The sequence below is a fragment of the Prosopis cineraria genome, unplaced genomic scaffold, assembly GCF_029017545.1.
Source record: "Prosopis cineraria cultivar Desert tree isolate PC_DT_omini unplaced genomic scaffold, ASM2901754v1 PC8, whole genome shotgun sequence".
Lineage (NCBI taxonomy): Eukaryota > Viridiplantae > Streptophyta > Magnoliopsida > Fabales > Fabaceae > Prosopis > Prosopis cineraria.
In genome coordinates, this window is record NW_026555339.1 from 25,165,289 (window position 1) to 25,237,377 (window position 72,089).

A 72,089-nucleotide genomic window follows, 5' to 3' on the forward strand; every position below is an offset into this window, starting at 1 on the left:
TTATAGATATACAAAAAAAGACAAAAGGAAAAAGAATCAACTTCTAACCCAACCTTATTTTGATTTGAGTGCTGAGAAGTCAAAAATATTGTATCAATCGAAAGTTTAAGATGTTTGTTTTTTTAGTAAAATTTCTGGGGTAAATTTGTCTAAACTCTCACAATTGTTCAATTGAGATCTACATTGATTGTTCCTATAGGATGACATTATACTATTTTTAAAAATTTGTCATTTAATCCTAATACCAAATGAACAAGAAATGAGCAGAGTTCTTCATATTCAACACAAATTTGGAAACAGAAGAAAGCTGTCTTCCATCAGCCCGGCCTTTTGGGAATGGATCTTCCTTTATACGTAAATTTCAAATCTTTCAAATCAAATTTAAATATGTGATTCGAATTTATGAAAAACTTCTAAGAAACAAATTAAAGTAGCAGCAGCAGCATACGCAAAGAAGGAAACTAAAACACGATAACACCTTCATTCTTAACACAAGATCAATGCAAAAGGATCAAAAGAAAGTCTACAACCATCTCAAAACAAAAATAATAGACCCAGTTACAGACACACATGCTTTCGCTTATTCAAATTAGATTTGGATGATTTAAATTTATTGGTGTTACTTACACTTTCATTAAAAAGAAAGGGTTAAAAAGGTAATTTCACCCTTAAATTATAGGTCCTGTAATGTTTTGGACCTTAAACTCATTTTTAGTTGAATGTTTCCCTTCAAACTTCCAAAAATGATGTGATATTATCCTTGCCGTTAAAAATTAACTTTGATCATTAATTAATTAAAAATTATAAAAAAAGACTTAAAAATTACAAAAAAAGGACCTAAAAATAACAAAAGAGGACCAATTTTTCTTGATCATTTTCTGTAATTTTTTAATCAATTAACGATCAAAATTAGCATTTGTTAACAATAGAGGCAATATTGGCATATTTTCTAAAGTTAAAGATATCATTGCATCAGAAACAAGTTTAGGCTCTAGATGTTTCAGGACTTATAACTTAAGGATAAATTTAAAATTTAACCCCAAAAATAAAAAATACAAAGAGATTCAAGTTCATCACTCGTGAGAAACAACCAACACTTGCTTTCCAACATTGCGACCACTAAAAAGGCCAATCAGAGCTTTAGGGCCATTCTCAAGACCTTCAACGATGTCTTCAACATATTTGATTTTCCCTTCTCTGATAAGAGGTAGAACAAAGTCCAAATATTTTGGATAGAGCTGATAATAATCAATTACACTAAATCCACGCATATGAACCCTCTTGTAGAAGATTTGTGCTAAATTTTTTACACCTTCAGGTTCATCAAGATTATATTGTGAAACCATTCCACACACAGATATGCGACCATGGTGTCTCATATTTAAAAGCACTGCATCTAGTGTCCTGCCCCCAACATTCTCATAGTAAAGGTCAATGCCTTCTGGAAAGTACCTGATTTGTCAACATATTTTATTGAAATTAAAGAAAACTTTAAAACTCATTAACTCTAACAAGTTTTCTAATTTTTTTGGCAAATATAAGTTTCTGAATTTATGCTTATCAAATATACGTAATTAATAACATATTTTCTCCTACTAACATTTGATGGGAGGTAAAATGAAAAACTTGTGATAAAAATTAAATGGCATAATTTATAAATAAGACCAAAAACCCTTCTTTCTTTGCCTCATAAATTGGACCAAAAAGTGTAGTGACATATATAAATTCTTCTTTCAGTCAACAAAAAAAAAAAATTAGATACTGACCTTTTTAATGCTGCATTTAGATCAGGTTCCTCCTTGTAGTTGAAAGCTTCATCAAATCCTAATTTATTCTTCAGTATATCAACCTATATATGATCATAAGACAGGATGATTAATTAATGTAAACAATATAGATACTTTTTTCGAGAAGGAATTATTTTTTTCATAATTATTTGTATGCTTTCTCTTCTCAATTTTATAAGCAAAAGATATGGTCAAATTTAAAGGCTTGGAATTACTTACCAGGCCAAGGGGCCTTTGACAAGAAACAATTAACAACACTTTATTAGTTCAAATTCCATTTTACCATTTAAATTAAGGAGCTTTTGGGACCCTAAGCTCATTCTTGATACTATATTATGCTTTAACTTTTAAGAATAGTACAATGTCACTCCTATCATTAATAAAAGTTAACTTTGATTATTAGTTGATCAAGAAATCATATAAAAAGACATAAAAAAAATTACAAAAAGGATTGATAAAATTACAAAAAAGGACTCAAAATATATCCAAAAATTATAGATAAGAACTGACAAATTTTTGAGGTCTTTTTCTACAATTTTTTTAGTCAACTAACTGTAAAAGTTTACATTTGTTAGCAGTAGTGGCTATATTTTACCATCTTGAAATGTTGAAAAAGAACATTAATTGTATAAAAAATGAGTTTAATGTTCTAGATACTCTGAACTTATAGTTTAAGGATAAATTTATCATGTAATCCTATATATATATATATATATGCTACTTCCTTGTAGATGGCTTCAAATATGCAAGCTAAATGTTTTTCATGGTTAATTTATAGGAATAATTATGTGCAAGTCCTATATAAGAAAACTAATTACTTATAAATCACATAAATATAAAAATTTGACATGTAAGTAAACTGAGAAAAATAATTAATTTTTTTATTTGGGACCTGATTATAATTTTGCCTGATTTATAATTATTATTAGAGGCAAATGTATACCTTGTCTTGACTTCCAGCACTTCCCACAACATAACAACCAGATAGTTTTGCAAATTGACCAACAAGTTGACCGATTGCTCCAGATGCAGCTGACACAAATACACGATCTCCATTCTTAGGAGATCCTATTTCATATAACCCAACGTAAGCAGTCAAACCATGCATGCCTACACATGATTGTGGCATTACATCAGCATAAAGTTGGGATCATCATCATCATGATATAAAAGTCAGATATTGTTTCCATGGCACTTGATATCTCTAATGTGCCTACCTTGAATGTTCTTTGGAAATGCCTTATCTTCTCAATTATTTTTCTTTACATTACTCACTTTTATATAAAATAAAAGATATTTTAATATATTAAAATTTTAAAATAGTTGAATTTTATATTTTTTACAATTTTTTAAAAACATAATAAAATTTGACATTTTTAAAAATTATAAAAAAATACAAAACTCTATCATTTCAAGGCTTCAAGATATTATAATGTTTATTATTTTATGTAGAAGTTAATAATGCAAAAAAAAAAAAAATCAAAACGACAAGACAAGACGTGTGCCACTAAGAACTTTTTTATTTTTAATCTACGTGATAGATAAGTGACATCTATAGTAAATGGTATGTTTTAATTTGAAAAAAATTTCCATTCCATATAATTTTTAGATAGTTCACTGTAGTATTAAGAAAATTAGTTAAAAACAATTGATCTTCTTAATTTTGGGCCCATTTGTTTAAGCTTTATTCATAAAAAACCACTTGCCTTTTTTTTTTTAAAAAAAGATCTATTTTATGAAATTTTAAGATGTTTTTTAAAATTTAAAAAATAATCAGAATTTTAAAAAAAATGAGCAGATTTTTTATTTTTTATTTTTTGTTACCTACAAGTGTCCTTTTATCAAAAGTAATCATATTAAAAGCATTGTTGGGCATTAAATATGAGCACTTTTTTTAGTTGAGATTTAAATTTTGGTTCATTATGTTGTGAGGGACTATCCCCTTCCACTACTTTGATTATTTTGAGAAGCTAATTTAAATATCTTATGAAAATAATCTCAAGCAGTATATGAGAGAGAATGCCAAAAAAATAATGTAAATAAATAAATTATTTTTTATAATTTAAAATAACTGAATAATAAATAAATTTTATGAATAGAGATCTACAAAAGATAATAAATTTTGGATGGAATGGCTTCCAAGAGGGAGTGAATTGGTTATTCTAAATTTTTCAAAACCTTTTCCTCAAAATATGAAAACTGAGTGAATGAATAAAACAATGAAGTTCAAGAGAGTAAAGAAATTAATTTTTATTGAGAACAAGGACACACAGATTTATATTGGTTTAGTCTAATCACTTGGCCTATGTTCAGTTTTTAAGATTATACTTGAAAGTTTTCACTAAAGTCCACAAGCTTTACAAGTGCTTGCAATCCCAGTACTGACACAAGAATAAAAATAGTCTTGAACACTCTCAAAATCCATAAAAATTAAAACTTTGTAAATTAAACCTACTTAAGGAAAAACTTTCATTAAGATCTCTACAAGATAAGTTTTGAGTGAAAAAAACTTTCATAGCCTCTCAAAAGAATAGATGAATATAATAGAAGCTTGTAAATCAAGTATTGAGAGCTTTTCAGAAAATTATGAATGCAGTAGGTTGAAAAATGTTTAATGCAACTTAAAATATTCAGAATTATATTCAATGTTACCAACCAACTTAAATGAAGTTCTATTTATAGTTTCAGAAAGTTATGATCATTAAAAACTTCAAACTAGTCGTTTAGAATCATTGCATTGAGTGTAGAAGTGGTATTTTATGAAAACCACTTTTGTTGAGAAGTTTATTAAATTAATTCTTGTCAAAACTCTACTTCATGCATGAAAGACCTCATTCTTGCATGAATGAGCTTAAGCAAAAAACCTTCTCACAAGGCACACTTTTATTCTTGCAAGAATGAGAAAAAGGGCCCTTGCATGAATGAGAGAGAGGTAGTATACCTCTTTAGAAGACTGGTTCACACAATGGCTAGACTGATTCGTGCAAGACTCAGATGGTTGAGATGAAGGACCTCTTTGTGCAATAACTTCACACATGGGTTGGTTGCAATTATTTCAAGAATTGGTTGGACATGTTGAAAAACATGAAACTTATTAGAAGTTTTCAAGGTTGGTTTCATGTGTTCTAGACTTTTCTAAGGATTACTTGAGTTTTGTAAAAGATAATCCAGTTCAAGTGTGAATTAACTATTCTTGCGAAAGTTGGTTTGGTACACTTAGAATTTTCAAACCTGGCTTAGAAAACTTTGAATTTGAGCAAGCCATCAATTCAAGTTTAAGAGAGTCTATCTAAGTATATTGAAGTGTTCCTATAATCTCTTTGAGAGATAAATTACTAGCAAACACTTGTTCATTTATCTTTGTGAGAATTAAAGGAAGAGTTTCCTTAGCTCAGCATAGAGAGACATTTCCGTGCATGGATTGAAAATTGCTCACTATTTTTAAGTAAGGGATTGTAATAACTCACAAGTGCCCAGTTAAACTTGTGCAGTATCTCTATCTCTACTCTTTTACATTCAACACTTGGTCTTCATTCTCTCCCTATTTTTGACTTTGAAAATTCTGTTTATCTTCATAACTTTGTTTTGATAAATTGGTTTTGTCTTCTTTTCTCAAATTGCTGATTCCTTTGTGTCAAAGATTTACATGTATGCTAGGAGTTTCTAACATCCTTTGTTCTTTGGAAACTTGATTTAAGCTTTCTATCAAGTGTTTTATAAACTCATGAAATTGAAGTATTTAATGTTCATTTAAACTTGTTTTGATAAACTTCTAATTGCATCTTCAATTAAGCTAAGTTTATTGAAAGATTTAGTTTAAGTGGAGAATTTTGTTAGACACCCAATTTCCATCCACGGCAACGCTGTGCCCTAGGATTGAAAATAGTAGAGAGATCTAGGTTCAACGACATTGTGCCCCTCAACTACACTATGCCCTTGATTATGCCGATTCAAGTTTGACTTCGATTTCGGCATTAATGGGTTTGAGCCATCATTTGCTAGATTTAGGTTCGTCTTCTTCCCACCATTGATTTCCACAGTAAGTTACAGGTTCAACTTCACCATTACTGGGTTTTAAGCTCAATAATGCGACAGACGAGCTTCAATGAGATCAAAGGATGAAGAGACGGGCTGGGCACGACAGACTTCATGGCGACTTCAAGCGATAGATGAGCTTGTAAGGAGAGAACTGACTTCAGGCAATAGACAAATGGTGGCTTTTAGGTGGCAGACTTTATGATCTGTTTATCCTCTTCTTCCAAATCATGTTTTTTTTTTTGTCAATGATAAGGGCATTATAGTATTTTGATGATTTCTGATGCAAGTATTCCATCCAAATATTACCCCATACTAAACATACTTTTAAAACTTCAATTCCAACTCTAATCCCAATCTTAATCCCAATACCAAATTCATTCCCAATCCATCAAAATTCATACTTGCATACCAAACAGGGCCTAGGAGTTGTAATGTTAAAATGTCTATTGCTTTTGCATGAGCTTAAGTGTTGACATCATTACAGAAATGAAATTTAGTAGCTTTCATTTTATAGTAATAAAAAATAAAACATCACTAATATTAAAGTCAAAGACCTTAGGTGACATTTCTTATATTAAATGCCACTGCTTATAAATTATTTTTTTTATTTATGATTTTAATAAATAACAAGAGGTGTCATTTTTTATATGAAATATCGCAACTTCTTGTTAATCAACAATTAAGCAGCATTTCAATAATAAAATGCCACCTCTCTACTTTGTCATTAATTAATTATTTTTATTTTATTAGATTATATACTTATTTTATCATAATTATTCAATTAGTATTAATAATGAATATCTATATTCTTAATTAATAATTAAAAGCAGAGAGATGGTATTTTCAGTGTTTAAAAACACCACCTCTATACTATTATTGATTTAGTATTTTGTTTCATCACATTAAATAAATATTTTATTATAATTTATTAAATTAGTATTAATGATTAATATATATTACTATTTTAGTAATTAAAAAGTAGAGAGGTGGGATTTCCTCATCTTGAAAATTTCAACTCTCTATCTGTTATTGATTAAATAATTATTGTATTATAATTTTTTTAATTAATATTAGTAATTAATATAAAAAAATATTTAATAAATAAAATTAGAAAAGTGGCATTTCCTGAGTGGGGAAACACCACTTCTTTACTTTTTTTATTAATTAAATGCTTCATTTTATAAGATTAAATAATTATTTTATTTTAATTTATTTAATTAGTATTCATAATTAATATATAATATTATTTAATAATTAAATGGAGAGGGGTGGCATTTTCTAATCATTCAAATGTTTTTATTTTATCAAATTAAATAATTATTTTATTAAAATTTATCTCATTAGTATGAATAAATAATATATATATATATATATATATTATTACATATTGAAATTTTAAAAGAACACAGGTGGCATTTCCAGTTACTAAATTTATTATTACTGAAAATGCCACCTCTATATTTTATATTTAGTAATTAATATTTGTAGCTAGTTTATTTAGTTATAATAAATAATTAGCAATAATAAAACATTAAGATATTTTTACTAATATAAAGAATTAATAATAAAGTAATTTAATAATAGACTAATAATTACTGCATTCGATATGCAACTATTTATATAGAAGATGTCTTTAAAGAGGTAATCCAAGCCATGTTTAACAAATGGATAGTGGTAATGGTTAGGCTCAATAATTAGTTTAGGTATATATATAGCTTACACAATCCAATTTTTTGGGAAATTTTTATGTCTTAAGTCATTAATTAGTTTTGGAATTTTAGTTTGCAAATTAGCTAAGATTATAGATTTTTTATGGTTTTGAATTTAGGGTATAGGAATGATATAAGAATTTTAATGTATTTGGATGCCAATTTTAATAAAAATAGTGATTGATTTATTTTTAATTGCTGGTTGGTTGGTACATAATTGATTTCTTTGTAAATTGGCTTCAAGCAACTCTCATATTAAAAAAAAGTACTATAAATGCTTGATGGTTATTTAGAAATAACCGTCGGGTATTTATAATAAATTTGCATAGACTTGGCTAGGTTTTTAACCATAAAAACTTGATGGTTATTTTTTAAATAAATGTCAAGTATATGCTTCTAGAACTAGCCAAAAGCCAAACGTGAAAGCCACTACTTGATGATTATTACCAAATAATTATAAAATAAAACCCCCAATATTAATTGTCAAGTATCACAGCCCCAATATATAGTACCCTCTTACTTAACAGTTTAAAACTGTCAAGTATTGATAAAAATAACCATTAAGTAATGAGGTCTTCTATGGTAATGTGTTCCTTTCATTCTTCTATTTATACGAGCCTAATGTAAGCTTTTCGATAAAAGTTGAAAAGAGTATTTCTTTGAGAATTATTTCTCTTGTGTTAGTTTTACTTGCAAATGTGTATCCTTATGTGAATATTAATGTGTTCAAGAGACTGATCATCTCTCTTGGTGTCTCCAAGAATTGGGTTGTTAGGGACAAATTCTCCTAAAAGTCCTAAATTTGATCATCTATCTCAACTTTCTTGTTCGTGGTATCCAAAGATAGGCCTTCTCATGGTCTTAGCTCGATTATCATACTTGTTTTCTAGCATGTTTCTCCTGTGCATTGTATCATCTTTAAATTAATGACTATGCATAATTTAAAGGACTCATTTAGTGGAAAATTACAGTAGTTTTGATACATTTCATACCAAATTAAGTCTCATACAAAAGTATCTTATATATGAGATTGAAGGGAATACATGCATGTATAATGTATAATGTATATATATATGTATATATGTATGGATATATGTGTCATGATTGAATACATACCAAGAATTCCGCAGTAGTAGGAAAGACGGACATCAGTGTGATGGATTTTGAAGAATGTTTCACTTGAAGAAGCCAATGTGTATTCTTCCCATCTTGTATATCCCCAAACTAAATCGCCTTTCTTATAGTCAGCATGTCCAGATTCGACCACTTTAGCCACTCCATACGAAGTTAATGGCTACACTTATTCAACACAACTTTCAGGAATTGTTTAGTTGTTGAAAGGATGCGATTGAGTTGGATTAAAGAAACAAATAAAAATAAAACTGTAAGTAAATTATCTTCCTTTTTTTAATGGTAGGCATGAAAAAAACTAGTACCACACATCATAAATGTAAGAGTCATCACAATACCCTCTACAAATCTTATAAATCACATGGTTGATCTATATTTCTTTCACATTTTGATAATTTTATTTTGTCTTTATTTCTTAAAGGGTTAAAAAGTAATTTTACCTTTAAATTATAAATTCAAAAGCATCCGGTATACTATTTTTTTTGTACAATCTTCTCTTTGAATAATAAAAAATGATGCTTACTGTTAACAAATATTAATTTTGATCGTTAATTAACTAGAAAATTGCATAATGGTATTTTAGTTTTTTTACATGTCGCATAAATAATATTTATCTCATAATATTTATTTGTAATTTTGAAAATTTAATTGGCATTAATTTTCTTATATCGGATACTTTGTTGTTTATAATTTTATTATGAAGTTTTTTTAATAATTTATTAGGGATAACATTACATCATTTCACTTGTTTAAGGGAAACATCACACACACACACACACAAATTAGAGTGTAGGATGTTCCACGGTACTTCTAGTATATATAAAGACATAATTGTCCTTTAACCCAAAAATTAATGTTATATATATATATATATATTTTATATTCACTGACATGGTGGTGTTGACCTAAAACCCAAAAAAAAAAAAAGAAAAAGAAAAAGAAAGAAAGAAAGACATGGTGGTGCTTCATATTTAGATTAATAAATTAACTAACACCATATTCATCATCTTCTATGAGGTATATTATCAATGCTACGATGAATATTTTTCCAATCAATTAAAAAAAGCACAACCTTTAAAATCCGGTATAAAATTAAAAAGATTAAGGAATTTTTTTTTTCCAACTTTTCATAAGCTTTTAGTATCCTCAAGTTAAGGATAATGTATGGATAACTCATTAACTTTCATAAAAGAGGCAAACAACTCCCGATCCATTGAAGCAGTCTAACATTGGCTATTAAGTTATAAGGATAAAATTTAATGAATTATATTGGAGCATGTTAGCTTTCTTTTTAATAAGATTAATGTATATTCACGTACCGTTATTTACCTTATAATACCTAAAGTTCTTAAAAAAAATTGGTTATTTTTATTTCTTAATCCAAACTAAAAATATAAACTTTCTATGTCATGAGATGCAGCTAATAGCCAACTCAAATCAATGAATTAAAGAGCTTTTAGTATATATTCTTAAGTTAATAATAATATATAAATATGCATTAACTTTATAAAAAAAAAAAAAAGCAAACATCTCCCAATCCATTAAAACAGCCTAATGTTGACATTAAATTATAAGGATAGAGGTTAACGAATTATATTGAAAAAAAGTTAGCTTTTTTTTATAAAGTTGATGAATACTCATATATTATTATGAAAAAAATATAACTTTTGGTCCCTGCATCATTTTTAGGTGTTTTGAATTCCTATATTTTTATTTTTTGATGTTTTAGATTTTTAAATGACCAAAATGATCAAAGTGTATAGATCTTAAATGAACGTAAAACACTGAAAATAAAAGTGTAGAAACTCAAAACAAAAAAAAAAGTGCAAGAACCTATAACAAAACACAAGTAAAGTGCAGAAACCAAAACTTATGTTTTTCCTATTATTATTCACTTTATCATACCAAAAGTTGTTTGAAACTTTTTTGTTTTTTGTTTTTTGGTATTTTTACCTTTTAAATTTTAATCGAAACTAAATATAAACTTTCTATATCACCAGATGTGGCCATTAGCCAACTCAAGCCAATGAATTGAGAGTCATGGATATATACTTACGGCATGAAGAGAATATGGACCGAAACCAGGGACGCCGGTCTGGCTCATCATGGTTCGCATGTCAGGATCACAAGACACGTAGAGAGTCTTGAGAAGGATCTGATCGGAACCTGCTGGAACTTTCAATTCTATGGAACTTTCAATTACTTGCAAGTCAGATTCCTTCGGATATCCACTCACAACGTAGTTCCTAAGAATCACTTGCTTGTTCCTCGCTACTTCCACCATCTTCAATGTTTTTTCTTTCGCCTGATCTTTGCTTTCTGAAGCCTCAAGATCTGAAGCCACCTTGGAGTAGTTGAAGTCTTGGGGAGGGAGTAGTTATAATATATATATATATATTATGATAGACAACTGATTTTCAGGCGCGCGTTTGTGTGGTTGACTTTTTCTTGTACTTATCTTCCCATTTTTGGTAATTGGCGTGAATCCGGGGGCCCGTGCCCATTTGGGATTTTTTTACTGTACTCCTCAGTACTTACACATGGTTGTCCAGAGTTGAATTGGACGTTTTAAAATTTAAAATTTTTTATTTATATTAACATTTATAAAAAAATTTAATAAATTTATTCATTATCAATTTTAACTGTTTAAATTTAATTTAAATAATTTTAAAATTCTTGTAAATTGACAATTTTAATTTACAATAAATATTTCAGATTTAATGTTTTTTATCTTATAATTCTTTTAATTTTTTTAAAAGTGTCAATTAAAAAATATTTTTATTTTTAATATTTTATTTATTAAAATAAAAATTTATAAGAATTATAAATTTTTTAATATTATATTTGAATTGTTCAGATTATATCTAACAATTAAGTTATAAAAATTATAAAATATTATATTAAACATGAGCTATTAAAAATTTTATTTTAATAAATAAAAAATTTAAAATTAAAAACTTTAATTTACACCATTCAGATCATGTCGGAAAGATGAGCATTATATACGAAGACGGACCCACATACCGATCTGTTTCCAAAAAAAGAAAGATGATCATTATATACGAAGACTGACCCACATACCGATCTGTTTCCACAAAAAGAAAGATGAGCATTATATACGAAGACGGACCCACATACCGATCTGTTTTCCAAAAAAGAAAGATGAGCATTATATACGAAGACGGACCCACATACTGATCTGTCTTAAAATTGAAATTTTAAGGGATCCTTACTGATAGAAACTTGCGTCGGTAGAACTTCTGGCTTCCCGATGAAGCCACACATGGCCAATCTTGAAGTCACGGACTCAATCATTGCAGCTGGGAAGCAAAATTACAAAAAAGACCCATAAATTGCACGTAAGTACCTTACACAAATTAATGTTAATTAAGTTGAGAAAATGATAATAAAAAATTTTAAATTATATAAATTATTATAAATATTATATTATAGGTATTCATAACTATAATATAATATTATATTATAAATATAATATTCATAACATAGTCTTTAGGATTCTTTTACTTTTAATGTTCTCATGAATGATATGGAAGAAGTTTCTTATTCTTAATATCTTATTATAACCTTCAAAGGTTACATAATACACCATTATATACCTCATTATATTTTTATAATATTAGGATAATATTTGAATGGTTGGAGGCCTATAAGTAGATGTCATGTCCAAAGCATAGGTGTACTAATAAATGAGAATTCTTCTTTATTGTTTTCTCTCCATTTCTTGTATTATCTTGTCTTTTTCTACTCTCCATATTAATTAGATTTTACGACATGTTATCAACACGAATTAGCTCTGAAAATAAGGTATGAGCTTTTAGTTAGATTAATGTGTTCTTATATTATATATGTAATTATATTTTATATTGTTATTTTATTGACATTCATGATGATGTTATTCTTATATTTTATTGTTTTATTATCCCATCATTTTATTTTCTTAATTATAAAGTAAGTTTAATTTTTTTCATTTTATTTATATAAAAATAATCATTTGATTAGTGATTTAATTTAATCAAGTCTTATTTACCATCCATTGCTTTATTTTTATTATTTGTTATTATATATTTTATGAAGATTGATATACTTATTTTTTATTTTTTTATTTATGTATTTGATGTCGTCGTCATCATTCTTCTTCTTCATCTTTGATGCTTTATTATTTATTTCTTTATTATTTTTATTATTGTTTTAGTCTTCCATTAAATTAATACTAGATATAAATATTATACATGTTGTGTTTGTGCATGTGTTGATCAATTTATATTGTTAATATAATTTATTTTATTTGTTAATATCATATAAATTATTTGCTTTATCCATCAATTTATTTGCTTTATTACATTTATTTATCTTTATTATGCTTTATTTGTTTAGTAAGTTTGGTTATTTATATTTGTGTTTCTTTATATTGTGCCTCTTTCTATTGTGTTTCATTATAAATTATATTTTAGCATGTGTGTGTGAAATATTTTTTTTTACTATAATAATTATTTATTATGCTTTATTTATTAATTTTATCATAATTCTAGTTGTTATTATTACTTTAGTTTGAATCACGACAAATCTTACCAAACTTGAATTTACGGCTCTTGATATTATGATAAAGAATTATCTATCATAGGTGTTAGATGCTAAAATTCACCTAGACATCAAAGGACTAGGAAATGCAATTTTACCTAAAAATCTAGCAAGTAATCAAGATAAAGCCAAGGTAATGATATTCCTTCATCATTATCTTTATGAAAGGCTAAAAGCTTAATACCTTACAATAAAAGATCCACTAGAATTGTGGATTAACCTAAAAGAAAGGTATAACCACTAGAAAACGGTAATTTTACCTAAATCTTGATATGAATTGATGCATTTGAAGTTACATGATTTTAAAATTATAAGTGAATATAATTCAGCAGTTTTTAAAATAAGTTCTCAATTAAAATTATATGGTGAGAAAATCAATAATGAGGACCATTAGAGAAGACATTTTCAACTTTTCATGCTTCAAATGTACTCTTACAGCAGCAATATCATGAAAAGGGTTTTAAAAAATATTCTAAATTAATTTCTTGTTTTCTTGTGGCTAAACAAAATAATGAGTTGCTAATGAAAAATCATAAAATCCATTCCACTGGATCAGCTCCATTCCCTGAAGCAAATGTGATTATGCGTAGTAATTAGTGGTCATGGTCATGGCCGTGGCCATGGATGTGGTCGTAGCAGGGGACATGCTAACTACCATTATAATGGCGGCGGCGGTAGTATTAGTTATAATCCTAATACCTACCAAAAGAAGAAAAATAATGAAGGGCAAAAAAAAGATTAGAGCGATCCTCCAAAAGCTACTGAAAATCAGTGTTATTGGTGTGGTATGAAGGGGAATTGGTCACATATCTATTGTACGCTTGAGCATTTAGTAAAGTTTTATCAAGCCTCCATCAAAAGAAATTCAAATACTGTGAAATCAAATTTCACTTTTCAAAATGATGATGTTGAGGCAAATTTTGTATACAAAAATGATGATATCAATGAGTTGGATGATATTAATGGCTTTGATGCTATGACACACTTAGAGATGGTTGATTTCTTTAAAAATCAGGATTAGACAAGTTTGGTTGAAAAATAATTAGAATAATTTTGGATTATGTTTTTGGATTGTGTTTCATTTATGTTTCTTGTTTTCTTGTAATTTAGATTATGTTTCATTTAGCTATCTTGTTTTCTTGTAATAAAAGCATTATTGCTTTAAAGAGACACGATATGTCTGTCAGAGTTCTACAGTTTATACATATGACATCAAAATAACACATTACATAATTGTCTTACACCTTGGGGTTATGGTGCATGAAGGATTAGAATTATGTTACATCCAAAATCACAATCCCAAACTTATTCGCATAAAAACCCCACATGATGATGGCAGAGTAGACAATCAACCTTGAAAACGATCCAGAGTATCAGCACCTGAATAGATCACGAAAATGAAAACAAAGTGGAAACTACGAAATTCTAGTCAATAGGATCTAACATTTTAGAACAAATAATGATTTGGCTGCCCCATGCAAAAATCACAATTTTTTTCTTAAGATTAAGATACAAAAATACCCATAAACTTTTTCACTAAATGCTTCTAGTATCCTCAAGTTAACAATGATACATAAGTACCCATTAACTTTATAAAAGATGCCAACATTCCCTAATCCATTAAGTTCTGTCCTTAAAACTTAATCAACATCATATTATTTTAATAGATTGGAGAAGGTTGGTCTCTTTAATGAAATTAATGGATACTCATCCACCATTATTGACTTAAGAATACCAAAAACTGCCAGAAAAAATGTTATTGGATATTTTGGCACCTTAATCACTCTTGTTATTAGCATGTGTAATGAGTTTTATCATGACTAACAATTATGTAACCATGCAACTGGTAAAAAATTAACCATATTCTAGTCCTTTCCCATAATTCTGTATCTATGTTCCCTAAACCTAGACTCTGTTTTCTAAATGACCAGGCTCATTGTACAACGTCCCATACTCTTATGCACTGACTTTCTATGAAAGAAACTCCAATGATTAAGGTGAAATGGAAGACATGTAAGACATTTATTGGGGATTAAAAAAAAAATCCACCATCAATATTCAGTCACATCATCATCATAGAAAGTATGATCTGTGTATCAAGAGAATAACATAAGAGCTTCCCTTCAAATAATCCACAACATGAAAACATCACGTGGTTTCTATCCACAATACAAACAAGAACTTGCCTTTCGATACAAATTTCATGCATTAAAGAATATGAATGATATGCACAATGTACAATTCTTTTGTTGAAACTTTATGAATTAACAAAACAAATTATCCTGCTTTCAAATTTTATTATTTAGTTATTATTTGTTATCTTTATAAAATTTTCATATAATCTTTCCATTTAAAATTATATCCTTATTACTATTTGTTACTATCAATCAATTTTCATAATTTACATAATTACTACTATTTATTGCACAGAAATAATTATTCTAAATAATTATTTAACTAAATAGTAGATGAGATTCCTTTTTAGAGAAGATTTAAAAAATTTTCCTACCTTGCAAGAATTTTAACTTCAAAAAACATAATTACCTTGGTCAAATAATTCAGGATATTCCTTTTGCATTTGCTTTTTTGTTTCCCATGTCACTTGTGATGGGTGCAATCCTTCCCAAAAGACTTTTACAAGAGAGATAGTCTTATTCCGCAAGAGTTTTTTTTTTTTTTAATCAATATCCACAATCCTGGCAAGTTTGGGCACATACTTCAAATTTGGTGTCACTTGCACTGACTCTTCCACTATAATGTGTGAAGGATTAAGGATACACTTTCGAAGTTGAGATACATGAAACACAGGATGAAGATTGGACAATTTAAGGGATAAAGCAATTTGATGGGCTACAAGTCCAATTCTTTTAGTGATTGGAAATCGTCCAATTTATCTTGCATTCAACTTTTGGGATTTTCTGGATCTGCCTACTCTAGTAGTTGGAGTGATCTTTAAGAATACATGCACTACTTCCTCCAACTCATCAACATAACTCTTTTGCCTACTTTGAGTGGTCAACATTTTTTTCTACCAAACAATCTTCTCTCACCAACCTCAGACCAACACAAAGGTGATTGGCATTTTCTACCATAGAGAGTTTCATAGGATGCCATCCCAATAAAGAAATTATAGCTATTGTCATATGCAAACTCCATCAATGGTATATATCTTTCCCTATTCTCTCCTCAATCAAAAATACAACCTCTAAGCATATCTTCAAAAGTTTGAATTGTTCTTTTTGATTCACCATCAGTCTGAGAAGTACTCAAATGTATCTTAGCTCAAAAAACTTCTTGTAAAGATTCCCAAAATCTATAAATAAATATGGGATCCCTAGCAAAGACTGCTTAAAGGCACACCATGATAACTTACAGTCTCTTGCACATACAACTAGGCAAGCTTATCTAAGGAGTAATCAATCTTGACAGGCAAAAAATGGGCAGACTTGGTTAACCGATCAGTTATAACCTAAATGGCATCCTTACCGGTTTGTGTTTGAGGTAACCCCATGGCAAAGTCCATTATAATATCATTCCATCTCCACTCAAAAATTTCTAGGTGTTGAAGAACAGAAAGTTTTTGATTCTTGATACTGAGTTTTTGACATACCATACACTTAGATACAAAGTCAGAAATTTCTTTCTTCATACTTGGCCACCAATACATCCTTTTCAAATCTTAATACATTTTAGTGGATCCAGGGTGAATGGTGTAACTATTCCTATAAATCTCTTTTAGGATTTTTTGTTTGAGTTCTCTTATCTCGAGGACACACACTCCTTTGAAACATGATGGTCCCATCAATGCTTTGGGAAAAATCTTGGCACCCTTGTCGATCTTGCAAGGATTGGTCTTGTTGTTGGGCCTCTTTGATCTGTATCTTCAGGTCACACTCTACCTTTAATTCACTTAAGTGCAGGCTTTAGGGTAAAACAATCATAAAGAGTCTAATGTCTTTAAAATATTCTAGCATTTTAGCTTCTTCTACCATCATGGAGGCAATGTGTAAGGACTTCCTACTAAGAGCATCAGCAACAACATTTGCTTTCCCCAGGTGAAACTGAAGCTTGAATTCATAGTCCTTAAAGAGTCTCATCCACCTTCTTTGTCTCATGCTAAATTTCTTTTGATCAAACAAATATTTGAGACTTTTATGGTTACTAAATACTTCAAAGTCAGCTCTGTACAAATAGTGTCACCAAATCTTTAATGCAAACATTATTGTAGCTAATTCCAAATCATGGGTGGGGTAATTCTCTTCATGAGACTTAAGTTGTCTAGAAGCATATTCTACAATTCTTTTATCTTGCATCAACACACAACCTAAGCCCCTTTTAGAAGCATCAGTATATGCCTCAAATCTTCTTTTAGGATCAGGGAGAATTAGAGCTGAAGAGGTAGTCAACTTTTCGTTTAAAGTTTGGAAACTAATTTCATACTCATTGGTCCACATAAATGGATTTCCTTTTCGAGTTAGCCTAGTCAAAGGTAAGACAATCTGTGAAAACCCATGGATGAACCTACGATAAAACTTAGCTAATCCTAGGAAGCTCCTAATTTCTACAACTAAATTGGGTTTTTTTTCCACTCCAGGATTGCTTTTACATTTTTAGGGTCTACTGACACGCCCTTGCTTGAGATTATGCATCATAAAAGCTTCACTTCTTTCAACCAAAAATCACAATTTTCTAGTTTGGCAAACAATTGTTTCTCCCTTAAAGCTTGTAATACCAGGCGAAGGTGTCCCTCATGTTCTTCTATTGACCTTGAATAAACAAGAATGTCATCTAAGAACACAACCACAAATTGGTCAAGGTAGGGTCTAAAAATTCGATTCATATAATCCAAAAATACAGCTGGACCATTAGCTAACCCAAAAGGCATTATTAAGAATTCATAATGTCCATATCGAGTTCTAAAAGCTGTCTTTAGCATATCTTCAACCTTAAACCTAATCTGGTGATATCCAGACCTAAGATTAATCTTTGAAAAGATAGAGGCTCCTCTCAATTGATCCAAAAGATCATTTATCATAGAAGGTGAGTATTTATTCTTGATGGATATCTTATTCAACTGTCTATAATCTATACATAGTCTAAGACTTCCATCCTTCTTTTTAACAAATAAAACAAGAGCTCCTTAAGGTGACACACACTAGGTTGAATAAACTTCTTCTCTAAGGTAGTGTTTGGTTGGAGGGAGGAGAGGGGTGGGGAGGCAAAAAAATTTTCCCTCCCTCTATTTTACGAGAGGAGGTGAGGGGCTTCCCTGCCTTTGTTTGGTCCCTCCCCTCCAAAATCTCCCCCCCAAATTAGGGGGGCTCCCCCCCCTCCCCTTCCCTCCAACCAAACATAGCCTAAGACAACCTCTATCTAAACCTTCAATTCTTTCAACTCTAAAGGTGACATGGAAACAGGACTAACTCCGGGGATAAGATTTATAGCAAACTCAACATCTCTTTCTCTAAGCAAGATAGTTATTTTCGAAGGAAACACATCTGGGTAGTCTCTAACAATTAGTATTTCATTGACTTTTAACATCTCTTTTTGGTTTAAGGGAGTTCTTCTTGCATCTTCTTCATCCACCTCCATATACTCTTAGGGTAGGCAGTAATATGAGTTAATTGTGGCGCATGGAAGGAAGGAAAGATGACAAGCTTTCTGGTGCAATCAATAGTCACTTGGTTTTCTCTTAACCAGTCCATGCCAAATATAACACCAACATCATTTAATGGTAAACAAACAAGGTGAGAAAGGTAGGATTGATTTTCAGCCTGAATAGAACAATTTAAACAAGCATGTATAGTGCAAACCTTCTCCCCCGTGGGAGTAGGAATTTGTAATTGATATGGTAACTCACTCACAGGTAATCCTAATCTCTTCACACAACCAATAGCTATGAATGAGTGTGTAGCTCCAGAGTCATATAGTGCAAGTAAAAGAACATCATCAACAAAACATGTACCTTGTACCAGGTTCGTGGATTTCTTTGCTTCCTTTCCACTCATAGTAAAGACCCTCCCTTTTGTCATTGGCCTTTGAATAGAATTCTTCCCCTCAAGTGCCTTACCCTTATTCTTTGGACATTGCTTCATATAATGGCCAGCCTTCCCACATTTGTAGCAAACATTTTGACTAAGGTAGCAATGTTGATTCTTGTGTGATTTACCACATTTGCTATAAGGGGTTAAAGTCCTACTTTTCTTGTAATTGATTAAGGGTTTGAAGTTCTTTTTCTGAAGGTTGCCCATTTTGCGTTTGTTCCAAAAATTCTTCCTTTGCTTATCCCATTCAACCTCCATCAACTGCTTCTCCACAACTCTACACTTATTCACTAGTATAGTAAAATCTTGTATCTCCATTGCAATCATTGCTCTTTGAATATCAAATCTCAATCCTACTTCAAACTCCCTAGCCTTCTATGACTTGGCAGGATTAGTATGTAAGAAAGATGAGTACTTTGACAGCATCTCAAACTTGGCAACATATTGATCCACGGTCATCATCCCTTGAACCAGATGCAAAAATTCAATTTCTTTCTCATGTTTCACGTTCTCCAAAAAATACTTGTCAAGAAAAGACATCTTAAATCCTTCCCAAGTGATTTCCACTTCATGAGCTTCCATTGTCCGTTTAGTCTCCTTCCACAAATTGTATGCTTCTCCAACCAACATATAAGTTGCAAAAGATACCTTCTAGGTATCAAAACATCCCATAAACTCAAAAATTTTCTCCATGTGCTCCAATAACTCATCTGCAACATCAGGATTGTACCCTCCTTGAAAAGATGGTGGCTTAGCCTTCCTAAATTCAACCAAACCATAGAAATTTTGGTTTTGCATAGAATTTGGTGCATTATATGTTTCATTAGTAGGCAACTGTTCTTCTAGATCCCCTTCTTGATTCTCAACAGGATTTGAATCCTCATCTTTGGGTCCTGAAACATCTAGACCAAACGTGCAGTAGCGGTAGTTTGTTCTCTGCTGGCAGTAGCCGTTGCTTCTGCTTGCTCTCGCATTGCAACAGCCATTCCTTCAATAGCATTAATCAAACTCCTATCAGATGAGTTTCTAGTTGATTTGCTAGATTGACTTCGCCTTCTTGGTGCCATTTTCCTAATGCATAATAAACATATAATATTAAGATTAGTCTCAATTCTTCTTATTCCACTCATGCATGAGATGATGACACATAAAAGTAACATGCAAATTGGCACCAATTCCATCTATATACATATCAAGATAAGATTCTATTGCATTTCCGTTCCTAGTCTAGACTTACAATGGTATCCCAATTGCCCAAGCCCTAATGTCACCATCACAACCTCCTCATCTATGATAGTACCACTGTTTAATGATTTTCTTTTTGAACATTATACAGAAACTAAATTACAATATACATGTCAACTTAAGAGGTTGCACAAAACTTATTGTATCCGGAAGGATACATGAATTCAACTAAATTTTTCATGAGGAAAAGCATCCTTAAATTCAATCTTAGTTGTTTTCTACTTACATTGTTCATGTATTAATGGAGGACTACTACATGTTACCCTCAAATCTTTAGTTTTGTTTATTTACACATATGGAGTACCATGCATTTTTTTGTCTAATCTTTAAGCAAAACAGAATGTACTTCTTTACATAAAAATAATTATAACATGTGAATTCAATTTGTTTGACCAATTTTCATACCTTTGATTATACACATATCATCAAGAGAAGAACAAGATTAATTTTAATTAATGAAGAAACATATGAAATTTACTTTCCAATGCTTTTCCCATGGAAAAGTATGACATTACAATCCATTTCAACTTAGCATTCACCTATTTGTAAATCAAGTTATTTTTACAATACCAAAATACTTATCTGACATGTTACAGTGTATGAGGGATTAGTATTAGCATTAAAGGGCATTTTTTTCCTCTCGACTATTTCGCAAGAAGCATTGAACACCCTAAACTATCTTATTGGAGCAATATCACCCCTCAAGTGTCAAAATCATTGCAATGTTGCCCTTTAACCAACAAATATTGACGTTAACTGTTAACTTTACATTAACTTTAGGCTAAAGAGCATATTCATCCCTAAAGTATTTATGAAGGAATAAATAGTATCCTAAGTTTAATAATGTGAATTAGTACCCCTACTTTTTTCATTTAAACATGCAGCAAGCATATGGCATGATATTTAAGGTGCAAATGTTTTGCCAACCAGGTATTCATCATTAAAAAGACTCTATCAACCCTAATTAACAATCAATCAACAACATTGTCTCAGGTTATATATGTCTATCATAATTTGCTAATCAGACACTTGTCAATCAAGAAAAAAAATCTTAATCTACACTAATGGTCAACATTAAGACATGATGCACATGTTTTGGTTAAAAAATATGAGAAACAGATGGATGCCATTTGGCTTGCACATCAAGGACTCACTGAGTCAAAAAAAAAAAAAAAGCTTTGTCAGCCCACATTAACTATAAGTTGATGGTATTGCCACAAATTATATGCGTCTATCCTGACTAAATACATCACTGACTAATGGTACCTATATAACTTATGATAGTATAGATAGATATAACTTGTAATAGTGCTATTAATTGAACATTAGTACATAATAACATACCCTTTTTTTTTCTTTTTACTAATAAATACCTGGCTGGCAAACCATGTGACACCTTAAAAATAATGTGGCATGTTTCAATTAAAAAAATAGGGATGTCAACTATTCCACATTATTGAACTTTAAGATGCAAGTTACCCCTTTATGAATACTTTAAGGGAAAAATTGCCCTTTAATCCAATGTTAATATAAAATTAACAGTTAACATCAATACGTGTTAATCAAGGGATGACATTGCAGTAATTTTAACACTTAAGGGGTCACATTGCTCAAATAAATAGTTTAGGACACCCCATGCTTCCCGTGAAATAGTTCAAAAGTAAAAATACCATTTCACCCATTAATATTATTTACCTTGCCTTTTTCCCCGTGTATTCCCCTCCCCACGCTTCTCTTGTTATTTATTTATTTATTTTTTTTATAGATACAGTTTATGTTTCCAAACACAGTCTTTTTTTTTTTAAGTAAAAGTTTTCAAACATAATCATAAGGGTAATGTCTATTACGATTTGAGTGAAATAATTTTGAGTGCACTATCCTCTGCTTTAGACTTACAAAACATAAAAATTATAGTCAAATTATTGTATACTCTGTTATTAATACAATGTCAATGTTCAATGGAGGCATATTAAACGTTCAAGTATAGGTTTGGACTGGCATTTTCAAAATTGAAGTTTCTACAAACAATTGTTTGCAAAGTGAAGTTGGGAAAAAAGTCTATAAAGGTAATCCTAACAAAATAAATTTATTAAAACTTGCGGATGATATAGTTCTTATAGTAGAGACAAGAGAAGAGGTTAATTGCAAACTTGAGTTATGGAGGAGGACATTGGAGTCGAAAAGTTTCCATCTGAGTAGGAGTAAGACGGAATATTTATATTGTAAATTTGGTAAGAGATTATTCGACAATAATTTCGAAGTGAAATTGGGAGATCAAATTACACCTCAAGTGGAAAAGTTTAGATATTTGGGAGCCATTATTCAAAATGATGGCGAAATCAGTGGAGATATTTCACATAGGATTCAAGCTGGGTGGTTTAATTGAAGAAAAGCTAAAGGAGTTATTTGCGACCGTAAGGTGCCTAATAAACTTAAAGGAAAGTTTTATCGCACTGCTATCAGACCGGTAATGTTATATAGTAGTGAATGCTGGGCTCTAACAGGACAGCAAGAGCATAAAGTTGGAGTAGCAGAGATGAGAATGTTACGATGGATGTGCGGACATACACATAAAGATAAAATTCGAAATGAGCACGTACGCGAAAAAGTGAGGGTAGCACCTATTGAGGAAAAAATGGTAGAAAATCGGTTGAGATGATTTGGGCATGTACAAAGAAGACCAAGGGAGGCACCAGTGAGAAGAGTGGAACATATAACTTTGAGTCCGATTAAGAGGGGTAGAAGTAGGCCTAAGAGAACACTCTTGGAAGTTGTTGAACGCGATCTCTTAATAATATTCCTAAAAGCTTGATAAATGATAGAGCACAATGGCGTCTTGCAATCCATGTAGCCGACCCCACCTAGTGGGATAAAGGCTTGTTGTTGTTGTTGTAGCTTTTTGAACATCTAACATTGGTCAAACAAGAACCATAAGAATTTCTTCTGTTTTAGTACCGTAATTTAATTGTTTCAAATAGTGGACTCTGATATCTAAATTATTTTAGGCTCAATTTGTAGTTCAGTCTCATTAAATTTTAATCAAAATTTATTCTATAACAATTTAAATTATACTTTTAATTCAAATCTCTTTTTCCCCATATTTACATCTCTAAACTCTATTGGTATTTCTAAAAGTGGTCAAACAAGAACCATATGAATTTCTTCTCTTTTAGTAGCATAATTTAATTGTGGCAAATAATAGACTCTGATATCTAAATTATTTTAGGCTTAATTTGTAGTCCAGCCTAATTAAATTTAAATTAAATGAATTCGATAAAAATTTAAATTATACTTTTTAATTCGAATCTCTTCTTTGCCCCTATTTATATCTCTAAACTCTATTGGTCTTCAGCTTCCCCTTTCTTTTTCTTTTTTCTTTTTAATCTTCAAGGTACCCATTATATGATAGGACTCTCATTTTCTTGAAATAAGGCCTCTAAATATTTATTGTCAATTATATTTAATTAATAGTCAAGACAATTACTATTATTGTACAAAAATTATGATCTCCCAATCAAATTGTAGAAAAATTTCCTATAATGCCTAATAATTAATCACCTAATTAATAGAAAAAATTCCCCCTTTTAGAGGGCATTATGACATGACAGGAACTACTCTACCCAAGATTTAGAACTTACTACAATGATATTTGCTTTGAAGATTATGAGGTATCATTTAATGCTCAATGCAATGTCTTAGGAATAATTTTTACTAAGATCATGACTTTTACCCTCAAGAAAAATCTTTGAGGCAAGGCATATATAGTTTGCAAAATCCCAAAATGGAAGTTCATACAAGTAATACTTAGGGAGTATCTGCTTATTGAGGATTTAAGAACCTAGATCTTTATGCCTTTTCATGAGAACACAAAAGCGAATAAATTGAAACAAAAGATTATATTAAAAATAGACTGCATACCTAAAGTAGAACTGGTAATTTAGGCCAAATCCAACAGCCCACCCTAAACCCACACGAAAAAAGGTAGAACCGAGCTTGGCTATATAAGTTCTTTTTAAGAGAGTATGATACTTTAAGCCCGACCCGAATAAACCTGACCGCTGGAATAATTTCCAACTCTATATGTATATAGAGTTGGCAATTTGATTAAGCCCGACTGGCCAAGCCAAACTCGGTCGAAAAAAGTTAGGGTCGGGCTTGGTAATGTGGGCTTTTTAAAGAGGACAGGACACTTTAGACCCGATACGAATAAGTCCGGCCTGAATAAGCTCGGCCGACCCAAATTACTAGCTCTAACCTAAAGTGGGTAATTTGAAAGAAACATATATTCTCACTTATGATCCTAGTAAACATATGTGGGACCCTAAAATGAAATCGGACAATGTACAAATATTTCTTAACATCTGACACTTTAGAAGATTAAGATAAGATATTCACCTTTCTTCAAAAAACTTAAAAGATAATAATAAGATTAGATATCAAAACCCACAGAATTTTTATATACTTAGATTAGATATGCCTGTGTAAAACAAGAACAGTATATTCATGGACTTTATCATGTGATTTGCTTAAGTAACCTTTGAGATTTGAAGCTAACTGGATAGGTGTAGATAGACTAATTGATTATGATCACTTTTTAATAGTTATGTCCACCTACACCCTAAATAACCTTGCCCAAAACCTATAATAAGAAAAGTTCTAAACTGCACATTTTACTTAATTAGTCATATTGTCTTAAACAACAGATTTAGAATAAAATTAGGAAAAGTGTGTGTGTGTGTGTGTGTCATAATTTTCATATAACAATAGATTTCGTCCTAGTATTAGGATGGCACCTCACAAGCAGTGAGAAGTATAGATAACCCCACTGTTGATTCTTGGGGGCAACAGAAGATTATTAAGATCCAATCTAATTTAAGAAAATCCAAGGGAAAAATGTTCACTATTCAGAATGTTTAAGTAAAAGCATGTTAAGGCAAAAGGATGAAGCCATTTGAAAGTGCGTGTGCTTCACTCCTATTATGAAAGTAGGTAAATCTCTTTGACTCCAGAAAACTATTAAGCCTAAGATACATTGGACTCTTACAAATTATCGTAAGTGTATCAGAAGTTGGTAAGTATTCTAAATGTATTACAACTTCATATATCTTTGACCCTCACATGAAGTAGCAAACAAGTCAAGGAAAGATAAAGAGAATCTACCTTGTCAATTTTGGCCAACAAATTGTGGACTCTAATCAGAAGTATTTGAGGAATAATTTATAACTTGGATCTATGTTATTTGGGAAAGACTATCTCCAATAAAGGCAAAGACGAGATGAAGAAAAAATACCACCAATTGTTTTCTTAAAGCAACTCCCAATTTTGCATTCAAAATTCCTAGAGGATGATAAGCTTTTGCTTTAACAGTTTCATTCTATTCAGATTGTTAGTAAGTTCTTTTATCACCTTTTAGTTTGCTTACCTCTAAAAACATTGAACCATTTTTATAACATAATTAAAATAATTAAGAAAGTCCTATTTTTCTTCACAAAACTGACCTAGCATTTTAGTGCCATGGCCTCATCATACAACATCCTGTTCAAGAACAGAAACAGTGGAGCCACCACCCCATTCTCAATGCCACAAGATAAACAAGTCCAAGCAGCGCCTATTCTTAGTTTCAATTTCCCTACGAGTTATACAGGCTCATATTTTTGAGATAGGCCGCCTAAACTCATGAAATCGGACATTCAGGAATCGCCAAATCTTAACTACATATCTAAACTGTTAGTCAGAAAAGCATGTCTTCTATGTAGAAAGAAACTAAATCATTATTAACCTCAAACTTCTTGAAAATGGTTTGAACAGAAATTAAGTGCACCTCAAGAATAGATCTTGGCTCCCATGCCATCTCGAAATCTCATGAAATTTAACATGCTGTTTGTTCTGATTTGATCCCTCAATTCTTTTAATACAAAATTATAACATTTTGATAGACCAAGAATCACACATGCACCCAAACTAATTCTAACCTCGTTTATATGTATTTTTCACCTACAAAGACCTTAAACAAGATACAAAATGTTCATAGACATAAGAGCTTCAAATGATAAAAGATATGTTGCAACAACAATTATGTCCCCGAAACTGTCCAGAAGGACCAGAACTAGCCAAAGACAAATAAGAAATTCTTACCTCAAGTTTCTTCCTTTTTTCCTTTACTCTTTCACCAATTAAAGCTGTTACTTGCTGCAAATTCCAGCAGCCCATAATGAAACACAATGAGCAACATATAACCAAAAGCAGAATCCAAATTTCTTTGCTATACAATTCAAGTTCAGAACCAAGCCACCTTATTTGTACAATCAAGAACAAGAGTTCAATAACATCACAGTGCCGCAAAATTTCCAATCAGTAACAGCTCATATTTACCATATCTTCAGCATAATCATTGATGGGAAAAGTTGGAAATAACTTACCACATAACTCAATATTACTGCCTCCAATTACCACATTACCATGCTTCCAACAGTCACTGCAATTTGCTTTCCACCGTTTTGGCCAGAACAGAACAGATTTAGAGGTGAGCAAATCGAAAGATAAATTAGAAAACTGAGTAAGAAGGGGTATTTATCTTATGACTCACAATGCTTTAACACGTTTTCTTCATCCCTTGTATCCTAGCTTCAATTGCTGCTATATTGCGGCTAACAACCAAACTGATCCTTATATATGCAACTCAGAACTCAAAATGACGCCAGAATGGTGGGAAGGATTTTACCGCTATGCTGAAAAATGGCTTGATTCAACTCTCCAATAAAACCCACAATCTGAAAATCCCAATTGTGAAGCTTACCTTCCAACAATGAATGTTCGCACTTTCTAAATTCCCACTTCTGTCCAGAATTGAGAAGCACTAAAACATCACTACATGAAGATTCCAATGGGTCAAAAGAGAAGAGAAGAGAGAGCGGAGCAAGTTTTTAAAGGTTATCTAGTGTTCTAGCTTCATTTTCAGCACCATGCATCAAGTAGAAATTTCGGACGCCATCGTTCCTCGCCACCGCTTCTATTCCTCCTTCCAATTAGTAGAACAAGTGGACGTTGGGGTCCCATGAGGGATGAGACCGAATTGCTGGATGCATGTTGAATTTCAGGGAAATATGATGCAATATGATTTAACATTTTTTCTTTTTTGTATTTCTTTTTGCCAAGGCCAAAAAAGTATAAGTACAGGTTTGATCCCTCCAATCCGAAGAACCGAAGAAAGTAGGGTTAGTGAAACTTTTACTTGCTTAAATTTATCTCATATATTAATTTAGTCCTCTAAGATTGAAAAGGTAAAGCATATTAATAATTTGATATATATATGTGTGTAACTAAATAAAAATAAGTTAATATGAATGAGTTTGATTTTTATTAATATAATCCCTTATAATATATTTTGTTCTCTTGTTTAAAATTTCAAAGTCGGTTTTTTTTCTATCTAAATAATTATACTCATTTTTACTAATTTACATAGTTATTATCAATATTTTATTATTTGAGTTAACAAATTCAATAATATAATTTTTTTTAAATAATAAGGACCAAGTCAGTAATCAAAATAAATTTAAAAAACTAAATTGATAAAAATTAAATTTGAAAACTTAAAGGACTAAAAATTATATTATTCTAAGAAAAAATAAACATTTTCTTCTAAATAATCTTAGAAAAGCCCAAAAACAACCATTCTAAAAACCAAAAAATCTGTGACCTAAAATCCACCATCTTACGAAGAACCTCAAGATCATTAAGCTTTATCATCATTTACCAAAATCACAAAAAAATCGTTAATCATAAAGTCACCACCTCCATCTCTAAAGACCAAGCCACCAGCCACATTTAAAAAACTCAAAGGGATTGAAGATCCCTCAAATCCCTCTGAAACTATTGCTTCTATGTGAAATGCTGTTTTTGACTAGGTTTTCTTTGAACAAGAAAAGATAAACTCTGTGGCTTCAATCAAGGCCTGCATAGAATACACGAATTCTAAAACAAATCAACACCTAGTTTATTTATCGAAAATTGCAATGGTCTAACCTCGAACACATCAACAACAAACTCAGGGAGAAACTAGGATAGAAACAGTTGTGGAAAATCCTCCTGATGCAGAATCTGAAGCTATGGAAAGAGTTCAATATGAACCCCTCCATCAAGATTCTAATTTTAGACCTGCACCTGGACCCTAGTTCACATTTGATGACTTGCCTCCATACAAATAGAGAGATAGACTCTAGGAATTTAGTGCTTGGATTGACTTACAAATGACTAGATTTGATGTTACTATATGGAAGTTCTTTCAGAATTCCTCACAAGGATGATTGGAAATTTGAGAGAATGGTTCTAAAGTCTTAACGAATTTGACAAGATTAGCACTACTCAGCTTAATGCTTCTCAATTCCTTATAGCAATCCATAAGGAATTTCTTAGAGATTTCAATATTATTGATAAAAGAAGCAGACAGGAGTTTTTTTGAGATAGTGTTATTTACTTGATCGACAAGATCTTCAAAAGCATTTCTAATGAATGTTTGAAAAATGGTATATATTAAATAGTGCTAATGATGTTAATGTCAAGCATACATTCATTGCTTTATTACCAGAAGAACTATAGCTAGAACTACACAGAGCAATTAATACACTAAGGAAAGATATGTTGCAAATCTCTCCAGGAGAAATATGTCAACTAGCTTTGTCCACCCTAAATAAGCTTTATAAGCAATAACAATTTCTAAAATTCATGTTGAAAAGAAAGCCAAAACTCCAATCAGCCTATAAAAAGCCTTATCTAAAGATCAAATGCAAAGAAACTAATCTTTACTCCTACAAAAAGAAAAATCATTGCCATAAATACAAGTGTAAACTGTTTAAATCAAAAAGACGACGTTCCTTTAATTTCTTCAAGCAAAGAACTTCAAAAACTAAGGGATCAGGCTGATGCTTTATCTGTGGATAAAAGGACATTTTGCAAAAAGATATTCTAATAAATCTAAAAAAGATATGAAACTATTACAATCCCTTAAGACTGTCATCCTTCTTGATGCTGATCAAGATCTTGAATCCATTCTTGAAGAACAATTAGAAAAGGATGAAGATACTCGCTATGTTTTACCAATCTTTGATGATAGCTCAAATGATAAACAGTATCCCTATCAATACCCACCTCTCTTTATTATTGGGCCTGGCCCAATTCAAAGCCTTAACCCATCTCCTCTAAAACCGATACCCACAAGTCTTATAAATCTTAAGCAACCACCTTATCCACCTCAATTACCACATCCTAATGTAAAAATCCAAATACTACCCTCTAAATATGATATCCCTATCTCTGTCATTGCTTTCATAGATACTAGCTCTTGCAGAATTGTCATGAAACCCTATATTCTCCCTCAAGAAGAATGGCTCCCTCACAATGAGTACTTTGTTATAGCTAATGATAAACTCTTCAAGATAAATCTTATCACTAAAAGAAAGATTGGTATAAGATTTTTCCCTAGATATACGTATTGGACGAAAGTTCTTGAAAGTCATCTCCCTACTAAAGACATCCTTGTTGGATTTGATGTGTACAAAAAAACTAAAGATTTGCATATAATCCCTAGGGTTATCCATTTCAAATAGGATTTCAAAGAATACATCGACACCCCAAGCATTATGGAAATTCAACGAGCTCCTTCGAGATATGAACATATCAAGGATCAACTTCTTAAATTTTATTGTGAAAATCATAATCAATTTCAGCATCCATCTCTGCTATGGAAAAACAAGAAATTTTTCATTAAACTTTCTTTCAAGAAAAATGAAGATATCAAGCCTACAAAAGCATCCCATATTGGGATGAATCCATAAGTTCTTGCCTTAGCTAGAGAAGAATATACAACCCTGCTTAAACAAGGTCTTATTGGGCCCACAAAATCATATTGGGCTTGTCAAGCCTTTTATGTAAAAAGGAGATCTGAAAAGCAAAGAGGGAAAAAGAGGTTGGTGATTGATTATAAACCTCTCAATGCCTTCCTTCAAGATGACAAATTTCTTTTGCCGAAGATTAACACTCAGATAGTACCTCTGAAGCGAGCCAAGATATTCTGAAAATTTGATCTCAAGGTAAGATGTTGGCAGTTTAGAATAGATCCTGTGGGCAAATACAAAATGACCTTTTGCATTCTAAATGCCCAATACCAATGGACAGTCATGCTCTTTAGTCTCAAGACTGCCCCATCACTATTCTAAAAGGCCATGATTAGAATCTTTGAGCCCATTATCTATAGTGCTCTTGTTTATATTAATGATATATTGTTATTCTTAGAAACCCAATAGAAGAATAAGGACCTTTTGGCTCAATTTTACAAGATTATTCAACAGTACGGGATTATGCTTTCAGCTCAAAAATGACACATTAGCACAACCTAGATAGAATTTTTAGGTATGCTAATTCAAGGTGGACAATATCAGCCCAGTTAACATATTGTTGAGGAATTATCCTGATCAACTTATCCAAAACTCAAGTACAACAGTTTTTAGGTATAGTCAATTATATTAAAGACCTTATTCCTCATATGTCTCATCACACTAGCTAGCTGTTCAAACTTTTGAGAAAAAATCCATCACCTTGGGGTCTCAATTAGACAAAAGCTATCCAACACATAAAATAGATTTATTAACATCCTCCTCCACTTTGAATCCCTAACAAAAGATAGTATATCTTATAGACTAATGCTAGTAATGACTTTTAGGGAGCTTTACTTCTTAAGGAAGTAAATGAGAAAAGACATTATTATGGTTATGCCAATGGAGAATTCAAAAACTCTAAAAAACATTATCACATAGCATATAAAGAAGTCCTATCTGTGAAACGTGGCATTGAAAAATTCAGCTTTCATCTCAGCTCTATCACTTTGTGGTAGAAATAAACAACACATCATTCCTAAAAATCCTAGATCAAAATAGAAAAATCCTCCCTAAAGCCCAACTCCTGCAATGGAAAGAATGGTTTGCTCATATAAATTCACAGTACAACATATCAAAGGAGACCATAATACCATAGTATACTACCTCACCAAATCTCAAAAGAAAATCAATCTCATCACCTTTTCAAAAAAAACCACCCTTCTTCATTCTAAACATTATGCCCAGTAACCTAGTTTTTCTACTAGGTCACAGTCCAACCATCGTTCCAAAAGTTTAAAAGTTATCTAAAAAAATTTTATTTATTGGCTTCACATCTACCTTCGAAAAACTCATATCTAACCCCCACTTAAATATTTTGATATTCAAGCTCCTAACCTTATTGTCCCTTTTATCAGAGGCCATATTACAGATGAACACATGTGGTATATTTGGTCTTTATCCTCTCTTTATATCTATGTTATAGCTGTTCCTCCCCTGGAGATGTATTATTATCAATATGACTCAACTTATGAAGGATCAACCCTATAGAAACTCCTTGAATGTTTTTACCTATTCCCAAATGGTATAAGGAACTCTCTCTAGTGGTTTAAAGTAATTGCTATGGAAAATCCCTCTACAAAAACAAAAGGTCTACTCTTTCTTTATGCTTCATCATCCATATCACATTAACAGTACATGAAAACTTTATGTGGCCAACCAAGCTTACCTATGGAAGATCGCCACTTACTGGATGGCACATGAAAATTTCACTTTAATTGAATTAAAAGAATTTTTATTTGAAATGAATAATCATTCGATTCAAGATCTTCATCTTAAGTGTACATCTCTTGATCCAATACCACATCTGCCTATTTTACCAAGTGACCCATCTCCATCTATCTAATATGAATTTCTTGAATGGCTCAAAAGCCTTGTTACAAATAGGATACTTTGCCTGGATTAAGAGGAGGAAATTCTTCCTCATAAGGTCTCATCATAGTAATACAAGGCAAAGTTTATATTGGTGTTAGCAGGATTGTTGGAATTATTAGTTCAGGCATTTATGAAATAGTTAGAATTACTGGATCTGGCTTTTCGAGTAGGAAAAGGTCTTTATGGCCAAGTTCTTTAAGGAGTTCAAAAAGAATACTCCTTTCTGTAGAATGATTTAGGAGTCTTACCCATTTTCTTTTAACAACTTGTCTAGGGCCATAGTCATTATCATCATCTTTTAGGGGTCATTTATGTTCACATGGAGACCTAAGATGCTCAAGCTTACAAGTTTTCTCTTTCTTCTAAAACTGTAATCATCATCATCAGAATCATTCCAGAGATAACAGTCATAACTAGGCTTTCATACTTCTAGAGCATAATCCTAAATAAAGTGACCATGATATGTGAAACATAAACAAGTTGAGCTTCTGCATTAAACTGCTCAATCAGAGGGTGTTCCTCATATGTAGTGAATGCTGGGGAAATGGACATAATCGTACCAAAGATCTGGTTTGAATTTTAGGTTTCAGGCTTCTTGAAAACATATTTAACAGTACCATTCCGCATCTAAAATAGAATGGGAGGTTCTATAGTATGAACATGTCTTTGAACACCATAAAACTGTTTCTTGTAATTATTGATCCATTCTAAAAATATCATATCAGCTAGTTATTTAGTAGGTAGTTATCTCAAGATTTATAGGATTGATGGATTCTCTAAATGGTTTGCAACCATAAACAAAGCATCACCAGCTAAATTAGGAAAATTAAGATCAAATGAATGATCTTAAAGTTTGAAGATCATTTAGTGGTGAAGAGTGGCCATAATAGCATTAGGTTCTTGTTCAGCTCCATGAATATAGATCTAAACTTTTAATCTCTTTGAAAGAGTCTTGTCAATAAGTGTGATGTTAAAGGCACAAGTTATAGTAAGAACTATACTTTCTTAGTTAAGGTTGGTCAACATGGCTCCGATCAAAGCTTTACCATATGGCTTGAAGGTAGTGTCTACCAAAGCAAAGCTAGCTGTAACTACTATACCCTTTCTTCCATGAAAGGTAAGGATAAGGTGAATAGCTCTGATATGAAGGTAAGAATATCCCTCATTGATCTAGCCATCAATCAAGGATTGAGTAATCTCAAGGGTAATGTACTATTCAACGATGGTAGTAAAAATACCATACTGTTCCATATTAGAGGTCTAGATTACTTCTTCACGTTGAGGTCGGCTTGAGTAAATTAAAGTTTTGATACCTCGAGTAAAAAAATGTCTATAACATTCTAGATTTTTAAACCTATTTAATTAAGTTTAATAAGGGTGATTAGTGAGTTAATGATGTGTGTGGCTAGAAGGGTCTAATAGATGTATCTAATTGTGATTTCAACCTTAAATGTGAGTTTGAAGTAAAATTAGGGCATTCAGGCATCAAAAGTAGAAGAAAAAGTAAAGAAAAGTTCTCTGTGGCACATACTACGGCACGAGGAACGCTCTTCACGAAGCACAGAGGCAAATCAGCATTAGCTAAAGCTTTCTATGCCATGTGCCATAGCAAAAGGTTGTGGCGCACAGCCAAGAATTTGAATAAATCAATTCATATCTGTTTACGAAAACAGAAGAGGAGAAGAGTTGAAATCAAAAGGCACGCTTATTACTCTACTAGAGCATGACATTGGAGATCATTGATGGTAATTTGGAGCCTTCTAACACCTAAGGTAAGTGTAATGTTCTTCCTTTCACCCTCTACTTCTATTATTATGAGAAGTTAAGTTAGGGTTTGAGTGTTAATGGTGATTTTTGGTTCATATGAGTTATGAGTCCGAACCTATTAGTTAAAATGAATATGATGGGAGTTGTTTAAAGTATCTAAACCCAACATTAATGGTTTTATAAGTGGTTAGTAGTTGGGAGCCATTAATATGTGAATTTTGAAATAAATGAGGTGGTTGGGAGTGTTTGATGTTCACTAATGATAGTTTAATGACTCATTAGTGATAATGTGGGTTAATTGACCCTAGTAAACCCATTGGGTATAATGGGTAAGGAATTTATGAGATTGATAAAATGGGGAATGAGGAATTTAGTATTGGTAATTACCTAAAGATTGGATAATAATATTATCCTTATGAAGTGATTATAGATCATTATTTTTGGCACCATTTGAGTTTTAAAAGAAGCTATGAAAGTTGGTATTGTGAAAGATAAACCTTTGACTTCTCAAAAATTTAAGGTAACCAGGTGGAAATCTAATTTGTCTAATTAGATGTTAATTAGATAATTGTTCAAATTTTATCATTTGAAACTTATTTGATGTTAAAAAACTATTGATGCAACTTTTGGGCAAAATGATTTGCTTGTGAAATGGTTTTGGAAATGGAAAACTTCATGTTTGTCATATACTTGTGACTAATGATTTTAATTGATGGCATACTGTTATGAAATTAATAAAATGTGATGTTTGGTGAGTATGAATATGTAAATTTATATGAGATGAATTATGGATTATAATGCATAATATATGTAAGTTATACATAGCATAATCTTTGGTGGTAGTTCGCCTAAGAAGAGGAATAGATGGTTAAATCTTCATGGTATTAACAGTGATTATTAGAATTGGGAGCTTACCATAACACTGACCGTTAGAATCAAAAAGTAGCCCTTGTCCCACAATTAATTCAGGACCGTCCCACTTGTTCTATAAGAGATTCAAACTTAACTAGTCTTCATCAGTTCATGAGGAGGCTAGATTAAGGGTACAGCATTTCATAGTTGTTAGTATTAGGGAAAATTGCTATAATGAGTTAAGCCTAACTCGGTAGCTCCTCACAAGTAAAAGGTTGGGTAAGTTTGTGATGGACGTAGCCACTTAATAGCCACCAGTTTCATGTCGGACATAATAGGAGGGTATAAGGCTGGTATTTGATCATGCATTTAGTTCTTCCCACATGGTTGTTATTATTGTGGTCTAGGATATGTTAGGGGCGCATGGTTGTTAGTTTTACGACCTCACCTTGTGCATAATTAATATGTATGTGATGATATATGTTTTATGCTTGGTTATATAGTTGTTATTATTATGGTCGTGGCTATATTTTTCATACGTGCGTTAATTGTCATCTGCATCTATTTTTAATTGATATGAAACTGTATAGATTAGGTAAAACTTGGTTACTGAATGGTTGTATTCACCCCTCAATTTTCAATATTCTTAGGGCCTAATTTATCGGATCAAGAACGAGGTAAATGTGTTGATGCATAGGATTATTGTGTAAATCCTATCGTATGCATCCTTTTGTTAATTTATGTGTGTTAATGTTGTTAATTTTCCAACTAAGATGTACATGATTATTTGAGCTACTTGCATTATTATTGTGTACAACTTATGTATTTTGTACCTTGGGTTAGTGAATTATGGTTGTAAACCTCATTTAGGGTTAAAATACTTGTGCAAGTAATGTTATATGTATTTTGGGATGTTTTGAAATGAAAAATGATTGATTGGTGCACAGATTTTCCTTTCTCTTATGTTTTTAAAATTTGGGGTTGAGTAATGGGTTTGTGTTATATGTATATTTGTGTGGTTGTGGCATATTATATGAGTCCTATGCAGTCTATTGAGTGTAGTCAAGTGGTCGGTGTGAGTTTTTGGCACTTGTATGTGAGTTGGGACACCCTACTTATGTATAATTGTGATAAAGGAGTGGAAATGGGTTTAGGTGTCCAACTCTTCATAAAAAAATGAATTTTAGTGTGAAATTTATGTCATTAGCTAGAGTTAGGAAAAAGCTCTATATATACACTGAAATCACCTCAATCGAATGTCAGACGGAGGTTTAGGATGCATTGGAAGTTCATCCCTGTGTTGTCTAATGACAGCAGAAATTTGCTATCAAATATTGTGTAATAAGCCATGGTACATGGCATAAAGACATGCATGCCACAATGCATGTGCAATTTTCTGCAATGTTTTACTGTTTTGAGATTCTATGCAAATGCTTTGATTTTCCTTATTACTCATGCTCCCGTAATGTTTTAAAACTCTGATTTAGGATTTATTGAAAATGAATGAGAGTATTTGAATATTGGAAACCTTGGGTTCCTAATGCAATAGTATAAAATTATTTCTTCCAATTATAAATTGTGAAAACTTGGTAATCCTTAATGGGCATAGACCCTTGATTACCTCAATTTTGTAGTTAATGTTGATTATATTAAGAGGAGATTACAGTTTCCTTGATGGTAAAGTTTATAAAGATTAAAAAAAGGGAGTTGGATAGCTAGAATATGGGCATCTTCTGAAACAATAGTATATTCTATAAGGTTTTCTATTTTCTAGGCAAGGGTTCTTTTTAAGGAAGACAATCAAGAGAAAAAGCTGAAAAAAGATTTACTTGGTCAAGAACTGTGGTAGGGGTTTCTAAAGAAGAGTTTCTAAGAATCTTCTTATATTTTCTGAAGTTCTCCTTACTCACTTTCATAAATAATATCTAGTATCTATTAGTAAAGAAAATGAGTAGGACCCCCAAATCTTCTTATAAAAAAGAGTACTTTTTTTAAACTCCTTAAAAAACTTGGCCATTAGTGGTTATAGAAATTTTTTTCTAATTTTACTCATTCTGTTTATTAACTTGGATTTTTGTGTGAATTTATTACCTTCTTTTTACTTTATTGGTATGAAAATTATTATTGAAAGCTACTTATATTTTGGAGGGGTATATAAATATATAAATTAAAGGGGAATTAATAATTAAATTTTAGTGAAATTAAATATAGCAAAAATGATTAAAAATTAGTATTCTATAGTTACATTAATACTAATATTAATCATCCACCTCACTCTTGTAGCTCTAAGTGGCAAATATTTTTATGACTAAGTAAATTAGAATTATGATAGAATATTAAAAAAAACACAGAATTATAACGTGTCAATGTGACTTATTGTATTACTTGAATAGTACCAATTATTATTAATTTTGTATTATATATAATTATATAGATCTAATTTTTTAAATTATCCACATAATCACAATTTAATTTACCTTTTAAAGGCACTGTATAATTCTTTCAAAAACTATGAAAACTTTCAAGAAATTAACAGGATTAGTTGGTTTAACTAATTTTTCAACACTTCTAGTGCATTTCAAGGGATCCAACAAGGTACATAAAACCGGACTGGTCATGACACTGGGTCATAGGTTAGTGGTTCAACTGGGGGTGAACTGGTGACAAACCAGTCATGATTAAAATGATACAATTTAAATAAAAAATATTAATTATAAGAACAATCAACCAAATCCAACTACTCAAAAATCTAACAATAATAAAAAAACAACACTTCAAATATCTATCCTTACAATTACAACCCTTTAATCATTAAAAGGTCTAAAATTAATATTCACCAATACTAAAGTCATCATTGACTTCATTCAAATCTCTGGGCATTGAGACATTAGGAGTTGAATGAGAAAAACCAAAACCACTAGTAACATTAGGCAATGGTGGGGACTCTAGAACATTTATATGTTCATCATCTACAACAAACAAAATTAATACTAATGAATGGCATTTCAAGAAAGGAATTCATATACTTGTATTAGACATGATAGTAGATTTAATAAACCTTCATAATCCCTCTCAAGGTTTGATAGAGCAGCTGTGGTTTCATTGTGAATAGCACTTTCAAGATTTGCAACATCTTGAGAATCAAACTTAGGAGCTAGCTCTTCCTCTTCTTCAACCATTCAAAAGTCAACTTTGTCAATTGATTCATGATTGATGGGATCATAACTTTTATTTTTCCTCAATTGACTCTTAAAAAAAAAATAAAGCAATCAAATGTAATAAGCAATAATAAAATTCATATTCAATTATAAAACTATAAAAGCATTTCCATTCAAAACTCTGATTCTTATCTATGCTTTAATCACAGATTATAATTTATAAAAACCAAATCATTTAATCTTTGATGTTGTAATCTATTTCATCTTTTAGTATGGATGCATTCAAATAAACTTCAATTTCTTTCATAGCCAGAAGAAGAAGTTTAGCTAAGAATGTGCATTGCAAGAGTTTGCAATTCTAGAATAGAACTTCTATAAAATGACCACCATTCATCTTCAAATAAAAGACATTTAATTAGGTGTTAATTATATGATAACTAGAATTACCATGGACATGTTAAATAATAAATATGAATACTCACAAGGATTTAATTTCTTGGCTGCTCTCTGACATGAAGTTTGGTCAAAAGACTCTTTACGATCACAATACAAACTCAATTGCTTTATCATCACAATATAATCAATTTATTGACTTTCATTTGACTCAAACATGTTAAGCGTTACATCCATTAACCTTCTATTGTGAACAAAGTTCTTATCATACAAGAATGTAGGATTCAACAAATATGCTGTTGCATAAAGATTTGTCATAAAGTACTTATCCCATTGAGCTTGAATAATGTTGTGTCAGGCTTGGAATAATCTTTCTTATTGTTGAATGTTGCCTTAATTGCTTTTTTTTCCCCTTGCATGCCTTCATAAACATAAGGCAAAGAAGGCTTTTCATCTGAATCCATAATTCTCAACAACCTTATAAGAGGAGACACAACCTTTATAATTTTTATGCATTCACCCCAAAAGCCATTATCTAATATGATGGTAGTAACAATTATTCTAGCTTGAGTCTTTAACAATTTGTGATCCACAAAGTGCTCATCAGTCACCAAAGCTTGTAAATTATGCTTATGCATATATATAATATGCAATGTGATAAATGTTGAGTCATTACCACTAAGAAAGGGATCATTGGATTTGGAGGTGGGATTCTCATTTCTATCACTAGGATTACTTCCAATATGCATAATCAATACAATAATTATATTTTAATTTGCATGCTAAAATAATGACAAAGCTTCAATTTCATTTTTTAACATAAATGCAAAATTCAAATAATAAATTAGCAATAAAGCTAAATCAAGAAAAAATTGGGCACAAGAAAAGGCAAGCTAAATTATATCTAAAAACAACAATAATGAAAAGAGACAACAATCACGAGCTAAATTAAGCAAACAATCATCTTCTCCAAGAAAGTAATATATTTCAAGAAAACGATCATCATCCTTAACAGCAAAAGCAATATAGTTCAAGAAACAACAAGCAGGTAAAGAAATAACAATCAGGAGCTGAACCAAGAAATAAAAATAGAGTCGAGTATGAGCTACAGTAAAACTGACCTGATACCAAGGAAATGTGAAAGTTGAGTATGAGCTTCCGAATCGAGTTATTGAAATAGGCTAAAGTTGAACACTGTTGAGAAGAACTACAGATTGGGTGATGAAGTGTGTCTCCTGTGTGTGCTCTACCTCTGATTTCAAATCAATTAAAGAAAAGGAGAACTGGAGAAGAGATGGAGACAAAGCATGAGGCCGATTAGGTTAGGACGACTAGACAAGATAGGAGAGAAGAATGTTGTCTAGACTGCATGCAGCTGCCTCACACTTTCACTTTCCTTTTTTTTAAGACTCAGCGTTAGCGTGTATTGCCCTTGGCTGGACTGGACTGGACTAAAGGCTTCATTTTAGGACTTGAAAATGAAAAAAAATCCCCCAAAATGATGTCATTTTGGGGGTTCTACCTGATAAAATATCAACTCGGTTAACTTGGTCAATCCATCGAGTTATCTGGGTTATCTTGAGTTGAACTTGGGTTGATCGAGTTACATCAGGTCAATCTCACACTGGTTTAATCAGAAACCTAGACTGAAAAAGGGATTAGGTTGTCAGTTTTTGGGTTAACCTAGCCAGTTCGATTTGGATCTAAACTATGGGACCCAGAATCACTTGAAAAGCAACTATTATGGGCAGAGTGAAAAGAGCCTATTGCCAATTGAGAGTTAGTATAGCAAAAGATATAGTTTTTCAAAGCTAATGTTAGAAGTTGCCTTAAACAAGATTGCTATAAGTGTGTTTGAATTTCAATTGGGTATAACTAATTATGAAAAAAAATTAATTAATATGATTGATTTGGAATAGGGAGAATTTCATTTAAGGACCAGAGAAGCAACATATCTTCAAGTAGCTCCCAAAAATATTGTTCGCCCGAAAATCGCTTAAGGTTGGCCCAAACATCCATTAATGTCAATGCTCGTTAATCAAGGGATGATATTGCAACAATTTTAATATTAATATTTAAGAAGTGACATTGCTTTAATAAATAGTTTAAAATATCTCATAATTCTCATGAGATAGTTCAAAGGTAAAAATAACACATTAGTGTTATATTTACCTTTCCTTTTTCCACCTCCATTTCCCTCCCCAAGCTTCTCTTGTTATTTACTTTTTTTTTTTTATGTAGATACAACTTGTCCACAGACACCAAATCCTACTACTATATTCTTCATAATCTATCATATCAAAAGAAGAAAAGCCTTAATAAGCACCTAGCTTTTTTTATTCATAGCATTTGAACTGAAAATACTTCAACTTACCTCATATTCATATTAGTATTGAGCTGATACTTTTTCAATGCATATCAATAAATTATTGGGATATTATTTTTTAACTTTTTTAAAAAAATTAATGTTCTATACGTATTTAACACTTTTAAATTACAAGTAGATACTTTAAAGCTTTTAGGCTATATTTAAGAAATTAAATTTTGTTAAATAGTGTGATATTTATATATCTTATTCATAAGATATTTTTGTGATTTTCTTTAAAAGTTAAAGATTATACCTTCCTTAAAAATAAGTTTTAGATATAATAAAAAGATAAAGATGATATTTTTTTTAACTATAAAACATAGGAATGAAATCTTTTGGCATTAAACTCTAAGCAAAGAACTATTAGAAGGGACTAGAAGATAGGCAATTAATTATAGATAAAATAAAAATACAATAAGCAATTATGCCTTACTTCCCATTACTATAAATTAAAGAGCTGTATGACTAGTTTGGATATTTTTTAAATCAAAATAATATTTTTTATGAGTGTGCATGTGCACGTATCGAATATATATCATATCCTATATTTTTTTAAAATAAAAATATTAACATACTGGATATGTATCATATTGGATTGTACATATCATATCGGTGCATCATAGTTCATGGCCATAGTTTTAACAATAGCTAAAAAATCTAAATTATAGTGGTTTTTTTTTTTTGTTGAATGTTGTACAAGGCTACTAAAGGAAAAATATAACTTTTAGTCTTGCATTTTACTTTTAATTTCTGTACTTTTTTTTTAGTGTTTTAGGTTCTTACACTTTTATTTTTTATTATTTTCGATTCCTTTATGAACAAAACATAAAAATATTGGAGAAATCGAAAACAATGAAAAACAAAAGTGTAGGAATTTAAAATATTAAAAAAAGAGAGTATAATGACCAAAAATAAAATGCAAACAAAATACAAAAATCAAAAGCTATATTTTTCTATTAGGAAAATAATTCATTCACGTGCCACGCGAATTCCTAATCATGCAATTCATTAAGACACCGTTGGAGAAAGGACTACTTGCCCCTTGGAAGGAGAACGTTCTGAGGAGTTTGATTTGAAATATCCAAATTCGACGAACATGTGTCACTACCATTCAAACCCAAATGAGCTGCGGAGTCCACAACAGGCTACTGGTCCTCAACCAAATTGCGTTTCCACGTCCAGACTTTGATCCACTTTTGAAGGCCAGCCCATCTCAAAATTGAAGTTGACTTTGAACCAACAACACGCCCACCTCCACCTCGATCCATTATAGGCCCATCAAAGGCATTCTTATCTGTTCTGGGCTTTGAACTACTTGAGCCCAACCCAATACTCCCAGAGCCCATTTGTTTAAAATTAAAAAAAATAGATATTATTTTATATTTGATTATAATAATAAAAATTAATTATTAATTAGTTATTTTTAAATTTTATTATATCTTTCTTAATTTTTGTTTTATAAAAATAATTTACTGTTATATTATTTTAAAATTTTATAATATCTTTATGTATCCCTCATTTTTAAAATATTCTCTCTCATCTATCACATTAATAATTAAAATTATATTTTGGTTGAATTTGAATTATTTTTGAAATTTTAATCAAATATCATAAAAAATCACAAAATAATTTTTTTTAAAAAAATAAATAATTTGTTTAAAAAATAAGCTAAAATAAACGGTGCTTAATCCCTCTTGAATTCGATTTTCTTTACTTCGGCTTTTAATCCGTACTTCACCGGTTCACCCTTTCTTTTTGTCGGCAACTGGGACCCACGCCCTTGGATTCTCATCATATTCGATCGTTACGTTCTTATTCATTCCCTTGTCTTTGCCTTGGATTAGATATTTGACCCCTCCTCATTTGCATTTTTCTTTTTTGGGCAACCTCATTTCCTTTTTTCGACTTCACCTCGCTAGAAGCTTGCTTATTACCCCACATTTTTGCTACATGCTGACTTTTTTGGTTGATTCATCCTATCTCGTCCACTGTGAGAATTCTCTCCTCTTCTTTTTTCATCTTCTCAAAATTTGGATAGTTTAGATTAAATCTCCTATAAAATTATTCTTGAAATGTTAAAATATAAAAAATACAGCATATTAAAATTCGAACCACTAAAATTTAATATGAACAATTAAAAGTAAAATAAAAGAAATATTACATAGGAAATCAAATTTAGACCATTATAATCTTGACCTAGTGATTGAAATTAAAAAGGGAGATTAAAAAGAAGTGTGAAAAGGATGGAAAGGAAAAGAGGCGAGAATATCCTCACCCCCTTATATATGCTTTCTTCAAACTCTAATAAAAATTAGAGTTAATAATTTAAGTTAACCTCAACGAACCAATTCAAATTTACTCAAAAAAAATTAAGGTCGTATTTAATTATGTGGGCTTTTTAGAAAAAATATATGATATTTTAAGTTTATTTCAAATAAGTTTGATCAGAATAAGTTTGGTTGCCAAAATTATCAATTCTATATGCGGTAATTTATGCCAAGCCAGACAGCTCAGCTTAGAAGTTAGGGTTAGATTTGACTATACGAATTTTTTAAAAAAAGTAGAATATTTTAAACTTAATTCGAATAAATCCAACCAACTTAAATTACTAACTCAAGTAATTCATGCAAAGCTATACAGCCTAGTCTAAAAAGTTAGGGTATCTTAAAAAAAAATAATATTTTAAACTCAATTTAAATAAATCCAACTCATTTGAATTATTAACTCCAGTGAAAATTACGTTGAGCCAGATTGCCCTGCCCATACTCCGTCACCTTACTTTAACTTTCTGCCGTTAATGGAACCGTCGTTGAGACCAGGGCCACTGTCTGTGGGGCACTCTGATCATCATTGTTGATTACAGGTCCCTTCCCATCTAGTGTGGAAAGAGTATTCTACTGTGGAGCCTCATTCGACACAATCACTAGAGGGTACTCTGCAATTTTTTTTTTATTTTTTTGAAAACTTTCATGGACAAATCTCTCATGATTGCAGAATAATGATCACATTTAACAGTTTTCTATTGTCATTTGGGATATTTCTTGCGTTCTCCCAATATATTAATTACTCACTTTTTATTAAAAGAAAAAAAAAATCAATTACACCTTTCCGCATCCATTCACGGGTGAGAACTGAGAACAAACACGAGAAGATGAAAGTACAAAACGACAAAGAGACACAGAAAAAGGCAATGATTATGCATTGTGGAAAGCAGAGTGCCCTACAGTACAATTTTGCCACGGCCTCACAAGAACTTATATTTATTTTTACATAAAATTTGCACGAACGTGAAACTATATATAATATTGCTAGTCTATCCAAAACACGAACTTCTCAGATTGTATATATAACATGATCTAGGCAAATGAAAGCGTCCTCTGCAAACCAATATATGCAGAGAAAATAAGTCAATTATCGCAAACCTTAGAGAATGTATTCTTGTATTTTTTGTTTGATTTAGGAATAATGTTTTCTTTTACGCTTATAACTGTTCGGTGTGCAACATTATTCATTAATATTTAAATGAAGATGACGCATGCTCTTACAAACTATTGATCAAATCGTGCACTTTGTCTTCCCTTTAATATTATATGTGTTTTTCATCTATTTATAATTACTAGATGACATTTCGTAAATTATTAGAGAGTTTATTGTGAAAAAACAACAGATAAAAATTATTCTCATTAAAGAGAAGATAATTTTCGAAAACAATCTCATTCAAAAAGAAAAATGACAGTGATAGATTAAAATGTCATTTTCACTCATTAATTAATATTTTTTGGAATAAAAAGAACTATTATAAATATTTCTTCAATTGTTGGTCAAAAAAATATATTTCCCCAATTAATATATATATATATATATATTTCCCCTCATAATGCATACTAATTTTGTGCATGTAAAAATATTCTTGAAATATCAAGTAACATCACATCGAACTTTTTATTAGAAACTTTTTTAACTTCCGACAAGGCATAATTAAAAAACGTCCAATATTTTGTGAAATTGACATAAAAACCACTTAAAGATATGCCCATTTCAGTGATTAACACTGGAAGCAAAGATGAAGGTGATCACAAATAATTAAACAAAATACAAAAAAAGAACATGCAACTAATTTCGTTACCGGATATAAAAAGTTCAATTAATTAGCGGAACACTGAAACCCTTTTGGGGGAGTCTTGCCACAGTCAATGAGAAGCTGAAGAGCGATAGGGATGACGATGTTGACGTTCAGAAGCTTAGCCTTAATCGTCGTACAGAGACACACGGCGGCGTCCAAATCAACCAATCCTTGCAGCACCGGACAGCAAGTCTGTTTAGCATTGCTTCCGACTCCGACGTGGACAAGCCCACCTAGAACATCCACACATGCACCCAGCTTCAACGTATCTATGGGGCACGTCTCTTGTGCTGGTGGCGGCGGCGGACATGGGGTCCCCGGAGAAGGAGGGTTTGGCACATAAGGTGTCGGAGACGGTGGTGTCACCACCGGTGGTACTGGTGTCACTGGTGGTGTTGGTGGGGTTACAACCGCAGGAGGTTGAGGAACATAAGGTGGCGATACAACCGGTGGTGGCTTCACGGTCGGAGGTGTCGGCACTACCGGTGGTAAAGGCACATATGGTGGTGGCCTCACAATCGGTGGTGGCTTTACAACTGGTGGTGACACAACGGGTGGTGTAGGCACATACGGTGGTGGCTTCACGACAGGTGGTGGCTTCACAACTGGTGGTGTAGGCACATACGGTGGTGGCTTCACAACTGGTGGTGTAGGCACATACGGTGGTGGCTTCACGACAGGTGGTGGCTTCACAACTGGTGGTGTAGGCACATACGGTGGTGGCTTCACAACTGGTGGTGTAGGCACATACGGTGGTGGCTTCACGACCGGTGGTGACACAACGGGTGGTGTAGGCACATACGGTGGTGGCTTCACGACAGGTGGTGGCTTTACAACTGGTGGTGTAGGCACATACGGTGGTGGCTTCACGACCGGTGGTGACACAACGGGTGGTGTAGGCACATACGGTGGTGGCTTCACGACAGGTGGTGGCTTCACAACGGGTGGTGTAGGCACATACGGTGGTGGCTTCACGACAGGTGGTGGCTTCACAACTGGTGGTATAGGCACATACGGTGGTGGCTTAACGACCGGCGGTGACACAACTGGTGGTGTAGGCACATACGGTGGTGGCTTCACAACTGGCGGTTTCACAACTGGTGGTCTTGGATGATATGGTGGTGACACGACTGGTGGTTTAGGAACATAAGGTGGTGGCTTCACAACCGGAGGCTTTGGCACATGCGGTGGTTTCACAACCGGTGGTTTTGGATGATATGGTGGCTTAGGAACATAAGGTGGTGGCTTCACAATCGGAGGCTTTGGCACATACGGTGGTTTCACGACCGGCGGTTTTGGATGATACGGTGGAGGCTTTACAACTGGTGGTTTAGGAACATAAGGGGGTGGCTTCACAACCGGAGGCTTTGGCACATACGGTGGTTTCACGATCGGCGGTTTTGGGACATAAGGTGGAGGCTTTACAACTGGTGGTTTAGGAACATAAGGTGGTGGCTTCACAATCGGAGGCTTTGGCACATACGGTGGTTTCACGACCGGCGGTTTTGGGACATAAGGTGGAGGCTTTACAACTGGTGGTTTAGGAACATAAGGTGGTGGCTTCACAATCGGAGGCTTTGGCACATACGGTGGTTTCACGACCGGCGGTTTTGGGACATAAGGTGGAGGCTTTACAACTGGTGGTTTAACAATGGGTGGTTTTGGGTAGTAAGGTGGTGGTTTAACAATTGGTGGTCTTACGATTGGTGGTTTTGGACGGACATACGGCGGTGGTTTTCCCTTGGGAGGTTTTGGCTGTGAAGAAGACGGTGGTGGACACGGTGGTTTGGAACGGCGGTGTACTGGAGGTTTAGGCTTAGGAGGTCGTTTGGGTGGGTAGGCACAGTAAGGACAAGCAAGCGTGCTGTTGAGGAAGAAGGTGGTGAAGGTGAAGAGAATGAAGAGAAGGGCACCCTTGGCCATTTTGCTTCAAGACGAGGAGCACAATAATTAACGCAATACTGAGGCCCTTATATAATGCAATGCAAAAGGACATGCAATATCATGGTTTTAAGAACTCATCATGTGTTTTAAAGAGGTATATGAGTAATGATTATATTTCTAAACTCAAAGAGCATTTAATTAAAGAAGTATATTTACATTGTTTATCAATAGGATCCCATATCAATATTGAATATATGACTTTGAAAATTATAAATTAATTTTTTATTAATTAAGTCAATGTTAATTAGCAATATCTTTATACATACTCAATCTCATTTAATCATTCCTTTGCTTTTGCAATAATGCACTATTATTAATTATGGCATTAAAATTAATATATTATTCATTTAATAAATATAATGAGAAACACTGTATTCTTATTTTTAAAAAGTTTTAAGTAAAGATGATAAATAATATATTTATTTTAATGATATAATCTATAATAATATATTATTAAATTAAATAAATAATTAAATGAATGGATATAAATATAAAAAGATATATTAATGAAGGGAAGGACCAGGGTCCAAATCTACAAGAGGATCCAAATCTTAACATCTATGCATGAACCCGACCATGCTACCCCAACACCCAGAGTATATGGGGCGCACACCCCGTACAAGGGGTTTCGAGGCCTCCGCAGCCTCATACGGGGGCTAGGCGTGTACCGTGCTACTTATGGAAATGCAGAGGAGATTTTATATTTTTGAGAATCACATACAGGACCCATCAAAAGAGCATATTTATACTGCAAGTTCAATGGATTATGAAATTTCTCAACGTAAGTACAAGGGTAAATTTGCAAGGATTCTTATAAATAAATAAATTTCTTGTCATAAATAATATTAATTTTTTTATTATTTATGGACTTTTTGTTATTAACGTGTAGCACAAATATTCTCACCCATTAAGGGTAGTTTAGTCTTTTTGCACTTGAGGTGTTTGGGCCTATAAAGTAATTTTAGAATCTATTGAACTTGCAGCGTGAATATACTTCTTTAATGGGCTTTACATGTGAATCTTCCTTTTTTATTCCTCTTTTTTTTATTAATGTATCAAATATTTTCTTTACAAATAAAATATAACTTTAGATTTCTGCACTTTATTTAAATTTTACTATAGTTTTCTGTATTTTTTTGAGTGTTTTAAGTCTTTATACTTTTATTTTTAACTATTCTAAGTCTCTCCATGAGTAGTGTTATAGGGACCTAAAATATTAAAAAAATAAAAATATAAAAACCTAGAATACAAAAAAAAGTGAAGGGATATATAACAAAACTTGAGCATAATGTAGTGATCCAAGGATATGTTTTTCCTATTAATAATAAAAAGTTCAAAATATAACTTAAACCTTAGATGAGGGTCCGAAACTAGAAAGCAAAGTGGTTGGATAAATAAAATAAATAAATAAATAAATATAGATATAATATAATATTATTTTTTTCACATATCTGTGTTTAATATTTAAAAGATATAATTAAAATTATATGAACTTTTAATTTTATGTTACATTATGAATTTCTCATGGTACAAAAATAATCAATCATTGCATGAATGGTAAATTTTAACCAATCTCTTTTTCAATATAAACCAATAAATTAAACCATTATTTAATCAATGAGAGAGTCATCTTCCACCTGCATGTTGGACCTAAATTTCAAAGAAAATCTTACAAGCAAATGTCTTTAGCTAAGAAAGGTAACTTTTTCTAAAAGAACACATTATTATGAAGTAGATCATAAGGAAATATGAAAATTCTCAACAATTTATTCTTTTTAGATTTTTCTCACTAAGAAAATATTTAATTAAATTACGAAATGTAAAATTTTAAGCTTGATATTCTTAAAAAATTAAATTTTTAGAACTTGCATGTCTCCTATTGTGAATTATATCAAAAGTTTAGCTTTTATTCTTTGATTGATATATAACTATCGTTAGTGTTGACATTTTTATCAACGTCAATCATTAAGCTCGTTATTTTAGCTAATGTAATGCTATATTGTATATGCTTTTGGAACAAAATCCCTTTAAATATATAAAAGTCAATGGATTTAAATATGATTCAAACCCAAATTCATTTTTAAAATAATTAATTTTCAATTTTAATTTTTCTCCATGCCATACTTATTTGAAATCTCACTCAATTAAACCCTCTTGTTTGTTTATGTTTTTCCCTTTAGTGCCTCTCTCATTTTCATCTTCTCTTGTTCCTCATTCTTTGGTTTCTACACTTTAAATTTTAACTTGTCTCTCTTTGTACTCTTTTAAAATTTTGTACACTAACCAAATAAAATATTTTAAAAATACATGAATTTTAAATGTAAAATTTTAAAATATAGATTTTAAATTTAAAATTCAAATCTAAATTCATTAATCCAGATGCTACCTAAATGTTTTATAAATTTTTAAGAAGGGTTGGGTTGAAATATATTATACCATATTACTAATATTAAAAAAAAAACTAAAATATTTCTTGTCTATGACCGTTGGTCTCCCATCCCTTTACCATTATTTGTGATAGTGTAATAGTTAGAGTAGGTTTGATGATTCTAAAAACACTTGAATATTGATATATAAATATATTCTTTGCTAATTTATAATGGATGCTTTGCTTGAGCGTTGGGGATTTTTAGGTAAAAAAATAAATCTTCAGTGAATTTAGACTTGAATTTAGGTTGATTGTAAAGTGTGCTATTTCTATTCTCTCCTATGTTGAGAGTGCTCTCTCCTCAGTGAGAGTAGGGTTTTTGTGAGCCCTTCTCATCCTTTGTTTGGTGAGAATGTGAGTATTACTTTTTCTCCTCTACTACCATCTTTGGTGGTGGTAGAGGTGAGCGACTTTCCTTTCTCTACCCCCACTGGGTGGAGTTTTTGAGTGTGTGTGTGGTTTGGAGGTGTGTGTGCTTTCTTCTTTGGTTCCAAGTGTTTTGGTAATTTGAAGAATGGAAGTTGATGAGTTTAAATGGGGGTAAATGAAAAATAGTGGTGGTGGTATGGTTGCTCTTCTTGTTCATGTTGTAATAATGAAGTCGATGCATAAATTGAAGATGTTGCTTAGAGGGTATAGAATGTTGTGGGTAAGGTTAAAATTGAAGATGCTGGTGTGAATCATTTCCTCTTTAAGTTTGATTTCCTAAAGGATGTGGAGAGGGTTCTACATGATGGTCCTTAGACCATTATGAGCTCGCATGTGATTGTTTGTACTTGGCCCTCATTGTTGAGTTATGATGATGTTGATATAGATGTCTGTGATTTTTGGGTCCAGTTTCATAGAGTACTACTTGTTGCTGTGTTTACAAAATGTTTTTCATTTTGGGGTAAAAGTGGGTAAAGTCTTAACAGTGGAAAACCCTTTGATTGATGGCTATATTACTAGAACCTTTATACATGCTTGTGTTGAAGTTGATTTGACAAAACCTTTATTGAGGGGATTTTGGATGGCTAGACCTAAATGCTTTGCTCTATGGGTTTATGCAAAATATGAGAAATTACAATATTATTGCCATACTTATGGAAGGATTGGTCATGAGGCTAGAGGCTGTATGATAGCTGCAGCAAGTGACACTTATAGTGGTGGACTAGGTGTTTCTCTAGCTAAAGTAGTAGTGGACATTGTGAGGACAGAGGAGGTTGATGCTTTTCCAACCTCTGGTGACAAGAGAGATAAGGGAAGTGCGAGTCACATGAGACCTAAGGACGTGATGATGGAGGATTTTGATAGTTCTGGTGCTATGGGTCATGTGAGTGGGCGTAACAAACCTATAAAAAGTAATGATATGTGGCTTAATAGACATGGTAGGGGTCCCTCTAATGAGCAGTTCATGGATTCAAATGGAAGTTGTAAACCTTTAAGAGGATAGGTTGTAAACATGGTACCAACTATAAATTAGGAAGAATTGGGCTAGTCTATAAATCTTGTTGAAGTAGATATGGGTTAGCAGCATACTAATTCTTTTACTAAGGAAACTTCAAATGTTTTATATATTGTGGAGTTTCCTCTTGAAGAGGAAAGGGAAGTAGTTGAGAAATCGACTCAGAATTTGCTAACTTGGGAGAATGAAGTAATTGATGCAAAACTTGTTGGTGGGTTGAGATGAGTAAATCTAAAGCATAGTACTGATGAAATATGGCCCTCTTCTAATATGAAGAGGTGATACTTAGTGCAAGAGGATGAGGATAAACTCAAGGCAACATTAGAGCTAAATAGGAATCTAAACTTTCAAACTGGTAAAAATTGTCCAATATGAATAAAATGTAAATGTTAAAAACCTTTGGCTACTAAGAACCTAAATTTTGATAATTTGATAGATGTCCCTATAGGGGTGAATTGGAATGGTAGTAGTTTCCTTAATACCATTGTGTGTTTGATGTGGCATTTTTGTCTAGTGAATTAAGGCAGGGTGGCTAGTTATCAACAGCTACCTAAGAGCCATGATTGTCATTGTTTGGAACTGTTAGGGATTCAAGGCTACTCGACAGTTCATCACCTGAAGCACCAGGTTAAAAAATTTAAGCCCCAAGTTGTATTTCTTTCAGAAGCAAGAATGAAGACTAAAAAAAAAATTAATAAAGTGACGCATAAATTTTGTTTTGATCATGGTTTTTGTATAGAACCTAAAGGTTTATCTAGTGAACTCTCTCTTTGGTGGTGTGAAAAGAATATTTTGGAGATAAAATATTCTTCTAGAAATATGATTCATATATTTTGCTCTAATAAGGATGCTGGTTTCTTGACTTTTGTGCATAGGCCCCCTATGAAAGGGCTCAAAAAAGAATGGTGGTGTAAGTTATGTTCACTTTGGCCTAATGATGAGCAGGCTTGGTTTATTCTAGGTGATTTTAATGATCTTTTATATAATAGTGACAAATCCGGGGGTGTTTTTCTAGAATTGAATGATCTGAGTAATTTTAGCAGCTTTATGAATGGTCTAAATATGGTGGAAATTGAAATGAAAGGTGGTCAATTTACTTGGATGAATAAGCAAGAAGGTAAAGATTTTATTATGGAGAAACTGGATCAAGTCATAATCAAGCATGGATGTTTTCTCATCTAAATGCTTAACATTTAATGCTTGAAGTTGTGGGCTTTGACCATTCTCTTGTGGTTCTCTTTCCTAATTTTAATGATAATAAAGCTCCTTGAAGATTTAGATTTGAGATGTTTTGGCTTCATGATCCTAAATATATGTCTTTAGTTAAAAATAATTGGGCTAATTACTCTATTTCTAACTGTAATTGGGTGGAGGATTTTGTTACTAATCTTAATGACTTGAAGGTGGTACTTTTGAAATGGCATAAGGCAAGACTTGTTTAGGATAAGATCCTAATTGATGAACTTCTAAAGCAATTTAAGTACTGCTATGAAGTTGGCTGAGGCCTTAGTGAGGCTCAAAAAGCAAGGCTAATTATGAAGTAGTTGGAGGCGTTATGGGAAAATAAAGAAAAGTATTAGGCACAAAGATCTAGGATTTAATAGTTGAAGTGGGGGGATTAGAACACAAAATTCTTCCACCAAACTACTTTATAAAGACACAAAGAAATAAAGTTATTCATTTAAGGGCTAAAGATGATAGTTAGATTGAAGAACAAAATGCTATAGATAAATCATTTGCTGAGTATTTTCATGATTTATTTAAGTCTGAAGTCGATAGAGATTTTAGCTTTGTTCTACATTTTGTTAAGCATTCAGTTTCTTATTATATGAATAAAAGATTGGGCAGTCCTATTTTAGATGAGGGAACTAACAAGGCAGCATTTGAATTGTGTGGTTTTAAGGTACCAAGACCTGATGGCTTTTTAAGCATGTTCTACTATAAATCATGGGATGTGGTAGGCAATCAGGTTTGCTTCTTGGTACTTAATTTTTTCTCTTAAAGATTTTATCTTGAGAAGCTTAATTTGACTGATTTAGTACTTATTATGAAGGTTAAAGCCTGAAGTTGTTAGTCACTTTCATCCTAGAGGCCTGTTTAACTTTTCTTACAAGATTTTCTCTAAAGTTATTATTAATAGGATGAAGCCTTTAATGAATGAATTAATCTTTATTAACCAGCAAGCCTTTATTCTTAGTAGGTTAATATTTGATAATACTCTGATTACTTATGACCACTACTTGAATATGAAATTTGGATGTAAGTATGAGTTGGCCTTAAAGTTAGCTATAAACAATACCTATGATAGAGTGGAATGAGACTTTTTGAAGGTAGTTATGCTCAAAATGGGGTTTTGTTCTATATGGGTTGAGAAAATATATAAGTGCGTTAGTTATGTAAAGTTTAATCTATTTCTCTTTCGAGGAGTTGCTGCTTCTTTTTTCCCTGAACAAGGTCTTTGGAAAGGGGATCCTTTATCCCCTTATCTCTTCATTATCATAGCTAATGTACTTTCCCAAATGGTTAATGATTTTGCTAGTTATAATGCTATCAAGGGAATTAAATTAGCAAGAAAAGCCCTTGTAATCACACATTGCTTTTTTGCTGATGATTCAATCTTCTTTTTACAAGCTACTAAGCAGAATTGTGCTACTATAAGGCACATACTATATTGCTACTGTGACACTTCAGGGTAAAGAGTCAATTTTCAAAAGTCTTGCATTTTTTTCTTTTCAAATGTGATACCAAGAGAGCTGAAAGCAAGATTAAAGGAAATTTTATAGGTGCAAAAGGCTATGATCTTAGGAAATATTTAAGATTGCCAATTCTTTAGGGATGGTCTAAAGTGAAAGCTCTTAGTTTTGTTGTTAATAAAGTTTAAATGAAGTTATAAGGGTGGAAAAAGAATTTACTTTCAACTGCTAGTGCAATCTTAGTGTTTCTTATGTCTTATTTTTCCTTCCCTAGGCAAGTGTATAAAGAGCTAAATAGTATATGGCCTCTTTCTGGTAGGGTTAAAAGGGGAGGAAGGCATAATACGTTAGATTAAATGGAAAGATCTAACTCTTTAAAAGAAAGATAGGGGCATTAGTTTTTAGGATTTTTGTTAGTTTAATATGGCTCAAATTGCTAAATAGGGTTTGAGAATTCTTAATGAGCTATGGGTGCAGATCATTAAAGGAATTTATTTTCCTAAATGCAACTTTTTAGCAGTTAAAAAGGGATCTTGGGCTTCTTGGGCTTGGGTTAGTTTGCCGGAGAGTAGAGAGTTGTTAAAAGGTTTGACTTATTTTAATATTTGGAATGGATGCTCAGTTTGCATTTGGGGAGATCCTTAGATCCCTTCACTGCCATCTTTTAGGATCCAGACTAGTGTACCAAATGAAGATGTTGAGGAATGTTATTGTTGATTTATGTGAGTAGAGATCGTGGAGTTTAAATTTGATGGCTGTTTTGCTATCTCCTATAGAACTAGAAACTATTAGAAATGTTATTTTACCACGATTTAAGCTTCAAGATGAAGCTATATAGACAGGTAGCAAGAATGGTGTATATTCTGTTAAGAAAGGCTATAGGTGGGCACTGATCAAAACCCACCCGTTCTAAAGGGTCTTAGTTCTTCTCGGTCTATTGATGGTGCTATTTGGATGGAATTATGGAAACTTAAAGTACCCTCAAAAATAAAATTCTTTCTTTGGAAAGTTATTAAAAGGGCTTTACCAACTTGGGAAAGTCTTTGGAGACATAAATATACTCCTAATCTGCTTTGTTTAGTCTGTTGTGATCAAGTGGAAACTTTAAAACATATGTTACTGTTATGTGGACGAGCTATTCTTGTGTGGTTTGGAATTTCTTTAAGCCTTTAAATTAATGTTGAGGATATTACATGGATTGATAAGTGGCTTATTAACTTCTTTAGTCACAAGGATGTCCAGGAAGAATCTAAAGTGTTAGTTGCTTTTATCTTATGGCAGTTGTAGGAGGTGAGACGTTCTTTTGTGTTTGAGAAGAAATTTGTACAACATAAGAGCATTATTAATCTTGCAAATACATATGTGGATATTTATTGGGTAGTTAAGAATTGGCATAGCATGGATTTTAAATCTCAAAGTATTGATAGCAGAGCCTAGGACGTCGCAAATGAGATATCAATGTTTTTGTTAGAAGTGCATTTAATATCTCATTTGAGTACTTTGCCTTCTGTGATGGTGCTTTTAATAAAGAGGCTAACAAAGTTGGTTATGGTTTTTTGGTGCAATGTTTGACTGATAGTTGCATACATGTTTTGAGATCAGGATCTAAGGTAATTTCTCCTTTCTCTAATGAAGCAAAAGCTTTGAACTAGTGCTTGCAATGGTATATGGCTATTGGTATAATGAATGTCCTTTTACTTTCTGATTGTTTCCCTTTGGTTGAAGCTGTGTGGGGTTGTGTTCCTTATCTTGAGTGGGAAAGCTTTACCATTATAGAGGATGTTTTGAATCTTAAGCAATCATTAAGTTCTTATGACTTGAAGTAGATCCTAAGAACTTTGAATCGAGCTGCTGATTAGGTCTCACATTCAGCTAGCAATAGGGTGTGCTCTTCAGATTGGGCTTCATAGGGCCCAACCCTATTACTAAATTTTTTGGATTCTAGAAATTTCTTTTGTAGGCATTTAAGTTTTCCATTGCCATTTGTTTCTCTTTTTGATTTGCTATTCCTATTTCTAGATTCTAGTTTGGTTTTTAATGATATTTGTAGTTCTCTTTGGCAAAAAAAAAAAAAAAAGACTTGAATTTAGGTTGAATCCACCACTTAGATTTGATATATGCAAATTTATAAAATTTTAAATTTAAAATTATTGCCTCTGATTTTATTTGTAAGTTATTTCTACCAACCTCACTAATATTAGTACAATAAAAGTATAAGGAATAATTGTAAATGAAATTTCAAAATTAACCCTTAAAATGAAAAGGCAAAAAGTACAATCAGTCAAATGTTATTATTTTTTAGTATTTCTCTCTCATTCTTTAACAGATATGGTACTTTTACAGTGAAAAAGTTGAGCATTTTTTTTACGGGAGTGGAAAACTATAGGCAGGTGAATATATAAAAAAACACAAAACAAAAGCTGTGCAATTTTCCACCATGAAAAAAATGCTCCTTCTTTATTGATTTAAATGCTCTAGTCAATGAGGAAGACAATGAGGACAACAACACCATTTCCTTAGACTAAAGTACTCCTCCTATGTGTGAGAATGTCCATCTGGACAACAATAAAAATGAAGAGCAACATATTACGATCAATAAAGAAAGAAATGGTGAGGATATCTCTCTCTATGAAGCCCATGAATATCCTCATGTAAAATGTATATTGTGAAAACCTATAAAAAAGATGAACAATAAAAATATGAAACTTAATACTTTAAAGCTTGATACCTTTAAAATCACCAACAAAGAAACATTTTTAACTCAAGTAACATCAAGTAAGAAACCATTCTATTTTTAAAATTAGCATCTTGAACTCCAACTTTAAACTAACTTGTATGAGATATTCACGTAGAGCTGGATTAACGTCTGTGAGGAGTCTCTTAGTCACATATGGATAGGCAACCTATTGGATATAAATAATTGGTTATTACATTAGAATAAGGTGTAACTAAAAACATTTGAAAGATATACGCAAACATATTAAATTACAGTAATGAAGTTTTGGCTTAAATATACTAAACTTTTTGGACTTATTCTTATCCCTGCTTCTTCTACTAATGCAGATGTGGAAAATGAATTTTTTAATATATGATTATTTTTTATCAAATAAATTTTAGCCTCCTTAGTCATTTTGGATATATTTGTTTGTCTAAAATAAATTATATGAAACCATATTTTTGGTTGGGTATGCATTGCTGTTGTTGCTAGAAGGCTTGTAGTTCACCTCCTAAAGAGAATCTAATCTATCAACAATGCTTTGCACTTGACATACCAAAAGAAAGGTGGTAAAATTAACTTTTAGGCTTTTGAAGGCAATGAGAGCAAACTTGATGCTATATAAAAGCCTTAAAAAGGAATCTACTACACTTTTGAGAAGTAGTTTTTGAAAGGTAATGCCATATACCACAGAAAAGAATATCAAATTCACATCTGTTCATAAAATTCTAAGAAAAAAATGCATCTCTTTATTCCACACATATGGATACGGGATAAAATAAATAAAATGATAATAAATTAATTGAAAAAGAAATCTACTGGTTGTCGATGCATTTCAATACTCACCATATGTCCTAACAACTAATAAAAGAACTTATGACAAATTTAATATCTATTTAGTGGCCTCTATTAGGAAAAGAGGGGTAAGAAGATGGAGGCTAGAGGTAATACTTAATTGGATAGAAAGCAGTGGAATATGATTATATTGAAAGAAACTTGAGATCTCTAACCTTATTATAGTATAGTACCCTACAATGGTTAGTCTGAAAGAAAGGTGGATATATTATATTGAAAGAAACCTTAAATCTCTAACCTTATTAAAACTTTAGTAAAAAAAAATTGAATATAGATTGAAAGAGTTAAAGGAAGGCAATATAGGATAGTAACATTGAGTTGACATCAATATCATTGCCCAATTTGAATCCTTAACACATATTTATGCTTCAAAAAACCTTTATGTTAATGAGAAGCTATTAGGTTAAATAAAACTAAGATAGGAGCATCGACTTACCCATGCTCTGCAAGTGAAATTATTTCTTGTAAGATAGCTAGAGTTTATTGCTTGCATCTTGTTCATCTCTTATAAGCATTTTTTCTGCCAAAAAAATTTTCATTAGATTATATGGTCTACCAATAAATCTAACATTTTTAAACTTTTGAAATAGAGACAGATATGGGAAGCAATATAGTTGAATCACCAAGGTAGCCACGTGTAAAAGAAGAAGGTTATTTTCAAATGAAGAACGTGTATCTATTTATAAAATTTTATTAAACTTAAGTTATCAAGGTAAATTGAATAGTATTATAACAAGAGAGATAGTTTCAGCATATTCAGTTTTAATGAGAGTCATTCAATGCATTTGGCCTTAAGTTAAGGAAATAGGGGGATGCAAATCATAAAAGATAAATAAGTGTGGAAGAAAGGGACCTAATGTGAACATGCAACAAGTCATGGCCATTCTTGTACATTGACGAACTACTTATAAGTCTTTTGCAAAGTGCGCTAGGGGTTAATAAGACATCACTGATAAGACTTAAAAAAAAGGAGTTTTGTGGCGCCATACTAGTGCAATCAAATAAAATTTAAAGGAACAAAACATGCTAGCTAGATTGAGGTGGTGTTTGTCCATGCTAGAATAATAAAGTATACCATATGATCTAACTTTTTAATCTTTGCACAACATAATCCATATTGATGAAAAATGGTTTTACATGACAAAGAAATCCTAGACCTACTACTTGGAAATAGGGGAGGAGCCACCACATTGAACATGTAAAAACAAGAATGATATTGGTAAAGTTATGTTCTTAGTTGTTGTGGCTAGACCTAGATTTTATGCACAAGGAAATGAAATTTTTTCAATGAAAATTGGGTTGTTTCCATTTGTTACAAAAGAGGTAGCAAGAAAAAAGAGTGTGAATAGGAGTAGAGTCACAATAGAAATAAAACCAATCACTTCTATTACAAAAGAAGTGATGAAATCTTTCTTAATTGACAAAGTATTACCAAAAATAAAAGTCAAATGGCTAGCAAGTCATACAAGTGAAACTATTTTTGTTTAACAAAATAATGCTCGTTGTCCTGTTAATGACAATGATGTGGATTTTCATATGGTAGTAAGTGATGGTGGGTTTGATATTCACTTGATTTCTCAACCCAAATTTCCTTAATTTAAACATTTTGGATCTTGATTATTTTAGAGCAATTTTAGCATTATAACGCCAAGAAGCACCTAAAACTATAGATGACCTTGTCAGGGCTGTGGAGAAGTCATTTAAAGTTTAAACCTCTAAGCAATTGAATAGGATGTTCCTAGCATTACAAGCTACTATGATTGACATTATGAAGGATAAAGGTTCAAACAAGTATAAGCAAAGCCATTTGAAGAAGGATGTGATGGAAAGAAAAGGAAAATTGCCTAATCAACTTAAGTGAAGTGTTGGAGCACTTAGCACAAATAGATAAATGATCGAGATTAAGGGGTGGATATTTTTATGGATCCTTTATATTTTGGTCATTAATATTTTGTGTTACAATTTGTCATGTAAATTGCAACACATAATATTAACAGTCAATATTTTGTAATAGATGCTAAACAAAGAAGATAAAAGAAGAAACTAATCAAAATGACACAAATCTGAACAAAGTAATGCAAGAGAAATTAATTCATGCATGGAATGAAGTTGATTTAAAAAATAGGAAAACATCTGAACAAAGTGTATTAATTAATGATGAGTTAAAACAAAAAAGAACTGAGATTCAAGAGCTTAGAGAATAATACAATGTACAAACAAATTGTTAAGGTTAAAGTAAACTTACTATGGACAAAATTGTGATGAAGTTGTAAATTAAGAAAAATGAGCTCAACTTAAATTAAAATTGTATCAAGGATTCAAAATCTATCAATCATCAAGTTTTAAAACTGATAAATTTTGAACAAACTGATTAGTACATTGAGATTTATTCAAAATTATAGGTATTCATTTACAATTAATCCCTTTTTACATAGGTCTATAATGGCTATATTGAAGTCAAAACCAATGACCTCAAGGATTTGTAATAATACAAGAGGGATTTTATCTTTGTAGGTAAAAGAGTGAAATCTAGCTAGGCCTCTTCCTCTTAAAGACCATTTCATTACACCAAAACCTTGGTTATGAATCTTCCTTTTTTCTAATAATAGAAAAAACACATAATTAAGGTAGTGGCAATTAGAACCTCAGTTGTCTAAGACATCATTACTTGAACCTTGCACATTTAACATGATCCAATCTAGAAAATCATACTAATTGATCGAACAAAATAGAACACACACATTGTAACCGCATTGTAACATAACAAAACAGAGATGCATATAGAATAGAAGTGGATTAACAGAATAGAATATCATCATCTTAAATATCATCATCCATCAGACTAACAGACCATAAGCTTAGCATCTATCATTGATCATAATAAGCTTAAATCCTAGGCTAGCCAAAATTACACAAAAGGCATCTAAATTTGAGACTAATCAAAACATATAATGCAGAAATCACTTACTATCTTTCTCTTCCTTAGTCAGATGTGCATAGTCTTCCTTTGGAAGTAGAAACTTGTTTTGGTCCAATAGGTAGACAATCTTCTTCTTTTTATTTGCTTTCCAAAACCCTAGAATTGAGTTGCTATTGCTATTGCCATTACCGTCGCTCACTTCTTTACCATCTTCGATTGCCTCTTTATTCAATCAAACGAGTAGACCTTCTTCTCACTTACGACCTCAACCAAGTTAGAAGATGCAAGGGAAGAATTGATCGAATAAGGTGGCCTCAAAATCTTTCAATTCAGAGAGGTTACCTCTCCAGAGAAGTCGAACGGCTGTAAATCTTCTTCGCTATCAAGAGAATCGTCGACTACCTCCCCATTAGTTGATCCCATGATAGACCCTCAAAATGCTCTTCCATCAGACTTGAACAGTGAGAATCCAATGATATCTCAAACCACAAATTGATCAATGAGACTTGTGTGAGCTACAACAAAAGAGGAACTACAACAGAGGAACAATGAGCTCTATGGTAGAGAGGTGATTGATAGAGAGACTGAAGATGATGAGAGAACAAGTGAAAGAGACAATGAGAGAGAGTAGGTAGATGCATCAGGAAAGAGAAAGTGAGAAAGAGAAAGAGATGGATATTTTGGGAATTCTATTTTGAAATACAAAATCCTGATCTATAAGTGACTAATATTGTGGACCAAGTTTGCCTTCTAGAAGGCGACTAATAATCCAGACCGGAGGGAGTATTTAACTACAAATCCTCTGATATAAACGTTACCTAAAGAAATATTCTTATCCACTTATGCCCATCAAATATATGGGCCAACTCTAAGATTAGATCATTGTAATAAATAAAATACTATGCAAAGTGCTGTTTTTTAAATAGAATTTTGCTATCCATTGCATCATTTCATCCATGTCCAATAAAATTACACTAGTTTAATCAAATAAAATCTTAGGTATCATTATTTTTAATATCATTATTTTTAATAATTTTTTTTGGAATAAAGTGCTGCCTCTTTTTTTTGTCTTTTCTCTCTTTATTATAATTAATAATAGAATTAATTTATATTTACAGTTATATGACATGATATATTTTTTTGGATAGCACGAATGACATGATGCACAGATTTCTATAATTTTTTTTTTAAAGAACAAGAACATGACAATGAATGTATAAATGAGTTGAGTTCCATTTATACCCTCCTCTCTTATTCATGTCATTTTCTCGCCAAGGTTTTACAATTATTGAGTAGAGGAACCAATTAAAATGTTTGAATCACACTCACCGACAGATTGACAGCAATCATGATCCTACTCTCCCTTGGCAATTTCCTTTGCATTAAATTTCTTATCATTTGTAAGTTTGCGAAGATTCATTCGTTGGATGACAAAAAAGCTTTTCACAAAGACATTGTCAATAATAGTCCCAACAAGTGGCTTCACAATGATAAAGGCGGGCATGCTTGAAAATTGAAATGCTTGGATCTAATCTTTTGAAATTCCCCCCCTTTCTGATTTACATGATTGTTTCTTAATTTCTCTAATTTACATGATTACATCTAAAAAATTAATTATATGAAGATTTTTATCTTTTAAAAATTTATCTAAATTTTTTTTTTACTTTTCTTTTGGTTATGGATGGACAAAGACAAAGACCGATCTCCTACAAGATAATAAAAGAAAATATAGATTTCATGGAGTAAAAACTTATACCAATATATTTGCTTAAAGTGAAAATTAGATTTCTTATGCTACTTGGTGAACTTAGCTAGAGCCTAATGGTTCGTATTCCACCATTGAGTTCTACCACTTTTTGCATGTTTTGCTGGTGAGAATGATTCTTTGAAAAGTAGAAGAAGATTCGAAGAAAAAGTTATATACCATTTTTTCAAGATATGAACAATACTTTCTTTTAGACTTAATTTTGCCTCCACATATTTCAATTTTCAGCTGCAAATCAGGTTGATAACGAATCTTTTTAGGATACAGTGAAGACTCTTGGGTATGATCTGATTTACACTCCCAAAACTCAAGACAACAATGGAGTTTATGAAATGATTAACTTTCTCTTTGTTACCTCAAAGACAAGGGTAATGAGTATAAACATTAGAATAATAAGTGATGGTAAGAGGTATTTATAGATAATGAAATAATGTTTTGAAAATAATATAACTACTTACTTAAAAGTCATAAATACCTTATTTTGTTCCATGAACCAACATAATTTAACAATTAATAATGTATGGTTATATGAAATAATTTTTTCATAAAAAATAACATCCTTTTAATATATAGAGTTTTCTTAAAATAACACTTTCCTTTACCAAGTAGTGGTTTCCACACATTTTAAATTTATAACCTTTTAAAAGTGTCCTTAAGAACTAGAGAGACACGACTTTGGTGACCTTTAGTATTATGACTCCCTAGCTCCCTGCATAAACTTTCATAAAATTTTCTTATTTTAGGAAGACATGAATTAAAAAAAAAACAGATATATTTAATTTTCATTTTGAAAATATTTTAACATGTTTTTTTGTTCTTGTCCCCTAATGATTTGTTCTTGTCCGTAGGAGAATTCTTTTAGTTTTCTCTGCTAGAAGCTATGGGAAGCCAGAAACAAAAGACTAATTTATTTGCTAACACTTCTTTCTTACGTCAAGGATTGTGAATGAAGTTTTAGCAATATATAGTATAGTACCACACCTTCGGAACTTTAGATCAATTTGGGAATGGCGTTTTAGAAATTAAGAATCTATAAATTTTATAAATTTTTCTTTTTTAAAATAGAGGGAGAAGATTTCATGTTTTTATAAAAGATAATAAATAGAAGAAAATATTAAAAAAGAAAAAAAGATTTTTGTTTGAGGGAGAAGATTTTTTGTTTCAGAAACTTCTTACTAATTTATATCTAGACACTCAAAGGTGATTAAGAGCTTGTTTGAAATTATTTTTATTTTATTATTTTAATAACTGGTGTTTTAATTTGTAAAACATGTTTGGAAAAAAAAATGAAAACATGTGTTTTTCTCATTTTTTTTGTTTTCTAGAACAATGATATTAAAATAATTAAAATATATTTTTGTTTTTCTATTTTCTAGAATAATTAATATTTTTTATTTTTCAAAATAATTTTTAAAAATATGTTATCAAACAAATAATTTTTTTTATTTTGAAAAATAAAAACTGTTCTTAAAACAGATTATTAAACAAGCTTTAAATTTTTTTATTTATTATTTTTATAGCCCTTAAAGCTGGTGTTTTTTTTTCTTTCAACCAATAGTGCTAATTTGGTAATAATACTTTTGGATAATGATGTTCATTTCCTACTAAAAAAAATTCTTTAGATAAAAAAAAAAAGTCAGCCTAGCACTCACCATCATGTGCTGTGTGCCACTGATATCACAATCAATAAAGGAATTTAATTATTCAATTTTAAATGAATGAAAAGTTAGTGAAAAATATGTTTGATAATGTAATCTAAAACAAAGGCAGGGCCCGGAATAAGCTTTTTTTTGGAATCACGGATAAAGTTTATATGTATGAATAGTTAGACCAAAATGTACGGGTGGGGGCACTGAAGCGATATTCCACTCGAACTATGTTGACAAAAGAAGGCACGGACACGCATTTAGTTGTCAAGCACGTTTCATGGCATATTGCTAGCAAGTGGCCTTTCAGCCACTATTCAACCCGTGACAAAGAATTTCATTTTGCTCTTGTTTTTTTTTTTTTTTTCAAGGGAAATGACACTTATGTTTTAGTGAAATTATTTTATTCATGTAAAGTACCCCAGCAAATTTTGAAGTGCAAAGTAAGTTCATTGTATTCTTAGTTAATAATTTCATATAATGCAATTTGTTTATAAAACAGTATAAAGGGAGAACGAGTTGTAAATTTAGTTAGCCAAAGTTCCAAATTTTTTATTAAAATTTAATCATTAACATTTGTGTTCTTTATTAAAATTGAAAAAATGAATTGCAAATTCAATAAGATGAAATTACAGATTTGAGAGACAATAAGGCAAGTTTCTTGAAGCATCAAAATAATGACTTTTTTAGCAAAAAATAATGATAGGTTACTTTTTCAAATTTTAATCATTAAAATTTATATATTCTATTACAATCGGGAAAATAGGTCACAAATTCAAGAAAACAAAATTGTAAATTTGAGACACGGAGTGGCAAATTCTTGAAACGGTTCAAATAATGGTTTCTAATCTATAGTTTCAAATTCAACAAAATAAAATTACAAAATATTAATTATGTGAGTGTGATATAAATGGTAGCGGTCTGAGCCCTTTAAGTATCATTCCAGTTATCTAGAATAATTTTGAAATATCTATTATTATTATGTATATACTTCAATTATTATTAGGAGATATTATTTGATGTTATTATATAATTATTAGTCATTATTATATTATCTATTTTTTTGTGTATATAATGAACTCTTCATCTCAATAATAGATACAACATTTTTCAATCATTCTCTATATTATCTCTCTCTCGTCTCTAATAGCTTTCATAGTACTAGAGCCATATAATATTTTTTCCCATGATAAGTCAGTTTTTGAATAGTGTTAGCTTTCCTTTCGCAGTGGTGTTGTCATCCTTAGTCACGAGTTCAAGTCCACCTTAAATCTATTTTCACATATCTATAGGGCAGTTTCAGTAAATTGACATTTGCAAATTCACTAAACATTGGATTGTGCCGAAATTTGGTTATTTAGGAAAGAACATCCAACGTGTCATTTTATCAGATCGTTAATTAGTTTCCTAGTGTGAGCGTTATGCTATTTGCACTATAGTCTCTGGTTTGGATGTTTTTAATCCATTATTCTCTTTTGTAAGCCTATTTGTTCCTTAAAAATATGAAAAATTCAGATGTTGCTCAATTTGTATTAGTTACCTTAAATGGTTGCAATTATCATCTTCGGTTGGAAAAATGTGATCTTGCTCATCCTACTTTGGGATCCTCTCCGATTGAACTTGAAACTTTGTTATGCACATTCATTTCTAGTTCCTTTAGCCCATCTGCTACCTTATCTACTCTCAAGGATAAATCCACTTGATATTTTAACTCTGCTTCGTGCAATCATATAATAGGTTAGGAAAATTTCTTCTCCTCTTTGATATCTAACTCTACTTCCTATCCTATACATACTGTTGATAATTCTCAAATATTTGTTAGTCATATTGGTACTATCTCCTTGCCTTCCTATTCCATTTAAGATACATATTTTGTTCTTGCTATTAACTTTAACCTTCTTTTTGCTGGACAACTTGCTGATATGAGTTGTTGATATGGGTTATGACGTGTTATTTAATAAATGTGGTTGTGTTGTGATAAATTCTTAGATAGGATAGGTTATTAGGACTAGGTGTAAAGTTGGTTGCATGTTCGAGCTCACCTTAATGCACCTACTTGAGATCATTGTTTTTACATTGTGTGTTGCCTCCACATTCTCTTCTCCTAATTCTTCCCTCAACTTATGGCATCATTATCTTATTCACCATTCTTTGAGTAAATTGTGTCCTTTAATTTCTAGTGGTTTTTTTGGTCATGTTTATAGTTATTCTTTGCAATGTGTTTCTTGTCAGACTACCAAACAACTTGCTTTGTCTTTTCATAACAATGATTCTATTACTATTTCTCCATTTGATTTGATTAATTTTGATGTTTGGGGTCCTACACCTACTCTCACTATGGGAGGATCCCAATAATTTGTGATTTTTATTGATGACTTTTCTCATTTTATGTGAATTTATATGATGAAACATCAATCTGAGTTACTTGAACTTTATATCAAATTTGCTACTATGATTCACACTCAGTATTCTAAAGTTATCAAATTTTTTCATCACGATAATACTTTGAAATATTGTGACTCTAGATCACTCACCTTTCTTGATTCTCAAGTACTATTTCTCAATATTTTTGTCCCTATACTTCTCAACTGAATGGTCATGCTGAGCGAAAACACCATCATATTTTTGATTCTATTAGAGCATTGCTCATCTCCTCTTGTCCTGAACAATTTTGGGGTGAAGCAGCCTTAACCTTTGTCCTTTGCATCAATCGACTCTCGTCTCCTATCACCAATAACATTTCTCATTTTGAGCATCTCCATAGTTATCCTCCCGATTATAGTCTTTTGAAAGTCTTTGCTTGCACTTGTTTTGTTCTTCTTCTATCTCATGAAACAAACAAACTTCAAGCTCGTTCTCTTATTTGTTATTTTCTTGGTTATGATTCTAAGCATAAGGGTTATTATTGTTGGGATCCTCTCTCTCACTGTATTTGTATTTCTCAGCATGTCATCTTTTGGGAAAATACCAAATTTTCATCTCTAACTGATCTCTTATCATTCTCATTGTCTTCACCTTTTATTTTTACAAATATTTCTCCTAATCTTTTTCTAGTGACTCAAGTACAGATTCTTCTATTGAGCTCTTTTCCATGATTGATGTTGTGCTACTCCAGATGTGCCTACTATCACACTTATTGCTCCTCTAGCACAAGTCATGCCTATTGAGCCTATATTGTCCACATACTCTTAGCCTAATTGTGTAAGAAATCCCCTCTTTCCCTTAATGATTACTATTATTTTTCCACCATTCTCCAGTTTTAGGAACCTAAATCGTTTAAGAAAGCCTATTGTGATCCCCTTTAATAACAAGCTATGGATGATGAATTGTAAGCCTTGGCCAAAATGCATACTTGGGATCTTGTTGATCTTCCTCCTAGTAAAACTTTGGTTGGGTGTTGATGGGTCTACAAGAACAAGACTCATTCTAATGGCTCATTTGAAGAAATTTAAGGCTTGCTTGGTGGCCCAAGGATTCACTTAGGAGTATAGTGTTGACTATGGGGAAACTTTTGCACCTATTTCCCGTATGACTTTTGTTCGCAACCTTTTAGCCATTGTTGCTGTTAAGCACTAGCCTCTTCACCAAATAGACGTTAAAAATGCCTTTCTTAATAGAGATCTAGAAGAAGAACTGTATTTGAAGCCTCCATCTAGGTATTAATATCTAAAAGACAAGGTTTGTCATCTTTGTCGAGCTCTATATGGACTCCAGTAGGCTTCACATGCATGGTTTGCTAAGTTTAGTAACACTATGAGTCTACTGGATTTTTCTTATAGTCTTCACAACTCAGTTCTTTTTGTTTGCTTTACTACTCATGGTATTGTTTTGTTGCTGTTGTATTTGATGTCATGATTATCATGGGCGGTGATGATACGGGAATTAAAGAGCTCAAGACATACTTAGGCCAATAATTTAAAATAAAGGATCCTAGCAGATTGAACTATTTTCTTGGGCTTGAGGTCCACCATAGGAGTGATGGTATATATATCTCTCAAGTCAAGATGACACCAATTTAATATCCTAAGCCCACCTTTCTTATGAGGAGGTTGAAAATACTCGTATTGAATTGAATGTTCACTATATTTCTACTGATAGCACCTTGTTGGATAATCCCACTAGTTATTGCCAGCTAGTTAGGAGCCTCATCTATCTTGCCATCACCTATCTTGACATTGCTTACGCAGTTCATGTCTAAGCCTTGTATAACTCATTATGTAGCAGTTCTTCAAATCATTCAGTATATCAGAGGCACTCTATATCATGGACTTTACTTCTCTGCTAGCTCCTTTCTTGTGTCACGAGCTTAGTCTGATGCTGATTAAGGTGGTGATCATGATGATTAACGATCTACAATAGGTTTCTGTATCATTCTCAGTCATTCCTTGATCTCTTGGAGAAGTAAGAAGTAGACATTAGCCTTTCGCTCTAGTATTGAATCAGAATATTGTGCACTAGCAAACACTACCCTGAGGTACTTTGGCTTGTTGGTTACTTGATGAGTTGGGAGCATCTCAGAGTTCCTCCATAGATATTTATTGTGATAGTCAAGCTGAAATCAAGATTGTTCACAATGTTGTGTTTCATAAGTGAACTAAACACATTGAGATTGACTGTCACTTTACTTAGCAATGTGTTGTTCAGGGCACCATCCGATTTATTCCAATTCGAACCAAGTATCAACTAGTGGACTTATTTATAAAGTTTTTTCATCTAGGCCTCTTTCAATTTCTGGTAGACAAACTCAAGTTACTCTCTGTTAAGTCATCTTGAGTTTAAGTGGGGATGTTATCTAGAATATTCTCTAAATATCTTCTATCATTATTATGTATATATCTCAAGTATTAGTAGGAGATATTATTTGATATTATTATATAATTATCAGTCATTATTATATTATCTATTTTCTTTATGTATATAATGTACCCTTCATCTCAGTAATAGATATAGTCTTTTTCAATAATTCTCTAGCTTATCTTTCTTTTCTCTAATAGCTTTCAATTCTAGAGTTTGATTCTTGAAAGTGTGTATAGAGAGTATTTTTTGGAGGGAACAACCTCTTAAATGGCGCTTAGATTTCTGGTGGGATTTGTCTCATAATTTTTGGCTACGAGAATATCTTGCAGAAAAAAATTGCAAAATATCAAAAAATCAAACTCGATTCAATGCGCGTGTTAATTTGGTTTAATATTGAATATATTTGCTCCCTTAATTTTACCACTCACATTAGGTGCGGACGTGTTTGATTTTACTCTGCCAACCAATTAACTCATAATTTTAATGGTTTCTAATATAAATCAAACATGCTTTGAGTGCAAAAGTGAATTTCAAGCAAAATTTAGCTTAATTCAGGAAGGATTCTATTATCTTATTAATAAATTTATGGCCTGTCCTCACAATGATTAACGTTATGAGCTTGTCTCAAAGTAGAATCATTTCACCCAGCTAGTGTTATTCATGAGATACGGCTAATAGATATCATTATAGTAAAAATGGACTAAGAATGCAAGAGTGATTGATCACTGGCATTTCAAATAATTAGTGCATTGGAAGAGACTGTTAAGGATGTGTTATATACTCTTATCTGAATGTCAATGCAGTACTCAGACCCTGGCACCTCCTTGGGGCTGCCTATTCTTTGGGGAAGAAAGTAATCATCTTCAGAGAATGCGCACCTTTCCATCATTGAGAGAGAGAGAGAGAGAGAGAGATCAAGGTTCTCCAGATTTAATGTGGACAATTTAAATTTAAAACTTTTAATTTATATTTATTAAAATAAAAAATTATTAAAAAAATTTTGGTAGGAAAAAGTTTAAATGAGTTCAGGTTCAATAGCTCATCAGGATTAAGACATGTTTTTAAGTTTAAAGAGTGCTTGTAGAAGTACTTACAGACTACCTTTTATAGATTGTGAATTAAATTCTTACTAATTGAACTAATTTTTGTGAGCTAATATTTTTATCATCAATATTCAATCTAACAATATAAATTTAATTTAAATGGTCTAATTTAATATTAAAATTTATTATTATTATTATTATTATTATTATCCAAATTTATATATTCTGAATTATTTAGATTTAAAAATTTTAACTTATAATTTTTTAAAAATTACCCATTAGGAGATTATCATTATTTTTAATATTATATTTATCAAAATAAAAGTTTATAAAATTATAAAAAAATTAATATTAAATTTGCATTGTCCAGAATATATTTAGATAGTTAATTTATTAAAAATTTAATATTAAAGTGGACAAACTAAATTAAACCTGTAATATTTAAAATGATGATGAAAAAATTTATTAAAAATTTTTATTTCAATAAATAATAAATAAAATAATAAAACGGTGCATGGAAGTGATTATCACCTTGGCGCTCATCATTGCTTCGCACCGAGGAGGGATCCAAGGGAAAATGTGCAAGAAAGTTCATAGCTGGAAGAGCAAGGGGCCCATTAATTTGGTATTATTGAATTGATAAAGTGAAAATGGAATTAGAAAGAAAATCCAGATCTAAGATGTCGACCAGCAACAGTTTCTCCTCTTCTTCCCATTATTCATCCCAGCCTCTATTTACGCGCACTTCATCATCCTAAACCCTTCGTCTCTTCCTTCAATGATTCAAAATTTTGGCTTTTGAGTAGTTGTCGACAATAGGTGGGTAATTATTAGAGAATGATAATTAGTTCTTAAAATGTTGAATTAAAATCAATTAAGTCCTTGACAATTTTTATTTTAAAAAGTTAAAAACATTGATTCAACTTATTACAAATCTAAAAAATAAGTATTTAAACATCAAATATAATTTTTAAATTATAACAGAAATTTATGTTAATTAATAACTGTTTGAATTGACATTTATAATTTATTTTGTAAAAATTTTTATTAAAAACTTAATTGTCATTAATTTATTTTTTGGGGACTTAACTATCATTCTCCCAGTCATTATTATCATCACTTTTTCAGCTCCAATTCCTCTTCTCAAATCCTTTAAAACTGCATGCTGTAGCACGTAATGAGGCATGGATGAGGTGATGATGATGTGCACAATGAATTTCAAGAGGCAAAATCGAACAAAGGGGATTTCTATTTTTGGGATCTAATTATTGATTGGGTTCTTTGAAATTAAATTCTATGTTTTTGGGATTTGATCTTTCGATTTTTTTTTTTTTGGGGATCTAATTAGTGAGTTTGGTCGAGGCTTCTGGACAGTGATAGCTAAGTGATATGGTCACCGTGGACAATGAAGAAACAGTGAAGCGCAATCGTGGTCAAAGATTTTGTCCGATGATATTATTTTGTCCATAAGAAGTACCGTTTTAAAAACCATGTATTTATGTAACAATAAAAAAAATTAGGAAAGGTAATATATGGCTAAGAAAAAAATTAAGAGAGCTGTGAGTGAAGCTCATTTTAAAGTTTTTGAAGAATTTTATAAGAGCTTTGAGACAAAGGAAAGAGAACAAAATATTTATATGATTGCTAAGAGTAGGGAAAGAAAATCAAGAGATCTAAAATAAGTAAGGTGTATAAAGGATAAAAAGAAAAGAATTTTAGTTACAAATGATAAAATTAAAAATAGATGAGAGACTTACTTTTCCAAACTTTTTAATTATGGAGAAGGTTCATTTAGTAATTTGGAGGATTTAGTAATTCGTGAAGGAGAATAAGATTTGTCATTCTATTGAATAATATGTGATAAGAAGGTAAAGAAAGCTCTTAAGAAAATGACAAACGGTAGAGCCAATAGACCTGATTGTATATCTATTGAAGTGTGGAAATATTTGGGTGAAAAAGGAGTGAGATGGTTAACTAAGTTATTTAATGTGATTTTACAGTCCAAGAAAATGCCTGACGACTGGAGAAAAAGTACATTAATTCCTGTGAACATTATATTTTGTCTGGATATTTTTAAATTTAATAAAAATAATAATAAATAACCAAAAAATATATAAAAACACAAAAATAAAATTTAATCCTTTTGAGGATTGTACTTTAAAAAAATAATTAATAGGGTTTAATTTTATTTTACTTAGATAATCTTTTGTTGGTTATGATTTTATTTCTTTTAGTTCATTAAAATAATCAAAAAATATAAAAATACAAAAATAAAATTTAATCCTTTTTAGGATTATATTTTCAAATAACAATAAAAATAATAATAATTAAACAAAATTTAAAAAAATCTTGTTTAAATTTTTTAAAATCTCTCAAATTATCTCAACAATTCAAAAAATATTGGCAGTCAACTTTTGAGAGTTAACTTTTCTCTCCTTAAATCTTATTTTTTATTTTAAGTGTGTGTGTGTGTGTGAATCTAATTTAAAAAAAATTAGACAAAAAAAAGTAATATAAGTATAATAGGCTGGATTTCATCATAGCCTTAGAAGCTTCCCGAAAACACGAGCAGAGAAGTCACGAAATGCAGAAAGCAGAACAGAGCAGAAGGAGTAGAAACAAAACACACAGCCAGACGCAGTAGCATGCACACATGAAACACACGCAAAGAAGACCTTGAAAACAAGCTATGGCCATAATACATGTTGCAGAAGAAAAGAAAAGAAACAGAGTAGAAACACATGCAAGTAGCAGAAGAAAAGAAAAGAAATAGAGCTAGAGACGCACGAGCAAAAAAGAGAGCAGAGAGCAGGCGCAAACACA

At 31.5% G+C, this 72,089-nt stretch overlaps 2 protein-coding genes and 1 long non-coding RNA gene across 4 annotated transcripts; all 3 read right to left on the bottom strand.

The window, feature by feature from the left end:
- Positions 1-943: 943 nt before the first annotated feature.
- LOC129318558 (2-alkenal reductase (NADP(+)-dependent)-like) lies at positions 944-11,024 on the bottom strand. Its single transcript, XM_054963402.1, has 5 exons — positions 10,722-11,024; positions 8,651-8,828; positions 2,731-2,897; positions 1,767-1,849; positions 944-1,452 (listed from the first exon to the last, which is right to left on the bottom strand). The coding sequence occupies exons 1-5, from the start codon at positions 10,947-10,949 to the stop codon at positions 1,074-1,076; spliced, it is 1,035 nt and encodes a 344-aa protein (XP_054819377.1). The 5' UTR covers positions 10,950-11,024; the 3' UTR covers positions 944-1,073.
- Positions 11,025-14,441: 3,417 nt separating this feature from the next.
- LOC129318511 (uncharacterized) lies at positions 14,442-27,655 on the bottom strand. Of its 2 annotated transcripts, XR_008595257.1 has the most exons (6): positions 27,350-27,655; positions 27,140-27,281; positions 26,973-27,038; positions 26,689-26,742; positions 19,230-20,379; positions 14,442-14,644 (listed from the first exon to the last, which is right to left on the bottom strand). It is a non-coding gene; the product is annotated as an uncharacterized LOC129318511 (long non-coding RNA). The 2 variants fall into 2 exon arrangements; XR_008595256.1 differs by having other exon boundaries at positions 27,140-27,654.
- A 17,155-nt stretch (positions 27,656-44,810) lies between these two features.
- On the bottom strand, positions 44,811-46,968 carry LOC129318813 (36.4 kDa proline-rich protein-like). The gene has a single exon (XM_054963776.1). The coding sequence runs from the start codon at positions 46,936-46,938 to the stop codon at positions 45,037-45,039; it is 1,902 nt and encodes a 633-aa protein (XP_054819751.1). The 5' UTR covers positions 46,939-46,968; the 3' UTR covers positions 44,811-45,036.
- Positions 46,969-72,089: the final 25,121 nt, after the last annotated feature.

Bases quoted from the DNA above. Each gene is read 5' to 3' on its own strand.
- LOC129318558 (XM_054963402.1), bottom strand. From the start codon at position 10,949: ATGGTGGAAGTAGCGAGGAACAAGCAAGTGATTCTTAGGAACTACGTT. The intron at 8,829-10,721 runs GTAAGTATATAT...GAATAAGTGTAG, and splicing joins GTCCATATTCTCTTCATGCC to CCATTAACTTCGTATGGAGT. The intron at 2,898-8,650 runs GTATGTATTCAA...AATCATGTGTAG, and splicing joins CTACTACTGCGGAATTCTTG to GCATGCATGGTTTGACTGCT.
- LOC129318813 (XM_054963776.1), bottom strand. From the start codon at position 46,938: ATGGCCAAGGGTGCCCTTCTCTTCATTCTCTTCACCTTCACCACCTTC.